At 35.5% G+C, this 72,089-nt stretch overlaps 4 protein-coding genes and 3 pseudogenes across 8 annotated transcripts; 6 read left to right on the top strand and 1 right to left on the bottom strand.

The window, feature by feature from the left end:
* The window catches only part of LOC141701308 (uncharacterized), a 1,846-nt pseudogene extending 1,729 nt beyond the window's left edge, over nucleotides 1–117 (top strand).
* A 16,902-nt stretch (nucleotides 118–17,019) lies between these two features.
* On the top strand, nucleotides 17,020–20,785 carry LOC141701302 (B3 domain-containing transcription factor ABI3-like). 5 transcript variants are annotated; one of them, XM_074504988.1, is made up of 6 exons: nucleotides 17,020–19,370; nucleotides 19,456–19,548; nucleotides 19,641–19,741; nucleotides 19,841–19,893; nucleotides 19,969–20,045; nucleotides 20,155–20,785. In XM_074504988.1, exons 1-6 carry the CDS (start codon nucleotides 17,721–17,723, stop codon nucleotides 20,287–20,289), a joined length of 2,109 nt encoding a protein of 702 aa, XP_074361089.1. In that variant the 5' UTR covers nucleotides 17,020–17,720; the 3' UTR covers nucleotides 20,290–20,785. The 5 variants fall into 5 exon arrangements, with proteins under 5 accessions (XP_074361089.1, XP_074361087.1, XP_074361091.1 ...); XM_074504990.1 differs by having other exon boundaries at nucleotides 17,022–17,289; nucleotides 17,992–19,370; nucleotides 19,969–20,785; XM_074504989.1 differs by having other exon boundaries at nucleotides 17,022–19,370; nucleotides 19,847–19,893.
* Nucleotides 20,786–23,082: 2,297 nt separating this feature from the next.
* Nucleotides 23,083–26,729, top strand: LOC141701307 (B3 domain-containing transcription factor ABI3-like; annotated as a pseudogene).
* A 3,436-nt stretch (nucleotides 26,730–30,165) lies between these two features.
* On the top strand, nucleotides 30,166–31,797 carry LOC141701300 (uncharacterized). Its single transcript, XM_074504984.1, has 2 exons — nucleotides 30,166–30,918; nucleotides 30,964–31,797. Exons 1-2 carry the CDS (start codon nucleotides 30,166–30,168, stop codon nucleotides 31,795–31,797), a joined length of 1,587 nt encoding a protein of 528 aa, XP_074361085.1.
* Nucleotides 31,798–38,933: 7,136 nt separating this feature from the next.
* On the top strand, nucleotides 38,934–42,669 carry LOC141701305 (B3 domain-containing transcription factor ABI3-like; annotated as a pseudogene).
* Nucleotides 42,670–46,364: 3,695 nt separating this feature from the next.
* LOC141701299 (uncharacterized) lies at nucleotides 46,365–47,476 on the top strand. The gene is made up of 2 exons (XM_074504983.1): nucleotides 46,365–46,486; nucleotides 46,576–47,476. The coding sequence occupies exons 1-2, from the start codon at nucleotides 46,365–46,367 to the stop codon at nucleotides 47,474–47,476; spliced, it is 1,023 nt and encodes a 340-aa protein (XP_074361084.1).
* A 6,391-nt stretch (nucleotides 47,477–53,867) lies between these two features.
* Nucleotides 53,868–57,464, bottom strand: LOC141701309 (uncharacterized). The gene is made up of 5 exons (XM_074504994.1): nucleotides 57,338–57,464; nucleotides 56,902–57,241; nucleotides 56,699–56,800; nucleotides 54,504–54,968; nucleotides 53,868–54,142 (listed from the first exon to the last, which is right to left on the bottom strand). The coding sequence occupies exons 2-5, from the start codon at nucleotides 57,133–57,135 to the stop codon at nucleotides 54,059–54,061; spliced, it is 885 nt and encodes a 294-aa protein (XP_074361095.1). The 5' UTR covers nucleotides 57,136–57,241; nucleotides 57,338–57,464; the 3' UTR covers nucleotides 53,868–54,058.
* Between the last annotated feature and the right edge of the window lie 14,625 nt (nucleotides 57,465–72,089).

Here is a 72,089-nt window from a genome sequence, read left to right as displayed (position 1 = left end):
TAAGTCGAATTTATAACTTATAAGCTGATAAGTTTTTTTTTTGTCGGTTATAAGCTGATAAGTTGAATGTTAGCAACGACGTACTTTTTTCAACTTATTATGATTTTTTGTTTTTTATTTATTTGAATTTTAAAATATATATTTCGAAATATTAATCTAATATTAATCTAATATTTATCTAATATTAAATTCATGAATTAAGATAATTATATTTAAAAGTTATTTATTTTAGTTCATTTAAGTAAAATAAATCAACTTATAAATAAAATTATCCGAACACTTCCGTAACTAATAAATAATTATTTATTTATCACTTATAAGTCACTTATTTATTTTAAATTATAAATTAATTATTTTAATATTTCTCAAACGCTCACTTATGTGATATGCATATATTTGTTTAATGAATGGTCTTTTACACGCTGGGCCAGAAGTTCATTCAGTAAAAGGATATCGTGAGTAGCAGGCCCGGCCCAGAAGATGAGCCTAATGCATTATAGTCTAGTGAACAAGCTATTGTATTGGGCCACATTATAAGATGGGCATTTTAGTTCTAGCAACTTTTGATGATAAAGATTTTCTTGAAAAATATCACCTTCCTGCTGCTGTTTGCTTTATCTAAGAAATTTTTTAGAAAGTTAATTTAAATTATAAATAATTTATTAAATTTTGAAAAATGCTAAAATCTCCAAAACGGTTTTAAAATCGTCCTTGTGTAAAATGCATACTTAGTAAATTACCTTGATAATTAAATAGGACTGCTCTTAAATTTATGGCCCGGTTGTGAAACTGGATTTCATTTAAAATTCTGGATTTGATCAATTAAGCTGTTTGGGAATTTGGATTTGGATTTCATTTGAAATCCAGGACATTCAAATATTAGTATAAACATGAGAATTTAAAATGACAACTCAAATACTGTCATTTGAAATCCTTCATTTGAAATGAAATGTAAGTTTCCAAACGCCCTTTTAATGTATTCAGATTTTGTTGGATTTCAAATAAAGATGATCGTGGTTCAATTTGAAAACGGATTCGGGTCCTTGCACTGTTGTTAAATTTAATATATTCAGATTTTGTTGGATTTCAAATAAATAAAGATGATCGCGGTTCAATTTGATTCGAATTAGAGGTGAAACTTAAATTATACCATATTCTTCAGTTTTTGGGTGAAGGACAAATTTAGCCTATTTTTACACATAATTGACAAAAATAACCAATTTTTGAAAAGTTAGCCAACTTTAGCCGATGTGATACCCAACTGTCAGTGGAGTATCCACTTTATACAAGATATCCAACTGACAGTGAAGTATCCCATATATGAAATATCTAATTACCAGTGGAGTATCTTATACAAATTGGGATACCCAACTGACAGTGGAGTATTCAATCGGCCAAAATTGGCCACTTTTTTCAAAATAGCTATTTTTGTTAATTTTTTTCAAAAATCGGCTTTTTTTCTCAGTTTTTTAACTTTAGGATTAATCAATTTGTGTCCAGTGATATAATGGATATAAAAAAAACTAATATTATAACTAAAAAAATAAAAAGAGTCCCCACTTGAATGCATTAGCTTTATGCTTCTCTGATGTTAACCTCTCACACTTTTAAGGTCCGGTTCTCATTGCAGGATTGTGGGATTTGTACTTAATAGTCTTTTCCGGATTCGAAATTGAAGGTATGTTGAGAATAATTTATCTTATCTTCTTGGATGACATGTACATGAGTTCGTTCAGAATTCATGATATAACTGAATATTAAAGTACGCGCCAAGTCAAAATCATGTATTGGTTACTTTTCGGTACGTTTTTCGGTATTCGTTTAAAGTATATTTTTATAATATTTTTTATAAAAAAATTCTGAAAAAATGTTTCATGTTTAAATTTTTATTCAAAGAAAATTAAGAAAAAATATTATGGAACCATACTTTATTGAAATCTCGAAATACGTGTAAACAGTGTACGTAAACAATACAGCGGGACGGAGGGAGTGTAATTACAGATGGGTTTGCTTATCTGCTTTTATTGAATTACATTGTGATTTTACCTAAATTGTTAGAAAATAGGTACTTATTATTTAGAGAATGTATGTATTTAGAAAAGAAAAAGAAGAAAGTCAGGGGTTAATGATGCATATATTGTTACTTCTTCTTCCGTCCACTGAATTGTTTACGTTATTTTTCGGCACGCTTTTCAATGCTTGTTTAAAGCATAGTTTCATAATATTATTTTTGAATAAAAGTTTTATGTTTAAATTTTTATTAAAAAAATTGAAAAAATATTATGAAACTATACTTTATAGCAGCCTCAAAATGCGTGCCGAATAGTAACGTAAATATCCGAGTGAGACGGAGTCGGTATTAAAAATTGTAAATCTGAGGGATTTTTGGTAGTGATATTTAACCTCTGTCACATTACATTGAATTCTATATGTTACTTTTCGGTACGCTTTTCAATGCTTATTTAAAACATAATTCCACAATATATTTTTAAATTATTTTTTTTCTGAATAAAAGTTTCATGTTTAAATTTTTATTCAAAATTTTTTTTTGAAAAAAATATTACCGAACTATATTTTATAGAGGTCTCGAAATGCGTGCAAATAGTAAACGTATAGAAATCAACGGGACCGGACGGAGGGAGTCCCATACACATCTATCTATGCCTGTGATTGCAGAAAAGAAATGATGCATGTCAATGTTTTTCCGAATAGTCAATTCAAGGAGCACTGACAAGGAAATGGAATGGTAAACATCCTTTATCAGAATGGTGTGTACGTCTCTGTCATCTAGTCTAATTAGAATGCCAATGTAGGAATTCTTACTAAGTTTTAGTATTATGAATTCTTAACAACTCATGTACATATCAATTGTTTCTACTAAAGTTATGCTTGTCTATGTTAACTTTATCTTAAAAGAGTTTTGAGGAGTATGAAATAGCCAGAAACATGCCCCAGTACTTTTCCATCAACAAAAGCTGGGATTCATTTGTAATTGCTTTATGACCCCAGGGCCACTAAAAGTAGTTTGTACTTCATTTGTAATTTTTGCTTTATATAGTTAAGTTATGTTGGATTTGTATTTTTAAATCCAACTAGTTTGAAACTTATTACTCCTTTAGTCCCGGCCAGTTCTTTACGGTTTTCTTTTTGGATGTATCGTCTAATTATTTATATTCCAAAATTTACCCAAAATAGTTAATGACTCCCACTACTTTCCCATTTTTTCTCCTTTTTCACACTATTTTTACTTAACTATCTCTTTTTATATATTAAAAATCAATAGGTCTCGCCAATTCACCCATTATACAAAACCTACACAGGGGAAGGAGTAGGTGGCTTCACTTTATCACAAAAAGTACTTAAAATTCTTAGCAAGTTATATCATGAATTCTTAAGAACTCATGTACATATAAATTGTCTCTACTAAAGTTATGTTTGTTTATGTTATTTTTATCTTAAAAGAGTTTTGAGGAGTATACAATAGCCAGAAGCATGCCCTACTACTTTTCCATATAATTGCTTTATGCCCACAGGGCCACTAAAAGTCGTTTGTACTTCATTTCTAATTTTTGCTTCATATAGTTAAGTTAGCTTGGATTTGTATTTTTAAATCCAACTTCTTTCAAACTCATTACTCCCTTAGTCCCGGCCATTTCTTTACGGTTTTTTTTAGATGTACCGTCCAATTATTTATATTTCAAAACTTACCAAAAATAATTAATGGATTCCACCACTTTCCCATATTTTCTCCTTTTTCACAGTATTTTTACTTCACTATCTGCTTTTATATATTAAAAATAAATAGGTCCCACCACTGTGCCCATTTCTCTTTCTCTTTTTCCCTATTTTATACATATTTCTTAACCTCCTTATCCAAACCAAACGTAAAGAATTAGCCGGGACGGAAGGAGTATTTACTATCAACCATTTATTTTAATGTTTCTTCTTTTACTGTTGTTGTTTACTGAATACAATATATGTTATTGTAGCTAATAAATATATATTAGACTTTAAACCAGCATTGAAAAACGTGTCGAAACGTAAACAATCTGAGACAGAGGGAGTATTAAATATTAATTTTTATGAATTTGAAATGTTTTAATTGGTGAAATTGCGGAAATACATGGTTTCATCAATATTTATGATGAAAAAATAAATTATAATTTAATAAATCACTTTTTATTATGTGCCCGCGAACCCGTGAAAATCCGAAATTACAATTGTACGTCCGTACAATTATTCAAATCCTGAATAGGGGAGTAGGTAGGTTCACTTTATCTGAAAAAGTAATAATTTTATAAACCAGTTAGACAGTTACGAAACCTAAACTGCTTGCATGTGCGACACGTGTCGCTCGACAACACCATCACAAACTTTCGCTGCGAAAGGCACCTCGGGGGTATAAATTAAAATTAATATCGCATTTTCATCTCCACAACAAAGTCAAATTACAAAGTTTATCTTATCCTTGACACCATCCAACGGCTGAACTTGCTTTGCTTTGTCTGTAACAAACAACATTCTCACCGTTAGATCAGAGTCATCATCAGATACCCTATCGGCAACTCCAAGAGTTGGGTCCAAATTTGGACAGAATCTCGGTCCAAATTTGGACCGAACCCCTCTTCAACTCCAACTGTTTGGTCTAAATTTCGGTTCAAATCTCAAAATATTTATTTAATTATTTTAAGGTCTTATAATAATAAATTTATTATTTTTGTATAATATAAGATATTATCTTTATATTTTATTATTATTATTATTAATTACTTGTTTTATTTTAAAATTAATAATAAATGAATAATAAAATTTTCATTAAACTTCAAATATATATGAAAAATAGTAAACACATTTAGTAATAATTTTTATAATAAAACTGTTAATAAAACATTACATTCAACGTTTTTCATCTCAAAGTCGAGGATCTGAAGATGAACGTCAAGGATATTAAAACAACCTAAATAATTACGAGCAATATTTTGACTATTTTGGAGAAAGTCGATTTAATTTGTCGGACTAAATTAATAATTTAGTTCTCATCGCATTTTCATTTATGTCATGTTTCAAATTAAGTTTTATGTGTTGTAATTTTTATTTTAATGTTTAAATGTATTCGTAATTTGAATTCAAGAAATGCAATGATGTTTATTTAATTACGTTTAAATATTTTTTAATTTAAATTATTATTTAAATAAATAATAATAATATCCTAATATAGGTTAATTGCATTTATAAATATCCGAAATCAAAATTTTATGTAATAAATTAAAAGAAATATATTAAAAATTATTATTTATGAGTATTAAAATATGCATTAACAAACGTGTCCACCACAAATAGGAAACGTTTTTAGGGACGTAGGGAGTATCATTTAGGGTATTGAAATTGGAGGGAGATGTGATGGGAGGAGATGAGAATGGGAGGGAAGTGACCTGGCACCTCTTACAGATATGTAAGGCTTTGACAAATATAGAGAAGCAACTGTAATTATGTATAATTTTTTTACCTAACAGACTTGGGTTGGAGTATGCTTTTTTGATCCCAATAACTAAAAGGAACTGCCACATTGGATTTAGCTAACAAGTATCTCTGGGTTGGAGATGCTCTAATCTTCTTTCTCTAGTATTCTCCGGGCCCATACAGCTGGCTGGTTACTAGATGAAGAGATTTTATTGGTTGGAAGTTTTGATGTGAGGCCCGGGTTGCCTGTGTTTGCTGGTTAAATCGTTAATTCCTCTATCCCATCAAATTCTATACATTACTTTTTAACACGCTTTATAATGTTTGTTTAAAGCATTGCTCCCTGATATTTTTAATGAGAGCTGATGCATGTCTAGTGAACAAGCTACTGTATTGGGCCTCATTATAAGATTTAGTTCTAGCAACTTTTGATGATAAGATTTTCCTGACAAAAATCACCTTCCTGCTGCTGTTTGTTTTATCTAAGGATTTATATTTAAAATTAGTTTGTAGCTTAGTTTAGCAAGCTGACGTTTGCTGACGTCACCCATTTTTGAGCATGCTGATATCGCTCCTGAGTCAACGCCATTTAATACTCTCCATCCCATCAGAATCAGCCACGTGTATTATTAATGTTATTAATGAGAAAACTATTTTCTGTTCAAATTAAGCTTTAAAAAATTCAAAACAAATACTTCCTGGGATCTACAAATTTCAAAAAAAATTGTAAATTTTCAGAGAAAAATATGAAGTACCCAGATCTAAAATAAACAGTACCATGTTTCAAATTTTTCGATTTAATTCATAATTAAATCGATATAGCCCTCGAATCAATAAATCGAATTAAAAATTCATACATGCATCAAAAATTCTAAATTTTTTACCATGAATCTAGATGCATACAACCTTTGCTCTGATATCATTGTTGGGATATATGTATACACGGGAGCGTGGATTACAAATAAAACTCATAAAATCCATATAATCGCATACAAATCGTGAATCGTGAATAAATTGAGGGATCGATTACTAACCTTTAAAAATGATCCAAGAATGATGAACAGAGATCCCTAGCAGCTACTCCTCAAGTGTGAAGTACTCCACCGGTATCCACCAAGAGACTGAAGTAATGAAGGGAGAAAGAGGTTGAGAGAATTAGGGTTGCCTCCTTTTATTTTTTCTTGAAAATTAGGGTTTGGCAAATAGGGTTTATAATGGTATATTTATAGACAAAATTTCAACTGAAAATTTTTCATAAAATTATTTACCCCATATCATGATTAATCTCATTAATCCATTGATTAATAATTAAAATTCCTTTTAATCATTAATTATTTTTCTAAACTCTTTACAAAGTAATTCTCTCCATTATTTAATTTCACAAATTAAATTTTTAATTAATAATATTAAGAAAGCATCTTAATTATTTTATAATAAATTAAATCACATTTAATTAATTATAAAAACTGCCAATCAATCATTTATTTCATAAATAAATACTGACAGACTATTATTAATTTAACTCCTCCACCAATAAATCATTCTCTTTATGGTGTGACCATGTAGGTTCAATATTAAAGCCGGTAGTAGAAATTAATAATAATAAAACCATTTTATTATTATTTATATGAGTTCTTTAATTCATTAAATATAATTAATAAATTAATCATATTTATTTTATATCGTGAGGGATACTTCTCAATATATAGGGACTATCTGAATAATATGAATTCACTGCTTAGAATACCAAGAACCTATTTAGCGAATATTTACCGTACAATAAATTCCTTCTGCCCTACAATGTTCCGATTAAAAACAAGGCATGAATCGCGTGTCAAGTCTACCTAATTTAATCATATGTTTTCCTCTTGAATATGCCTAGTTCAGTTTTATACAAAATAGAAACTTCTTTCTAATTTCATTCACTTTATCTAGAGATTCATGAACTAACATAGGTGGAATGACATAGGACATTCTATTCTTTCACTAGAAGGAGCAGATCCTTTATTGATCATTCACTATCTTCGTGTACAAATTCCTACACAAAGAAGAACCCTTATTATTGTCCCGGGAAACTAAGAACTAAACCAAAGTATAGTTCGGTGTACACAAGATGACTATGATGACCTCAAGTCTAATGACACTTGTACAATTATCACTATGTGAACAACTGCTGGCACGTGAGTGAACTCCATCAGTTGTGCAGCTGTCTGAGTCATGTTCAGTGAACTTATTCTATAATAAACATCTACATACTAACTATAGTGTGAGCACACAAATGTCTATGAGAACAGACATCCTTCATAATGAAGCAAACATAGTATGTACCGATCTTTGCAGATTACTAATTACTAGTTAGCAATCCTATGACCAGTAATCATTTAAGTTTATTATCTTTTAGGTCTCATTATTATGATCTCATCATAATTCATAAAAAGTTTTATTCTAAACTATGGTATATCTTATTTAAACACTTATATAGATAAAACTCGTAATAAAAAAATAAAACAAGCCTTTTATTAATATAATTGAAAACAAACAAATTACATAAAAGTTATTCCTAAATCATCATATATGATTGGACTTAAAACACATCTCTTTCACCTCGATTTACTAAATTAGGTGAAAGGGAATTCTGAATCTCGTTTCGATTTCGATTTACATGCATCAAATTAAAATTGAACTATTTTTTACGATTTTACGGTCCAATTCAAATCATTATCAACCTTAAATTCAAATATATATTCAAATTTTAAAACAACGCCTAAATTAGGAAGATTATATTAATTTACACCCAATATTGTTGAAACTCTACAAATCCTGCAGGTATTTTATAAATTTAATTCTGCATATAATCTAAATTAGCTTCAATTTAAAATGGATGAATAATTAATAATTAATTATTAACTAAATTTCATTTAGTTTAATACATTTTAGAAAATGTTATCAACTATTAAGTCATGTTATTCAATTTTTATTCTTTCTGGCTTATTCTAGGATAAAAAACATCAAATAATGATTACATCATTTAAGTAATCGACTAGTTTACATACATATTCCACATCATCAACTATTTTTTTTCAAAATATGTGACACGTATTTTAAGTTGAATAAAAACATACTTTCATAATTTATTTTTAAAATTTTCTTTTTCTTACTAAACTTCAATTATCAAATTTTTATGTAAAAGAAAAAAATTAAAATATTTAATATAAATATGCTATAAATGAGGGTTAAAATGGGTGTCTACTCCCTATCACCCCAATATATACTTCCTAGGGACAGGGGAGTATAAAATTACAATTGTACATATATACAATTATACAAAACCTAAATAGGGGAAGGAGTAGGTGGCTTCACTTTATCACAAAAAATACTTGGGAATTCTTACTAAGGGCCTGTTTCACAATATATTTATAAGCCACTTACGGTTTGTAAGCCCGTAACAGCTTATCGATGAGTGTTTGTCGATGAGTGTTTGTCGACCCAATTTATAAGCTGAATTTATAACTTATAAGTTGATAAGTTGAAAGTTGGCAGTGACGTATTTTTTTCCAACTTATTTTCATTTTTTCACTTTTTTCTAAAGTTTTGATTTTAAAATATAAATTTTTAAATATTTACTAATTTAAGATTCATGAACTAGGATAATTGTATTTAATAATTATTTGTTTTAATTTATTTAAGTAAAAAAACTTCTAAGCTTATAAGTAAATTTATCCAACACTTATAGAAATTATAAATATTTATCAATTTATCACTTATTTCGCACTTAATCATTTTAAGTTATAAATTACTTATTTTAAGATTTTCGGAACGGTAACTAAGTTATATCATGAATTCTTAACAACTCATGTACATATAAATTGTTTCTACTAAAGTTATGCTTGTTTATGTTATTTTTATCTTAAAAGAGTATTGAGGAGTATACAATAGCCAGAAGCATGCCCTGCTACTTTTCCATATAATTGCTTTATGCCCACAGGGCCACTAAAAGTCGTTTGTACTTCATTTCTAATTTTTGCTTCATATAGTTAAGTTAGCTTGGATTTGTATTTTTAAATTCAACTAGTTCCAAATTTATTATTTACTAGCAACCATTTATTTTAATATTTCTTCTTTTACTGTTGTTGTTTACTGAATACAATATATGTTATTGTAGCTAATAAATATATATTAGATTTTAATTATATAAATTCTAAAATTGTACATACTGTGCTTTAGATACTGTGATTTCAACATTTAAGTAATCGACTAGTCTACAGCCATATACCACACCTTCAACTGTCTGATATAAAATTTTCAGGGTACTATGTACCCATAACATATACTCCCTCCTTCCCATTGAGATATTTACGTTAGTATTCGGCACGCATTTCGCGAGACTTCTATAAAATATAATTTTATAATGTTTTTTCATTTTTTTTGAATAAAAGTTTAAATATAAAAATTTTATTCAATTTTTTTTTGAAAAATATTATGAAATTATAATTTAAACGAGCATTGAAAAAGCATGTCGAAAAGTAACGTAAATAATCTGGGACGGAGAGAGTATTAAATATTAATTTTTATGAATTTGAAATGTTTTTTATTGGTAAAATTGCGTAAATACAAAATTTTATCAATATTTATAATAAAAAAATCAATTAAAATTTAACATATCACTTCTTATTAGGGGTGTACGCAGTTCGGATCGGATCGGTTTTGGGGTAAAAGTCGAACCAAACCGTGAAGACCGGTTTTAGAAAATTGTCATCCGCAACCGTGCATTTGCGGTTGCTGTTAACCGCGTCAATTGCGGTTGCGAATTTGCGGTTATTGCATATCGGTTTGCGGTTCAACCCCTTATTTTAAAATAATTAATAATTTACAAAAAATTAAATTCGGAATATTAAAAAATTGAAGTTTAAGTTACCTGATAAATTACATTAAAAAAATTAAATAAACTAATGCTCCGTGTAGAGCAAGGATATTAAAAACATACAAAAATGTGGAGGCGAGAGAAAAGAAAAACGAAAAGTATAAAAAAAAAATTACATGTTGATTATATTTTTCATTTGTTTGGTTATATATCTTATAATGATTGTGAATCTTATGAATGATGTCTTAACATTAATCTAAGATTAGTTAATAAATGTGTATATTTACTAATTTATATGATATCAACTACATTTTTCAAAATATAATTTATTATAAATATATGTTGCGAGTTGCGGTTGCGATTTTGCGATTTTCAAGAATTTAAAACCGCATCAAAACCGCGAATGAGCGATTTTTAAAATTTGAATCCACAACCAATTCATATTTCGCGATTATCCACAAATACGGTTCGGTTGCGAGCGGTTGAGCGGTTAGACGCGGTTGAACGGCTTAATCGGTACAACCCTACTCCTTATTAGGGAAAATCCGAAATTACAATTGTACGTCCGTACAATTATTTAAAACCTGAATAGGGGGAGTAGGGTAGGTTCACTTTATCTGAAAAAGTAATAATTTTATAAACCAGTTAGACAGTTACGAAACCTAAAATGCATGCATGTGCGACGCGTGTCGCTCTACAACACCAGCACAAACTTTCGATACCAAAGGCACCTCGGGGGTATAAATTAATACTAGATACTTTAGTTGTTTTTTTCAAAATTGTCAATCAAATTTAATTAAAATTTAATTTTAATAATAAATACAATGAATAATATATTTATTATATATATGTTATTAGAATTTTATAATATTTTTATTATAATATATTGGTGATTTCTTTTCAAATTCATTTATTTTTTATGGTCATTAACTTTTTTCATTATTTTTAAAATCAAAAAATGAAAACTTCAAATATAGATATTTGTAACATTAATAATTTCAAGGAGGAAATTTAAAATATGTTATTTTTAAAAGATTTAATTATAACATGTTTACAAAAGTTTTAGCTCTTATTTTTAATTAAATCATTTTTCTTTTTCTTAAAAGTTAATATTTGTCAATAAATTAATCTTTAATTATTTCAAACCACATTATTTTGTGAAATTTTAGATTTTTTAGATTGTATATTGTTATTTATTATTATACTCATACTATTTACTTGACATCGTTAATTACTATCCTTTTACTATTTTTACTCCTTTTTTATATTTTTAAAAATATTAATTTCAATTAACTTTAACTTGACTTGTGAGATAGGTTACATATACAAATATATAGACACATAATTAGTTTATTTCACAATTTTTTTTTGTTTTCAAATAAACAATGCTTTTGTCTCCTAAATGTACTTTTAAAAAATTTTCGTTCAGTTTTTATATTTTTAGGCATTATGATTTATTTTGGTCTTGTGTTAAATTAATATCTTTAGAACAATGATATAGTAGAAATTAATTTGATTATATTTATTTTGCAAAAAAGTGAGTAGCTAGAAATATCTATGCTTATTTTTTGTAATTTATTAAATAACATGTTATATCTTTATTTGTAAATTATGACAATGTAAAAGTACTTTTAATTTTTTTTGTTCAACTTTTATATTTCTAAGGAAATATATATATATATATATTGTGTGTTTAGTTATTATTTATTTATTATTTATTATTTGTTTTGTGGGGTTATATAAATTTATTTTGATTTTATGTTAAATTAATTTCTTTAGAACAATTATATAGTAGAGATTAATTTCATTAAAAAGACTATTTAAAAGTGAGTATCTAGAAATATCTATTTTTATTGTTAGTAATCTATTTAATAATATTTTATATCTTTATTTGTAAATTATGACATTATAAATGATTATGATAACAATTTGAAACTTTCTTTTATAGTAATATATAGGCACATAATTAGTTTGAAATCACTTTTTTTTGTTTTTAAAGAAACTATACTTTTGTCTCCTAAATGCGCTTTTTAAATTTTTTGGTTCAATTTTTATGTTTTTAGGTAATATGATTTATTTTGGTCTTGTGTTAAAATAATATCTTTACAACAATGATATAATAGAAATTAATTTGATTATAAAAACTCCTTTTCTGTTAAGTCCTCTTTATTTATTTTGTATAAAAGTGAGTACTTAGAAATATCTATTTTTATTTTTTGTAATTAATTAAATAACATGTTATATCTTTATTTGTAAATTATGACATTGTAAAAGTACTTTTAAATTTATTTGTAAATTATTACATTGTAAAGGTACTTTTAAATTTTTTGGTTCAACTTTTATATTTCTAGGGATATATATATATATATATTGTGTTTAGTTATTATTCATTTATTATTTATTATTTATTTTGTGGGGTTATATAAATTTATTTTGATCTTATGTTAAATTAACTTTTTAGAACAATTATATAGTAGAAATTAATTTCATTAAAAAGACTAGTGAGTATCTAGAAATATCTATTTTTATTGTTAGTAATTTATTAAATAATATTTTATATCTTTATTTTTAATTTATGACATTGTAAATGATTATGATAACAATTTGAAACTTTCTTTTATAGTAATATATAGACACATAATTAGTTTTATTTCACATTTTTTTTAAAGAAACTATACTTTTGTCTCCTAAATGTACTTTTAAAATTTCTTGGTTCAATTTTTATATTTTTAGGTAATATGATTTATTTTGGTCTTATGTTAAATTAATTTCTTTAGAAGAATTATATAGTAGAAATTAATTTTATTAAAAAGACTACTTAAAAGTGAGTATCTAGAAATATCTATTTTTATTGTTAGTAATTTATTAAATAATATTTTATATCTTTATTTTTAAATTACGACATTGTAAATGATTATGATAACAATTTGAAACTTTCTTTTATAGTAATATATAGACACATAATTTGTTTTATTTTACATTTTTTTTTGTTTTCAAAAAAACTATACTTTTGTCTTCTAAATGTACTTTTAAAAATTTTTGGTTCAATTTTTATGTTTTTAGGTAATATGATTTATTTTGGTCTTATGTTAAATTAAAATCTTTAAAATAATGATATAGTAGAAATTAATTTGAATATAAAAACTCTTTTTTTGTTAAGTCCTGTTTATTTATTTGTATAAAAGTGAGTAGTTAGAAATATCCATTATAACATTATAAATAATTATGATAATAATTTAAAACTTGTGGTCATATTTTTTTTATATTGACAATATCATAGTATTGTACCACATTAACAACCTTACACAAATAATATATATGATATAATTCGTTTTGTCTCGTTCATTTCTATAAATTTTCCTCATTTTTTTGATTCTATACATTTTAAACTTAATTACTAAAAATAGTAAAAAATTAATAATATAAAAATTAACTTTATCCATTAAATATTGATTGCTCACAACACTTTACCCAAATTTATACTTTTTTTTATTAAATTATACTTATTCCTTTATCTCATCCTAGTATCTTATCAAAATTATCAAAAATAACATTATTTACTAATATATCATGTCCTCCGTACCCAACCCATTTGTATAAAATGACCCAGACTCAAGGAGTATCGCATTTTCATCTCCGCAACAAAGTCAAATTACAAAGTTTATCTTATCCTTGACCACCATCCAACGGCTGAACTTGCTTTGCTTTGTCTGTAACAAACAACATTCTCACCCTTATATCAGAGTCATCATCAGAGTCTCAACAGATACCCTACTATTCTTTCTTTCTCTAGTATTCTCTGGGCTCATACAGCTGGCTAATTACTAAATGAAGAGATTTTATTGGTTGGAAGCTTTGATATGGCCCTGGTTGCCTTTGATAGCTAAATCGGTAGTTTCTCAATCCCATCAAATTCTATTACATTATTTTTTAACATATTTTTCAATCTTTGTTTAGAATTTTCAATCTTTGTTTCAAATTCTATAATATTTTAAATTCTTTTTTTTAATAAAAGTTTTATGTCTAAACTTTTATTCAAAAAAAAACATGATACGCATTACTGATCATGCGTATCATGTATTGGAAAGTCATGATATGCATCTCATTAATGTGCATCCAAAATTATTTTTTTTTAAAATTATTTTGAATTTTTTTACACAAATTACCAATTTCTAAAATCCGTATTAGTAATATCCGATTTTAAAATACGTATTTGATAGATATTTTTGGCCAGATATTTCAAAAAATGGTATTTTTATCACAAACTTTTAAAAAGTATGGAATCCCATTCGAAATGAACAGCAATTCATTTGATTCAGCCACCGACAACCGAACCAAATTCTGTGAAAATAATAATGACACACAGATGACATTAGAAACACGAGGCGGTTCGAAACACGAGGCGGTTATGTTTATCCAAACTGAGGATGCATGTAATATAATAATGTAATAATATAAGTAAGTGGATACCTTGTTTTGCTTCGCCTGTTTTCCCTCAAACCACCCCTCTCCCTCTCTCTCTGCTTAACTCATCATCTTATGTCTGTCCATCTCTATCCTTAACTAGTCATCCTCCCTCCGTCCGTCCCGAACAATTGTTTATACTCCCTCCCAGATGTTAACATTTAGATTGGACTCGGAATTTAAGAAAAATGATAAAGTAGTGGAGAAAAGTTAAAAAAAAGAATAAAGTAGTGGGACCAATTAATATTATATGTATAAAGTGGATATAGTAGATTGAAGTAGTAGATGTGGTTATTTTAAAAATTATAAAAACTTTACTATTTTTGGAAAATTTTGAAATGTAAATAATTGGAAGGGACTTCCAAAAAAGAAAAATGTAAACAAATGGGAGGGACAGAGGCAGTATGCGGTTTGGACACGGAGGTTAAGAAATATGTATAAAGTAGTGAAAAAGAGAAAGAAAAGTGAGTAAGGTAGTGAGACTTATTGATTTTTAATGTATAAAAAGGAGATATTAGAGTAAAAATAGTGGGAAAAAAAAGCTAAAAAATGGTGGGACACATTTACTATTTTTTGTTAGTTTCGCTGCGCCTGTTTTCCCTCAAACCACCTCTCTCTCTCTGCTTAACTCATCATCTTATGTCTGTCCATCTCTATCCTCAAATAGTCATGGACTCTCTCCGTCCCGATCAATTGTTTATATTTGGTTTGGACTCGGAGATTAAAAAATATGTATAAATAAATGAAGAAGAGAAAAAAAAAGTGAGTAAAGTAATGATATTTATTGATTTTTAATGTATAAAAAGGATATAGTGGAGTAAAAATAATATCAAAAAAGAAAAAAAGAGTGGAAAAATGGTGGGACCCATTTACAATTTTTGGTAAGTTTTGCAATGTAAAGAATTGGATGAGACATCATAAAAAGAAAAGTGTAATGAAATGGTTGAGAGGGAGGGAGTATATTTTTATAGTATCATTTATTAATTATTCATTTTAAACCCATGTTCCCGCTCAAATTAATTAATTTTATTTTAGAATAAATGAAATTCAAGTAGTATTTATGATCGGTAATATTTAACTTATCTCAAAATTAATGATAAATCTGTTATTCCTAACAAAATAGTGCTAGAATTAAAAACATTACAGAAAATTGTTCCAAAATAATGCAACATATGCTATAGTACGAAATAATTTGACGTATTATTAATGTGAATGCAACCTAAGTTTTTGTTTAATATTATTGTAATAAATCAAATTTTGTCACGTATTATTTTGAAACGGATTTGAAAATTAATTCTATATCTCTGACATTTTTCTCCTTGGAATTTAATATTTAAAGAGTAATTTTAATTAGAATTCATAAAACCGACATTAAAATATAAAACAAATTTGTAAATGTTATACATTTCTTAAAAGTAAGAGGTTGTTCAACATCATTTTTAATATCTTAAAATTTTAAATATTATTAGTATTTATCTGATTCAAATTTGACCCTCGGTCACCCTTTAATATCATAAAATTTTACATAAGCCTAATACACAATTCCTAAGTTCGAGTTTTGGACGTTAAAAATATTTTAGATAGACTGGTTATTGAGTAAAATATTCGATATAAAATATATTTTTAAATTATTAAATTCGAATTTTGGATATTAAAAATATTTTAGATGGGGCCTTATACTCCCTCCGCCTCTAAAAACGTTTCCTATTTATGTTGGACACGTTTGTCGATGCACATTTTTAATTGTTAATATCTTTAATTTTGTAATAGTTTTAAATATAAAATTTTTATTGTATTAAAATACTCATAAAAAGGAATGCAACAAAATCATTTATGATTATGTTTGATACTCCCTCCCTTCCTAAATGTTTTGTCTCTTTTAACTTTTTGTACTGTTCATAATAAGCGATTGACTACTAATTTACGTTTAATATATAAGATCAAATATAATCACGAGTGATTTTGTTGGATTCGTATTTATGAGTATTTTAATACAATGAAATTTTTATATTTAATACTAATATCAAATTAAAGATATTAACAATTAAAAGTTTGTATTGACAAACGTGTCCAACACAAATATGAAATATTTTTAAGAACGGAGGAAGTATTATAAATTAGACGTAAATTATGAGTCAATTACTGCTTTACCTGAAGACTAAAAAAGTCAAAAGTGGAAACGTCTTTAAGGGGACGGAGAGAGTAGTAAAGAAACAATAAAATAATACGGAGTACTTCCGGGGAGTGCTTATAGTTTAGTTAGTAAAGAAGAATAAAATATTACGGAGTACTAAGTACTTCTAAAGAGTACTTCCAACTCCAAGGACACCGGAACTCTTCTTGGTCCATTGATATAGTATTTTACACACACACATCCATAAAAACACAAGGTTGTTGAGAGTTTGAGAGGTGTTCTTGAAAAAGCTCCTTTCTTTGGGTATCCTTCAACATGAAGATTTCCAGATTCTTGTCTCCTGCTTCTTCTCATCTGTTCATCTAGAGAGGTTGTGTTCATCTTCTACTTAATAGTTACAGCTTTATTTGTTTGTTTGTTGTTGTGCAAGTACATATATACTATAGATGTGTGTTAAATAATTGTAAAGTACGGATTAGGTTACACAGGTCGCTTTCTTGATGATTTGTTGTATATTGATTAGTAGTTTAATTAGTACTCTTTGCTTGCTAATGAATTAACCAAATCTTTGCCCTTATTCAGATGCTATATGTTGCTTGTTTGTACCTACTTGTTTGAAGAAGAAAGATTTTTGATATAGTTCCTACCAACACAACACACCTGTCTTTAATTATCTTGTTTCCTTAATATATATCATACATAACCCCCAAACCTTGTAACTCTATCTTGATTTTCCTTCGCTTCCGTGCTGCGTCAGTTAGCTAGATATATGTACATATTTCTATTTATTTGAAGATAAGGATGAAAGGAGAACATAGAGATGATGTTCATGAAAAGAATAGGAACCGGACTTATAATTATAAGATGATGGGGACTATCTGTGAAACGGAGATGTGGCGTGGGAGTGAGCAAGAGGAGGATCTGATAGCTGATTCTTCGATTTTTTACAATGTTTTTCCAACACTTGGTGATTTTCCATGCATGTCTTCGACCTCATCTTCATCTTCAACTCCTGCCTTGACTAAGCATCTTGTTTCGCCGAATTCGTCGACGTCTTCGGCTTCTTCTGCAGTGATGAAGTCAGATGTGAGCCAGGAGCAGCAAGGGTTGAAGAGGGTTGAGTATGAGGTGGATGGTGAGGATTCCGCTTTATCGTGCACGGGTGGTAGTGGTGGGATGGAGTATGTGAATTGCATGGATGTGATGCAGGATTTTGGATATATGGATTTGATTGAAAATGGGAATGATATGTGGGATCCGTCTTCGATTTTTCAGGATGATGAAAATCAAGTAGAGAATCAAGGAGGTTTAAAACCAGATCCGGAAAATGGAGAAGATGGAAGTTGTTATATGATTGGAAGGGGAAAGGAAGTTGTTGAGGACAAGATGGGTGTAGATGAACTTGGAGTTATGTTCTTTGAGTGGCTAAAGATAAATAAAGAGCACATTTCTGCTGAGGATATGAAGAAGATTAAGTTTAAAAAAGCGACAATTGAGTGCGCTTATAAGCGTATGGGATATACAAAAGAAGGAAAAAAACAGCTCATCAAACTGATTCTTGAGTGGGTTGAGCAGTTTCATCTTTCGAAAAAATGGAGCCAAGAGGAGGCTGCAGCTGTGGAAGCTGCTAGTTCACATCAAGATTCCTGTCAATATCAAGAACCGAGTCCGAATCCTAACCCTAACCCTAAACCTGAATTTATAAATTTCATTCCAACTCCAGATCCTAATGCTTGTATGTGGATTCCTATGACTCAAACTGGTATTGATCCAGAGATGGTAATGCCTGCTGTGTCGGCCACACCTGCGGTGGCTTATCATCAGTACCCTTTTGTTGGTGGTGCAAATGTTGCTCCAATGAATTGTCAGCCTTATGCTCCTCAGATGCCGCAAACTGAATATCAAATGCTTGAGTCTGCGCGGTCATGGCCACGGTCACAGTTTGTTTTGGCCCCTCAGCAGTATAATTGGTTTACTTATCAAAATGCTAATTTCGTTCCAATTGCACCGAGGCCTGTTGCACCTGTCTACAGAGAACAGTATCCATCTCAAGTTTATGATGGAACTGATAAAAGTGAGGGTGTAGCGAGGTTGCCTCCTTCTGCTACCAAGGAAGCTAGGAAGAAGAGAATGGCTCGGAAGAAAGGAGGTTCATTTCACCGCCAACATCCGCACCAAAATCAGATTCAGAAGGGTGATTCACCACAACAAAGTAATGAAGGGAAGCTTGGTGCAGAGAAGTGCACCAACAACATCGTCGGACAATCCAGCCCTGTCAATGGGCTCTACTGGCCTCCTATTGGTACTTCGAAATTCCCACAGCCTCCTATGAAAGCACAATCACCACAACTGGAGGGTCATCTTGGTTGCTCGACCTTGCCACTAGTACAAGCACAGAGTAATCGTCCACTGGCACAATCAGACAGGGGAGGAAAGCAACAAAAGAAACAGGTAGTTGCATTTGATAAATTATCTTCAGGCAGTACAAGGTAGGGTGTTGTAGTTTGTATATAAATATGTTCTTGTATTCGTCTAGGGATCTAAAGGTGAGAACAACTTGAAATTTTTGTTACAAAAGGTGTTGAAGCAGAGTGATGTCAGTAATCTCGGAAGAATTGTCTTGCCTAAAGTAAGTGCACATAATCTTCAAATTTGTTTCAGAGTTAGCATGGTTCCTTTCCAAATATAAAATTATTCTAACGTGTGATTAATGCAAATCAGAAAGAAGCTGAAACACAGCTTCCACAACTGGAAGAAAGAGATGGCATACCAATTGTCATTGAAGATATAGCCACTTCAAAGGTGTGGAACTTGCGCTACAGGTATAATACACATACGTAGACTGCAATTTGAATTGCATTTCCTGTTCGGTTTTTTACTAATTGTACTAATTACATTTCTGTTGTTTTTGAATCGCTGAGTCTCAGATTCTGGCCAAATAACAAAAGCAGGATGTATGTCCTTGAGAATACAGGTACTAACGTCTTCAGATTGCCATCAATTATATTAGTAGTGCTCCGGACTTACGATTTTTCTTTTGTCTGTACAGGAGAGTTTGTGAAAGAAAATGGACTCCAAGAGGGAGATTTCATAGTCCTCTATTCCGACATCAGATACAACAAATATGTACAAACACTAATTTACTGCCATAATCGTCTAAATATGGCCATTGTTCTGCACTTGCTTGTGTTATTAGAATTTTTCTTACAAGTACTTAAATCTCTAATATACACAGCTTATAAGAGGAGTGAAGGTAAGGGAACCTTCGAAAGGGAAATTTGAGGTCAAAACGACAAGGAAAAACCAATACACCTATGGAGCTGGTATCGACATTCATCTACCTGCACCATCCAAATTGAACGATCAGTGAAGTGATCGAATCATAACGAGACGACAAAATGTTCCTATATAAATGTTCAATTAGCAGTACTATGTACATTGTCTAAGCTGATTGTTTATTGTCTAAGCCGATTTTCTAATGGCTTTTCAGCCAAAAGTACTACTAGAGCTAGTGAAGATTCGCATCAACCGTAACTCAGCGAAACGTACTCGTGATTGAGCTACTAACGATTGAGCTGGAAATGCGCGACACCAACTTGGTTTCGGAACTTAGGTATCTAAATTCTTATGTATACAGGAAAGTCTGTAATATGCTTAGGGTTTGTTCTGTGAAGTGGTTTCTGGAGTTATCATCTCTGTACTGTGACCAGTGTTATATTAGTGTAATATTATGATAGTTGTGTATGTTTGCTCTTTGTAACTGTTTTGATGGACTCTACCGTCCGGTATTTGATATGTAGTCGCAGAATTCTCGGGACAAAAATTCGATGCAACTTATTATTTGAGGAGCGAAGTTATATTTGTTAGACAGATGCTCATTTGTAACTATTTCGGGCTTAAGGAAGTTAGTTGTAAGTCGCGTTATTCAAAAAAAGTTAAATAAGTCTAATTATTAAAAAAAAAGGTTAAATTTTTATTGATGATGAGAAATTCAACGAAGTTTTTCTGTTTTACAATAATTATACAGTTTTCCTTTTATATTTTTGTTTATTATAGTGGTAATATTACCGAATTTAAATCAAATAGGAAATTGGATATCTAGATGAAAAATCAATATTGTCCTATATATTGAACTCAACAAAAATATCAAAGTGATCACTCATTTCATCCAAATGTATTAAAAATGTCATTACTTTCTAATTTGATTCAATTTTCAAAAAAGTTTGATTCAATTTGATTACTAATTTGAAATTTTGTATCAATTTAGTCATTGACATATAAATTTTTTGATACTCTCTTAATCTCATATTTACGTGTCTTTGTTTTGACTAGTCCATGATCAACTTTTTTATATTTTGATTGTAAATTACACTTTATTTATAATTAAATATGATTTAAAACTTGTATCATTAAAAAATATATCTAATCCTATTCAAAAAGTATTCTTCAATATTTTAAAGTAACATATAAATTTATCTTAATTGTCGGTAAAAGTGTGGTCAGTTTTACTACATAATAGTCAAAACAAGACACGATGGAGAGAGTATAAATTTTTAAATTAGTGATCAAATTAAATCAAATTAGAAAGTAATAATATATTTGATATATTTGGATGAAACGAGTTATAAACTTGATATTTTTCCCAATTAAACTCTATCCAGGATTATACTTTGGCAATAATTTTTTTTCTTTCTTGAAGCATGGATATTAAAACTACATCAAATTGGTCTGATCTTCCCAGTGATATTCTAATTGCTATTGCTCGGAGATTAAGTTGGTGGGATATTATGAGGTTCGTGGAGTAATGCGATTAAAGTTCGTGATTGGAGTCTATTAGAATTTGTCCAACTCGAGCTTCAAATTACTCGACTCGTTAAATTTGGAAGTCTTATCAAATATTTACTGTTTTTAAGAATTCGTCTAACTCGAGCTTCAAATTACTCGACTCGTTAAATTTGGGATTCTTATCAAATATTTAATGTTTTTAATTTATTTTAGTAAAAATATTTTTTTGGTATGATTTAATATTTAATTTATATTAATTTATATATTTAATCAAATCAAACTCGAGTTTAACCAATCATATTTTAAGCTTTTGCCAAATAAAAATGGATTCTATCTTTCGACCCGAACTAGAGTCAATCGAACTTTTTACGAACCGAGTTTCGAGCTTAAAATTTAAGGTTCGGTTAAATACGAGTCAAGCCGAGCTTCTAACTTAAAATTTAAGGTTCAATTAAACTCGAGTGCAGACTGAACATTTTTAATCGAGCTCGAGCCGAGTCTGGCAGTATTCGGCTCGATTACACCCCTAGTTAGAACTAATCTGATGCACTGGGTTAGAACTCTCTACTGATGCCGGGACTATACATAAGGGATAAAATTTTTATTTGTTTACCGTACCAGTATAATACCTAACCCGTATGTATCATTGTTTAAGCACGAAAATTAACAATTGTTTAAGCATGTATATTAAGATCCTACTTCAAACTGGTCTGATCTTCCCATTGATGTTCTAATTGCCATTGCGCGGAGATTAAGTTGTGAGGATTGTATCAGGTTCACGTGATTGGAGTAAGCTTAGCGAGAATATTCTTATGGAAATTTCTTGGAAGTTATGTCGTAAGGATTCTATCAGGAGTACAGCTGTGTGTAAATGGTGGAAAATTGTGATTGAGGATGGTGAGTGGGAGCTAGCTTGGATGGTCATGAACTCATAGTACTTGTCCGCGTCAATTTCGGTTGCGGGTAATCGGAACGTACGGATCAACCAAGTACGGATTAAGTTTGTCGATTTCGGATACTCGGATTGAATCAACCTAATACTCCCTCCATCTCGTAATACGTTTCTTATTTTGACTTCTGACACTATTCATGGTAAGCGATTGACTATTAATTTACGTCTAATCTATAAGATCAAATATAGTCCTGAGTGATCTTGTTGAATTCGTATTTATGAGTATTTTAATAAAATGAAATTTTTATATTTAATACTAATACGAAATTAAAGATATTAAGAATCAAAAGTGTGCATTGACAAACGTGTCCAACAACAATAGAAAATGTTTTCAGGGACGGAGGGAGTAGTAAAGAAGAATAAACGTGTTTAACACAAATAGGAAACGTTTTCGGGAGCAGTAAAGAAGAATAAAATAATACGGAGTAGTAAGTACTTCCGGGGAGTACTTCCAACTCCAAGGACACCGGAGCTCTTCTTGGTCCATTGATACAGTACACATCTATAAAAACACAAGGTTGTTGAGAGTTTGAGAGGTGTTCTCGAAAAAGCTCCTTTCTTTGGGCATCCTTCAACATGAAGATTTCCAGATTCTTGTCTCCTGCTTCTTCTCATCTGTTCATCTAGAGAGGTTGTGTTCATCTTCTACTTAATAGTTACAGCTTTATTTGTTTGTTTGTTGTTGTGCAAGTACATATATACTATAGATGTGTGTTAAATAATTGTAAAGTACGGATTAGGTTACACAAGTCGCTTTCTTGATGATTTGTTGTATATTGATTAGTAGTTTAATTAGTACTCTTTGCTTGCTAATGAAATAACCAAATCTTTGCCCTTATTCAGATGCTATATGTTGCTTGTTTGTACCTACTTGTTTGAAGAAGAAAGATTTTTGATATAGTTCCTACCAACACAACACACCTGTCTTTAATTATCTTGTTTCCTTAATATATATCATACATAACCCCCAAACCTTGTAACTCTATCTTGATTTTCCTTCGCTTCCGTGCTGCGTCAGTTAGCTAGACATATGTACATATTTCTATTTATTTGAAGATAAGGATGAAAGGAGAACATAGAGATGATGTTCATGAAAAGAATAGGAACCGGACTTATAATTATGAGATGATGGGGACTATCTGTGAAACGGAGATGTGGCGTGGGAGTGAGCAAGAGGAGGATCTGATAGCTGATTCTTCGATTTTTTACAATGTTTTTCCAACACTTGGTGATTTTCCATGCATGTCTTCGACCTCATCTTCATCTTCAACTCCTGCCTTGACTAAGCATCTTGTTTCGCCGAATTCGTCGACGTCTTCGGCTTCTTCTGCAGTGATGAAGTCAGATGTGAGCCAGGAGCAGCAAGGGTTGAAGAGGGTTGAGTATGAGGTGGATGGTGAGGATTCCGCTTTATCGTGCACGGGTGGTAGTGGTGGGATGGAGTATGTGAATTACATGGATGTGATGCAGGATTTTGGATATATGGATTTGATTGAAAATGGGAATGATATGTGGGATCCGTCTTCGATTTTTCAGGATGATGAAAATCAAGTAAAGAATCAAGGAGGTTTGAAACCAGAGCCGGAAAATGGAGAAGATGGAAGTTGTTATATGATTGAAAGGGGAAAGGAAGTTTTTGAGGACAAGATGGGTGTAGATGAACTTGGAGTTATGTTCTTTGAGTGGCTAAAGATATACAAAAGAAGGAAAAAAACAGCTCATCAAACTGATTCTTGAGTGGGTTGAGCAGTTTCAGCTTTCGAAAAAATGGAGCCAAGAGGAGGCTGCAGCTGTGGAAGCTGCTAGTCCTGTCAATATCAAGAACCGAGTCCGAATCCTAACCCTAACCCTAAACCTGAGTTTATAAATTTCATTCCAACTCCAGATCCTAATGCTTGTATGTGGATTCCTATGACTCAAACTGGTATTGATCCAGAGATGGTAATGCCTGCTGTGTCGGCCACACCTGCGGTGGCTTATCATCAGTACCCTTTTGTTGGTGGTGCAAATGTTGCTCCAATGAATTGTCAGCCTTATGCTCCTCAGATGCCGCAAACTGAATATCAAATGCTTGAGTCTGCGCGGTCATGGCCACGGTCACAGTTTGTTTTGGCCCCTCAGCAGTATAATTGGTTTACTGATCGAAATGCTAATTTCGTTCCAATTGCACGGCAGCCTGTTGCACCTGTCTACAGAGAACAGTATCCATCTCAAGTTTATGATGGAACTAATAAAAGTGAGGGTGTAGCGAGGTTGCCTCCTTCTGCTACCAAGGAAGCTAGGAAGAAGAGAATGGCTCGGAAGAAACGAGGTTCATTTCACCGCCAACATCCGCACCAAAATCAGATTCAGAAGGGTGATTCACCACAACAAAGTAATGAAGGGAAGCTTGGTGCAGAGAAGTGCACCAACAACATCGTCGGACAATCCAGCCGTCAATTGGCTCTACTGGCCTCCTATTGGTACTTCGAAATTCCCACAGCCTCCTATGAAAGCACAATCACCACAACTGGAGGGTCATCTTGGTTGCTCGACCTTGCCACTAGTACAAGCACAGAGTAATCGTCCACTGGCACAATCAGACAGGAGAGGAAAGCAACAAAAGAAACAGGTAGTTGCATTTGATAAATTATCTTCAGGCAGTACAAGATAGGGTCTTGTAGTTTGTATATAAATATGTTCTTGTATTCGTCTAGGGATCTAAAGGTGAGAACAACTTGAAATTTTTGTTACAAAAGGTGTTGAAGCAGAGTGATGTCAGTAATCTCGGAAGAATTGTCTTGCCTAAAGTAAGTGCACATAATCTTCAAATTTGTTTCAGAGTTAGCATGGTTCCTTTCCAAATATAAAATTATTCTAACGTGTGATTAATGCAAATCAGAAAGAAGCTGAAACACAGCTTCCACAACTGGAAGAAAGAGATGGCATACCAATTGTCATTGAAGATATAGCCACTTCAAAGGTGTGGAACTTGCGCTACAGGTATAATACACATACGTGGACTGCAATTTTAATTGCATTTCCTATTCGGTTTTTTACTAATTGTACTAATTACATTTCTGTTGTTTTTGAATCGCTGAGTCTCAGATTCTGGCCAAATAACAAAAGCAGGATGTATGTCCTTGAGAATACAGGTACTAACGTCTTCAAATTGCCATCAATTATATTAGTAGTGCTCCGGACTTACGATTTTTCTTTTGTCTGTACAGGAGAGTTTGTGAAAGAAAATGGACTCCAAGAGGGAGATTTCATAGTCCTCTATTCCGACATCAGATACAACAAATATGTACAAACACTAATTTACTGCCATAATCGTCTAAATATGGCCATTGTTCTGCACTTGCTTGTGTTATTAGAATTTTTCTTACAAGTACTTAAATCTCTAATATACACAGCTTATAAGAGGAGTGAAGGTAAGGGAACCTGCGAAAGGGAAATTTGAGGTCAAAACGACAAGGAAAAACCAATACACCTATGGAGCTGGTATCGACATTCATCTACCTGCACCATCCAAATTGAACGATCAGTGAAGTGATCGAATCATAACGAGACGACAAAATGTTCCTATATCAATGTTCAGTTAGCAGTACTATGTACATTGTCTAAGCTGATTGTTTATTGTCTAAGCTGATTGTTTATTGTCTAAACCGATTTTCTAATGGCTTTTCAGCCAAAAGTACTACTAGAGCTAGTGAAGATTCACATCAGCCGTAACTTGGCGAAATGTACTCGTGAGTGAGCTACTAACGATTGAGCTGGAAATGCGCGACGCCAGCAACACCAACTTGGTTTCGGAACTTAGGTATCTAAATTCTTATGTATACAGGAAAGTCTGTAATATGCTTAGGGTTTGTTCTGTGAAGTGGTTTCTTATCATCCTGGTCTGTACTACCAGTGTTATATTAGTGTAATATTATGATAGTTGTGTATGTTTGTCACTTGGTTATATATTTGCTCTTTGTAACTGTTTTGATGGACTCTACCAATCGGTATTTGATATGTAGTCACAGAATTCTCGGGACAAAAATTCGATGCAACTAGTTATTTGAGTAGCGAAGTTATATTTGTTAGAACAGATGCTCATTTGTAACTATTTCGGGGTTAAGAAAGTTAGTTGTAAGTCGCGTAATCCCCCTGCCTCCCTTGCAGTTAAAACATCCTGTGAAAAACACGATCGCCCGTCAGTCGAAGGTTGTAACGTATACAAGTCTAATTATTCAAAAAAAGTTAAATAAGTCTAATTATTCAAAAAAAGTTAAATTTTTATTGATGATGAGAAATTCAACTAAGTTTTTCTGTTTTTCAAAAAATATACAGTTTTCCTTTTATATTTTTGTTTATTATAGTGGTAATATTAGCGAATTTTAAATCAAATAGGAAATAGGATATCGAGATGAAAAATCGGCCTATATATTGAACTCGGCAAAAATATCAAAGTGATCACTCATTTCATCCAGATGTATCAAAAATGTCATTACTTTCTAGTTTGATTCAATTTTCAAAAAGGTTTGGTTCAATTTGATTACTAATTTGAAAATTTGTCTCGATTTAGTCATTGGCAGATAATTTATTTGATACTCCCTCCATCTCATATTTATGTGTCTTGTTTTGACTAGTCCATGGTTAACTTTTTTATATTTTGACCGTAAATTACACTTTATTTATAATTAAATATGATTCAAAACTTGTATCATTAGAAAATATATTTAATCCTCTTCAAAATATATTTTTCAATATTTTAAGATAACATGTAAATTTGTCTTAATTGTCGGTCAAAGTGTGGTCGTTTGAATACATAATAGTCAAAATAAGACACATAATGGTCAAAGTGTGTTGAGTACAAATTTTTAAATTAGTGATCAAATTGAGTCAAATTGAAAAGTAATGACATATTTGATATATTTGGATGAAACGAGTGATCAACTTGATATTTTTCCTTTTTAAACTCTATCCAGGATTATACTTTGGCAATAATTTTTTTTTTCTTGAAGCATGGATATTAAAACTACTTCATCAAATTGTTCTGATCTTCCCTGTGATATTCTAATTGCTATTGCTCGGAGATTAAGTTGGTGGGATATTATGAGGTTAACAACTGTGTGTAAATCGTGGAGTAATGCGATTAAAGTTCGTGATTGGAGGCTATTAGAATTCGTCGAGCTCGATCTTCAAATTACTCGACTCGTTAAGTTTGGGAGTCTTATCAAATATTTACTGTTTATAATTTATTTTAGTAAAAATATTTTTTGGTATGATTTAATATTTAATTTATATTTTATATATTTAATCAAATCAAACTCGAGTTTAACCAATCATATTTCAAGCTTTTGTCAATATTTTGATGAAATGGATTCCATCTTTCGACCCGAACTAGAGTCAATCGAACTTTTTACGAACCGAGTTTCGAGCTTAAAATTTAAGGTTCGGTTAAATACGAGTCAAGCCGAGCTTCTAGCTTAAAATTTAAGGTTCAATTAAACTCGAGTCCAGGTTAAACATTTTTAATCGAGTTCGAGCCGAGCCTGACAGTATTCGGCTCGGCTCGATTACACCCCTAGCTAGAACTCATCTGATGCACTGGGTTAGAACTTAGAACTCTACTGATGCCAGGACTTTACATAAGGGATAACATTTTTATTGGTTTGTCGTACCAGTATAATACCTAACCCGTGTGTATCATTGTTTAAGCAAGAAGATTAACAATTGTTTAAGCATGGATTATAAGACTATTTCAAACTGGTCTGATTTTCCCATTGATGTTTTAATTGCCATTGCGCGGAGATTGAGTTGTGGGGATAGTATCAGGTTCACAATTGTATGTAAATCATGAAAAACAGCCATTCAAGCTGATAAATTTCTGTCAAATCATAAACATGATTGGTGTAAGAATTTTATCAGGTGTACAGCTGTGTGTAAATGGTGGAAAAGTGTGATTAAAGATGGTAAGTGGGAGCTAGCTTGGAGGGTCATGAATTCCGTCAATTTCGGTTGCGGGTAATCGAAACGTACGGAACAACCAAATACGGATTGTCGATTTCGGATCGATACTGAGATCAGATCAACCTAATATCGGTTAAATATGGTGACTTGAATATGATTTTGTCACCTACTCTTGTTAAGGAATAATTATTTTGATTTAAGTTTGAAATTTGAATCATTGTTTTCTTTTGTGTATTTACTTTCAAATTGCATAATTTATTCCGTAACTTAGATATAATGGAAGAAACATAAGTCACCAATTAGTCTTACTTAGAATTTTTCTTCAAACAGTCTATAATAATGACCCAAAAATTTACAAGTTTAAGTTTTTCGCGAACACGACAAAGTAAAATCATAATTACATTTGCATCGAAACAACAGTAATACAGAATTCGAAACCTAAAATATCTTTTATCAGAACACTTGTATAGTTCTTTGAATTCTTTTTCCTTTTTCAAGAACAATGTGTCTGAGTAGGAGGAAGCAAAGAAAGAAACGAGTCATTTGGACAATATGACTCAAAAAGAAAGATCAGCAATGTAAAAAGGAAGATTTTGAGGAGAAACAATGGGTTGAAGAAAAAGGAACCCTAGTTAAATATTTATGGAGACAGAGAGAAAGAAGAGGTGTAAAAGGACCTGAACTAGCAAGTTTTCGAGTAAGTTATCATGCTTCATGAGGTGTAAAAGCGAAGAAACTTCGCCTCGAAAAGACAACAAGCGATCGATCATGAAGTTGAAAAGTTATTGAAGGCAGATATCATCTGTGAAATTAAGTATCCAGATTGGCTAGCAAATGTTGCGTTAGTCAAGAAACCTAATGGAATGTGGCGAATGTCTGTTGATTACACAAGTCTCAATTCAGCATGCCCTAAAGACTCCCACCCCTACCCAATATTGACCGGTTGATAGATGCAACCTCGAGTCATGTTATGCTAAGCTTCATGGATACTTTTTATGGGTACAACCAAGTCAAAATGAATCCGGCAGATATCGCGAAGACTGCATTCATCACACACCGAGCTGTGTACGCCTTTCTCATGATGTCATTCAGATTAATCAACGCCGGGGCAACATATCAAAAAATGATTACAATATCTTCAAAAGTCAACTAGGAAGGAATATGGAGTCTTATGTCGAAGATATGATTTCCAAGTCAGTCACGATCCCGGATCACATCAAAGACCTCAAGGAATGTTTTGACAATCTAAGGAAGTATAACATGAAGCTAAACCCGAAAAAGTGTGCTTTCGAGGTCCCCTCTGGGAAATTTCTTGGTTTTTTGGTTAGTGAATGGGGAATAGAAGCCAACCCGGAGAAAATCAAAGCCATAATGGAAATGGCATTACCCCATACTCAGAAAGACATTCAGAAACTGGCAGGATGTTTGGCAGCCCTTCGCAGATTTATCCCAAAACTGGCAGAAAGGTGCCTGCCTTTCTTTGAGCTGTTAAAAGGTGCCTGAAACAAGAAGCTAGTCGATTGGACACCGGAATGTCAGGCTGCATCTGAGGAGGTCAAACAACACCTGATGAACCCGCCAATTCTTTCGAAAGCCAAGCCCGGAGAGCCTCTTTATCTCTACATTGCAGCCGGGGAAAGAGCGGTCTCTTCTGCTCTCATACGGGAAGAAAATGGGTCACAGAGCCCGGTATACTATGTAAGTCAAGTCCTCAAAGATGCTGAAACCCGGTACCCAAACTTAGAAAAATTCGCCTTAGCTCTTGTACACTCAAGCAGGAAGCTAAGGCAATATTTTCAAGGCCGGAAAATCAAGGTGATTACTAATCAACCACTTCGTAAAATCATTCACAAGCCAGATGCCTTCGGGAGGTTGGTCAATTGGGCAATTGAATTGAGCCAAATCAACATCAAATTTGTTCCAAGGACGCCTATAAAAGCCCAGGCATTGGCCGAATTTGTCATGAAATGTACCTTCCCCGAAGTCCTAAAGGTACCAACAATTCAATCCGGAGAAGAAAAGGAGACTAGTAGTGATAATTCATGGACGTTATATGTTGATGGCTCGGCGACAGCCGAGAGGTCTGGAGCCGACTTGATCCTCTCCAGCCCAGATGGATTCACAATTCAGCAAGCCATAACCTTCGCTTTCAAAGCAACCAACAACCAAGCTGAGTATGAAGCACTCCTCTCCGGACTTAGGTTAGCCAAATCCCTTGGGGTAAAACTCTTAATCATCTATAGTTATTCCCAAATTGTGGTAAGGCAAACCAACGGAGAGTATATTGCGAAGGATCCCCAGCTGGCTCGATACCAGGCAATGGTGAGAGTTATCCTGGAAACCATCCCGGACTCAACCATTCTGTAGATAAACAGAGAAGAAAACTCCAAATCAGATGAGTTATCCAAGCTCGTCCAGAATACTTCAGATCTAAGCAGTTCAGTCTACTTCGAGGAGCTCGGGGCAACTAGCACCGATCGGCCCGAAGTCTTGTACATCAACAGCCCAGATAACTGGATGACTCCTTACATAGCTTATCTGAAAGATGCAACCCTACCAGAGGATCTGAACAAGGCATGCTACCTCAAGTATAAGGCTGCCCGGTTCTTTCTGGAAGATAATCAGCTATATAGGCGAACCTTCTATGCGCCAACTCTAAAATGTGTTGATCCGGATGAGGCGGATTACTGTCTCCTAGAGGTGCATGAAGGAATCTGCGGGGATCACTTATCTGCAAAAGCACTAGCCTACAAAGTCATCAGACAAGGCTACTATTGGCACACTATCCACGCAGATGCAATTGCATATGTGAAGAAATGCAGCAAGTGCCAAAAATTCAGCAATGTGCAGAAGCAAAGTCCAAGCCTCCCGGGGTCAGTTTTATCCCCGGTCTCCTTCGCTGTTTGGGGAATCGACATCATGGGTCCGTTTCCCCGGGAAAAAGGAGATTTGCGTTACGTGTTGGTAGAAATCGATTATATGACTAAGTGGGCAGAAGCCAAGGCCATGAGAACCATCAATAAGCAAGACTGCATAAAATTTATGAATTCAATTGTGATGAGATTCGGGATTCCAATGGTTTTCATCTCGGATAACGGGCCGCAGTTTATTGGCTCGGATTTTGAAGCATATCTGAAAGAGCTCGGGATAAAACATAAGAAAGCATTCGTAGCCCATCCACGGGTAAACGGACAGGTATAGGTCACCAACAGGACCATACTCCGAGGTTTGGAAAAGAGATTGGAAGAGTCTAAGAAGAACTGGTCAGATGAACTCCCGAAAGTCTTATGGTCCTATAGAACCACCTCCCGGACCGGAATCGGTGAGACTCCATTTAAGCTCGCCTACGGCACTGAGGCCTGACTACTAGTAGAAACCGGATCCCCCTCCCACAGAGTGGTCAACTTTGACGAAGTCTCCAATATTGATGGCCTCAGAACCAACTTAGAATTCTTGGATGAAGTAAAAGACCGGGCTGTAGAAAAAATGGAAAGCTACAAGGAAAAGACGAAGCTTTATTTTATAAAAAAGGCCAAGATAAGAGAATATGGGGTGGGAGATCTAGTACTCCGGGACATCGAGGTTTCGGACCCAACAAACCAAGGAAAACTGCAGCCGAACTGGGAAGGCCCCTACATAATCAAGGAAGTGCTCCGGCCAGGAACTTACAAGTTGAACTACCTCAGCGGAACCGAGGTCCTAAACACCTGGCACGGAGCCCGGTTAAAGAAGTTCTACCAGTAAGAGAAAGGTGCACATTCTGGGATCATTTCTACATTTATGCTATGATATCTTGATATAAACACTACTCTCATTCACCCCAGAATGTAATTTTTGCTTTCAATTTAGATGAAAAACTCTACTTTAAGCGCCTCATAGCTCGAATCAATTTCACTATGTTGTTTGTTTATTTTCATCATATTACTTAGAAAAATTTCTACAAGTTAAATATTTTCCCCATCCCGAGGCTTGCAAAAACACAGCCCATGTGAACTTAGAAAAATTTCTATAAGTTAGAAATTAACCCCATCCCGGGGCCTGCAAAACACAGCCCATGTGTACTTAGAAAAATTTCTATACGTTAGAAATTAACCCCATCCCGGGGCCTGCGAAAACACAGCCCATGTGTACTTAGAAAAATTCCTAAGTATTTCTAAATTTCTAAGTTAGAAATTCTCATATGCAAATCAAAATGACAAGTAAAAAGAAAGAAGAAAAGAAAAGTACATTAAACAACCCCGGGGAAACACGCCTCGGGGGGCAGATCGCAATCAATTCAGCTACAGACAAGATTAAAATAGCCAAAAGGCTAAGTTCAGACAACGCTTAAAAACATGAAATGGAAATTACATGCTAAAAAATGGCAAAGTCTTCATTCTTCTGCTGCCGGCTTGGCGGGAGGGGAAGGAGGCTGCTCCGGATCGTCATGAGGAAGAGGAGGCTGCTCAGCGAGAGGTGATTCGGGGAGAGGAGGGGCATTGCTGGAAGTTCCGGCTCCGGACTCCCTTGCCAGAATAGCTTCAGCCTCTTTTTCCATCCGGGTCTCCTCCTCGATATACTTCTCCAGGAAGACATCAATTGTACCCTGAGGATCTTCTCCAAGGTACTTGGAAGCAACCCTCCAGCAAATCTGGATCTTCTCCAGCGCCTTGTCGTTCAACTCCTCAAAGTACGCCGGGGTACCACGAAACCCGGCCAGGACTTCTTCGAGAGTGGGCCGGGCAGCCAGATCATCTTACAGTTTCTTATTCTCCACCCTCATTTCTCGAACTGAGGCCTCAGCACGGTCCTGCCTCTCCCAGATTTCATCCAGAATCTTTTTGTGAGCTGCAACCTCCTTTGCACTAGCTTCCTTCAATTCCTTGAGCTCCCAGGACAGGTTCTCGTCCTCAGTCTTGTGAACTTCGGCAGCATCAGCCTTCGCCTTCAAGCTCCGGGTTATGTAAACCAATCCAGCAACCCGGGAGTTAGCCTGAAATATTTACATATCAGAGTTAGACGATATAATACAGAAAAAAGACAAGTACAAAACATAACAAGGAAGAAACTTACAGCAGTCATCTCCTCCTGAAGTCCAACCAGGAAGTCCTCAAGGGGCTCCTTCCGGTACTTCTTCTTTTCAGCAGTGTTGGCATAGTTTTCAAAAAGCTCTTTCCGGCGAGTCTCCGAAATAAAGATGGCCAACAGGGCCTTCAGAGTTTCTGGGGTATCCGGGGCCAATTCAGTGGCGGCCTTCTTGAAAACTTGCCCCTCAGACCCATCTCCATCTTTTTCCTCGGATCCCGCAGGGGCGCGCTTCCTCTTCTGGGGTACCGAAACCCTCGTCGTCTCCCTCTGCTGCACGTCCTCAGCCCGCGGTTCATTGATAACAATAGTTGACCTCCCCGGCCGAGTCGGTGCAGCCTTCCGGGCCGCCTCTTCGCCTCACCAACTTTCTTTTTATCGGCATCCAAGATGGTCACTCCTCCAATCCTTCGCAACTTGGCTGACAAATCCTTGAGTTGAGCAGACATGTTCGGGGGATAGGGAATTAGCTTTGGAATACCTGAAAATGAAACAACAAAATGTCAACCCCGGGTACAAACAAATAGTAAGAGTTTAGAGCAACAAAATAAAGCTAAGGCAAAAGACTTACAGCCGGTAGCATGTATATTTTCATTGTTATTAAAGGTATCCCGGGTCCACTGCGTCCCGAGTGCCTCACAGAAGGCATAAACCATCGCAAGAGCTGCTTGCCCGAGCCGCTGTACCGGAAATTTATCTGTTTTAATTTCAAGTTTATGGAGCGGCATGAACTCCAGATCCCCACCCCGGACAAAAATAAACTACTAGTGCCAGCCCTTAAGTGAGGTCAACATTCTAACTGGAAGCACCATCTTATCGGACGGATACCAACAATCCTAGATCCGGAATAAAAACTCGTATATTGGCCGGGATGTGGATCTCTTGATTTTAAATATATGGTGGAAAATCTTGAAGGTGGGAAGGTAGTTTTTGGCATGGCAACAGGCTAAAAAACCAAGTTATCCACTTCACCGAATTCGGGGCTAATTGGGTGAAGGGAATCCCGTATACATCCCGGCATAAAGAATTCGTGAGTTGGTGTAATCCGAGGCGCATGCCCCGGAGATGTTCTAGGGGTATCCCTACATAACCCCCCGCCAGTCTGTGGTACACCCTTTCGTGCTTCTCGGGCCATCTCCACTCATATTTGTCCTCTAGATTAAAAGCAAGCCTAAGGGTGCTATCCAACTCGGCGTCTGTATACCTATCTTGAATTTCCTTGTGAACCGCCCCACACTCATACCGGGTCCCCGGGGCGGTAAAAAACTTTCTATCCATATCAGCCTGATCATATGGCTCCCTACCATCTAACCCTTCCGGGCCCCCATACACCTCGGATAGATCTCTGTAGTAAAAGCCCAAAGGCTTAGGGTTTACCCGACACTGAACAAAATACTGGTCTACGTCTTCCCAAGACCCATCCGGATTCGAAAAAGTGCCCCCGAGTCCTAAAACTAAAGTTTGCGCCAACACTTGGGCAGGTGGTTCAGCTCGGGGAGGCATCTCTGAAGAGCTACTACTGGAAGAAGAAGATGAGGGGTAGGCTAACAACAGTTCACCTAAACCGCTGGGTCACTCGGGATACCGGATTCTAAGGTTAACAGTATTCTTAAAGTGACTACCTGGCATATACTATATATATACATACAAATGCACCCCGGAGTCAATGCTAAACCCCGAACCCAAACAAAAGAGCAAAACAGAAAATAAGAGAAGTTTAGAAATATTTTATGAAAAAATATAAGCCTAGAAACAAGATCTATGCAATAAAGGTACATCTACAAACCAAAAATATATGCCAAGAACAAACCCCGGGCTCAACACATTTTTACATTACAAAAACCCATTTTTACCATATACAAACCATACAAAAACAAGTTTCTATACACGATTATAACACAAAAATACTTCAGAAAACTCTATACAAACCAACAACACTACAAAATCATCTTCAAACACACAAAACTAGACAATTCAACTTCGAAACTTTGAAACAGTTGCAAACCTCAAACAAAAACTCAAAAGTATTGAACAAAAATACCACGAAAAGGAGGCATTCATGGCAAAATAACGAAGAAGAAAGCGAGAAAAACAAGATGAAAGGGCACGAGAATCAAAAACTTACAAATAGCAGGAGAAAAAATGAAGACTTCAACAAGAAATGCTCTGAAAATCTCTGTGAAATCTCTCTTTGCCCTCTCTTTGCAAGTGTTCGCATAAAAGAAAAAACAAGAGAGATAGGGAGGTATTTATAGGAGATATGAGGGAACTGAGCAGTTGTTCTTTTGATAGTAGTGGGGGACAGCAGCGCCACGTGGCGACCCATGAGTGGCTATCAGAAATTAACTGCACAGCAATTATTGCACGGTAATTATGGCGTGGGCGCGCCTTTTTAGGAAAAGGGGGAAAATTAACCGTCTTTACACTCAAATATATATACATATATATACGCGTGTATCTTTGACCCCGGCTGGAATCCCAACAGTCTTCTAACACTCCGGATTTTCAACATTAGCTTTTCAGAGTCCGGTTAAATCAAACGTCAGTTTGTCCTTATCCACCAAACCTTTTCCAAAATTCAAATTTCAAATTAAAGAGACTATCTAAGTCAACCCCGGAGTCTTATCCCCATTAGACCCCGGGGTTCGGGGCAACAAATCAAAGAAAACCCCCAAAATTTTTCTAAGTAGTACAAAGAACCCCACCTTGGACTCAAATCAAAGAGACTATCTAAGTCAACCCCGGAGTCTTATCCCCATTAGACCCGGGGTTCGGGGGCAACAAATCAAAGAAAACCCAAAAAAAAAAAATTCCTAAGGCGTCGCGACACATCAATAACTAATCTACTCCCCCATCCGGGTAAACCCGCATAAGGGAGTGGGGGGGCAAATGATAGCATATATTAGTGCAGGCCCGATAACAGAAGCTCAGGGCCCAATAAGAAGAGTCCAGGAAGAATTCAGCATTAACCCTGGAAAGCCGAGGACGCGTGACAATATCACCACCGTCCAGGTACCCCGGATCCCAAACGTTCCGACGGCCCGAATTCGTTTGTACACCGGCTCATCAGGAGCGTCCACACGTCCTACAGTCCAAAAAACACACCTACGGTCCAGATCAAAAGTTACAAACCTCTAAACCCTAGTGAGTGAAAGGCCTATAAAAGGCCGAACAAAAAAGGTATAAGCGATTACTTCATCTCTCATATATACACATATATACACACACCACAATATACTTGCATAATTTCCGTTTTACCCCTTTCTCCTTCAGAACCCTTTCTCATTCTCACGAAGGAGGTGCCGCGGAGACGATACCCCCTCCGATTCTATTTTGTAGGTCCCCACCCTATAATTACACCGCTCGCCACCGTCATTTACGTCCAATCGGAGTTTGAGTCCCCCCAGTAAGGAGGGGATCCCGGGGTGATATGGGATTATCATCCACCCTTCAGCTTCTACCGTTTGTTGGCCCCTAACGTAATAAGGGTGTGGAAAGTAGTGGGCACCTTGTTTTGCTTCTCCTGTTTTCCCTCAAACCACCTCTCTCTCTCTCTCTCACTCCCTCTCACTCTCTCTCCTTAACTCATCATCTTATCTCTGTCTATCCCTATCTGTATCTCAACATGGAGTCATGTTTTTTATATCATTTATTTATTATTAATTTTAGACCCATATTCCAGCCCAAATTAATTAATTTTATTTGAGAATAAATGAAATTCATGGAGTATTCATGATCGGGTTGAAATGTTTTTAACTTATCTTAAAATTAATGATGAGTCTGTTATTCCTAGCTGAGTAGTGCTCGATTAAAATCAGTACATAAGATTGTTCCAAAATAACGGAATATATGTGATAATATGAAATAATTTAACGTATTATTGATGTGAATGCAAGATAAAATTTTGTTTGATATTATCGTAGTAAATCAAATTTAATTTAACACAATATTTTTTCACGTATTATTTTTTTTGAAAATTAATTTTGTATCTCTAACATTTTTCTTCTTGAAATTTAATATTTTAAGAGTAATTTTAATTAGAATTCATAAAACCGACATAATTAAAATATAGATCAAAGTTGTATATGTTAGTTGTATATGTTATACGTTTCTTTTTTTTTGACTAATTTTGGCTTATAGCCTTACAAATGAGTATCTGTTCTTAACAATTCTCGGGGTGAGCCAGGATCGAACCCAGGATCTAGGACGACAGAGGATAAGCCCTTTACCACTTGAGCTATCCAACCGTGCTCATATGTTATACGTTTCTAATTAAAAGGTAAGAGCCCTTGATGCTCATGTTTTACTCTTTATAATATAAATTATTAATTTTTAATAATTTAATATGGCCTCATCTTCAATAATATTTTTTAAATTGACACTTTAATATATTTTTTATTATCAAAAACATCTTGAATTCAAAAAAAATAAAAGTAGGTGGAGAAAGACTGTGTGTTATTAAAAATATATAATAAAATAATAATTAAGAGTACTACCGAAATTTGACTCTTAAATAAAATTTAAAATTCATGACTCTTAAAATTAAGAATGAGTTTAAAGAATTTATTGAAGCAATATTTAGATTCTTTCTCCTCGATTGTAGAGTAAATATAGTTAAAAATTTAAATAAAGAGGGTATCCGAGATGGTGTAAGATGCTGTTCACCATCATTTTTAATACCTCAAAGTTTTTAAATAAAATTATTAATTATCTGATTAAATTCGACCCTCCGCCGTCCGTTAACGTCATAAAAATTTTAGATAAACCGAGATTATATATATTTCCCAAGTGAGTTCAGCACATGAAAAAGAGGGTAATGGCAAAAATATTTTTTTAAAAAAATTGTAACAAAATTACCAATTTTTAAAATTTATGGCCAAAAATACCCGTTTGAAAAATGAGTAAACCTAATATGTATTTGAAAAATGGGTATTACGTAAAAAAAATAAAAAAGAATAAAAAACACAACACAAGTGCGTATCACCAAAAGTCAAAGGTGCTCCATTATAATTTTTTTAAAATATTTTTTACACAAATTACCCGTTTATTAAATGCGTATAATTGATACCCAATATAGAAATACGTATTAAACATGTTTTTTTGGCCAAAATTTTCAAAAGAGGTATTATTGTCATAAACCCAAAAAAAAAGAGATATTCTTGTCATGTTTTCTCAAAAAGATTTTAGATGATCTGGTTGCACCAGTAAAATATACGAGGTAAAATGTATTTTTCAAGAGCATCGTCATATAGTTTAGTTAGTGAAGAAGAATCATAAAATAATACTTCCCAAGGACACCAGAGCTCTTCTTGGTCCATTGATAGAGTATTTTACACACACACACACATCTATAAAAACACAAGATTGTTGAGAGTTTGAGAGGTGTTCATCAAACATGATGATATCCAGATTCTTGAAAATGCTCCTTTCTTTGGGTATCCTTCAACTTGATGAAATCCAGATTCTTGTCTCCTGCTTCTTCTCATATGTTCATCTAGAGAGGTTGTGTTCATCTTCTACTTGAATAGTTACAGCTTTATTTGTTTGTTTGTTGTTGTGCAAGTACATATATACTATAGATGTGTGTTAAATAATTGTAAAGTACGGATTAGGTTACACAGGTCGCTTTCTTGATGATTTGTTGTGTGTTGATTAGTAGTTTAATTAGTACTCTTTGCTTGCTAATGAATAAACCAAATCTTTGCCCTTATTCAGATGCTATATGTTGCTTGTTTGCCCCACTTGTTTGAAGAAGAAAGATTTTTGATATAGTTCCCACCAACACAACACAACACACCTCTCTTTAATTATCTTGTTTCCTTAATATATATCATACATAACCCCCAAACCTTGTAACTCTATCTTGATTTTCCTTCGCTTCCGTGCTGCGTCAGTTAGCTAGACATATGTACATATTTCTATTTATTTGAAGATAAGGATGAAAGGAGAACATAGAGATGATGTTCTTGAAAAGAATAGGAACCGGACTTATAATTATGAGATGATGGGGACTTTCTGTGAAACGGAGATGTGGCGTGGGAGTGAGCAAGAGGAGGATCTGATAGCTGATTCTTCGATTTTTTACAATGTTTTTCCAACACTTGGTGATTTTCCATGCATGTCTTCACCTCATCTTCATCTTCAACTCCTGCCTTGACTAAGCATCTTGTTTCGCCGAATTCGTCGACGTCTTCGGCTTCTTCTGCAGTGATGAAGTCAGATGTGAGCCAGGAGCAGCAAGGGTTGAAGAGGGTTGAGTATGAGGTGGATGGTGAGGATTCCGCTTTATCGTGCACGGGTGGTAGTGGTGGGATGGAGTATGTGAATTGCATGGATGTGATGCAGGATTTTGGATATATGGATTTGATTGAAAATGGGAATGATATGTGGGATCCGTCTTCGATTTTTCAGGATGATGAAAATCAAGTAAAGAATCAAGGAGGTTTGAAACCAGAGCCGGAAAATGGAGAAGATGGAAGTTGTTATATATGATTGGAAGGGGAAAGGAAGTTGTTGAGGACAAGATGGGTGTAGATGAACTTGGAGTTATGTTCTTTGAGTGGCTAAAGATAAATAAAAATCACATTTCTGCTGAGGATATGAAGAAGATTAAGTTTAGAAAAGCGACAATTGAGTGCGCTTATAAGCGTATGGGATATACAAAAGAAGGAAAAAAACAGCTCATCAAACTGATTCTTGAGTGGGTTGAGCAGTTTCAGCTTTCGAAAAAATGGAGCCAAGAGGAGGCTGCAGCTGTGGAAGCTGCTAGTTCACATCAAGATTCCTTTCAATATCAAGAACCGAGTCCGAATCCTAACCCTAACCCTAAACCTGAGTTTATAAATTTCATTCCAACTCCAGATCCTAATGCTTGTATGTGGATTCCTATGACTCAAACTGGTATTGATCCAGAGATGGTAATGCCTGCTGTGTCGGCCACACCTGTGGTGGCTTATCATCAGTACCCTTTTGTTGGTGGTGCAAATGTTGCTCCAATGAATTGTCAGCCTTATGCTCCTCAGATGGTGCAAACTGAATATCAAATGCTTGAGTCTGCGCGGTCATGGCCACGGTCACAGTTTGTTTTGGCCCCTCAGCAGTATAATTGGTTTACTTATCAAAATGCTAATTTCGTTCCAATTGCACCGAAGCCTGTTGCACCTGTCTACAGAGAACAGTATCCATCTCAAGTTTATGATGGAACTGATAAAAGTGAGGGTGTAGCGAGGTTGCCTCCTTCTGCTACCAAGGAAGCTAGGAAGAAGAGAATGGCTCGGAAGAAAGGAGGTTCATTTCACCGCCAACATCCGCACCAAAATCAGATTCAGAAGGGTGATTCACCACAACAAAGTAATGAAGGGAAGCTTGGTGCAGAGAAGTGCACCAACAACATCGTCGGACAATCCAGCCCTGTCAATGGGCTCTACTGGCCTCCTATTGGTACTTCAAAATTCCCACAGCCTCCTATGAAAGCACAATCACCACAACTGGAGGGTCATCTTGGTTGCTCAACCTTGCCACTAGTACAAGCACAGAGTAATCGTGCACTGGCACAATCAGACGGGGGAGGAAAGCAACAAAAGAAACAGGTAGTTGCATTTGATAAATTATCTTCAGGCAGTACAAGATAGGGTGTTGTAGTTTGTATATAAATATGTTCTTGTATTCGTCTAGGGATCTAAAGGTGAGAACAACTTGAAATTTTTGTTACAAAAGGTGTTGAAGCAGAGTGATGTCAGTAATCTCGGAAGAATTGTCTTGCCTAAAGTAAGTGCACATAATCTTCAAATTTGTTTCAGAGTTAGCATGGTTCCTTTCCAAATATAAAATTATTCTAACGTGTGATTAATGCAAATCAGAAAGAAGCTGAAACACAGCTTCCACAACTGGAAGAAAGAGATGGCATACCAATTGTCATTGAAGATATAGCCACTTCAAAGGTGTGGAACTTGCGCTACAGGTATAATACACATACGTAGACTGCAATTTGAATTGCATTTCCTGTTCGGTTTTTTACTAATTGTACTAATTACATTTCTGTTGTTTTTGAATCGCTGAGTCTCAGATTCTGGCCAAATAACAAAAGCAGGATGTATGTCCTTGAGAATACAGGTACTAACGTCTTCAGATTGCCATCAATTATATTAGTAGTGCTCCGGACTTACGATTTTTCTTTTGTCTGTACAGGAGAGTTTGTGAAAGAAAATGGACTCCAAGAGGGAGATTTCATAGTCCTCTATTCCGACATCAGATACAACAAATATGTACAAACACTAATTTACTGCCATAATCGTCTAAATATGGCCATTGTTCTGCACTTGCTTGTGTTATTAGAATTTTTCTTACAAGTACTTAAATCTCTAATATACACAGCTTATAAGAGGAGTGAAGGTAAGGGAACCTTCGAAAGGGAAATTTGAGGTCAAAACGACAAGGAAAAACCAATACACCTATGGAGCTGGTATCGACATTCATCTACCTGCACCATCCAAATTGAACGATCAGTGAAGTGATCGAATCATAACGAGACGACAAAATGTTCCTATATAAATGTTCAATTAGCAGTACTATGTACATTGTCTAAGCTGATTGTTTATTGTCTAAGCCGATTTTCTAATGGCTTTTCAGCCAAAAGTACTACTAGAGCTAGTGAAGATTCGCATCAACCGTAACTCAGCGAAACGTACTCGTGATTGAGCTACTAACGATTGAGTTGGAAATGCGCGACACCAACTTGGTTTCGGAACTTAGGTATCTAAATTCTTATGTATACAGGAAAGTCTGTAATATGCTTAGGGTTTGTTCTGTGAAGTGGTTTCTGGAGTTATCATCTCTGTACTGTGACCAGTGTTATATTAGTGTAATATTATGATAGTTGTGTATGTTTGCTCTTTGTAACTGTTTTGATGGACTCTACCATCCGGTATTTGATATGTAGTCGCAGAATTCTCGGGACAAAAATTCGATGCAACTTATTATTTGAGGAGCGAAGTTATATTTGTTAGAACAGATGCTCATTTGTAACTATTTCGGGGTTAAGGAAGTTAGTTGTAAGTCGCGTTATTCAAAAAAAGTTAAATAAGTCTAATTATTCAAAAAAAAGGTTAAATTTTTATTGATGATGAGAAATTCAACGAAGTTTTTCTGTTTTACAATAAATATACAGTTTTCCTTTTATATTTTTGTTTATTATAGTGGTAATATTAACGAATTTAAATCAAATAGGAAATAGGATATCGAGATGAAAAATCAATATAGTCCTATGTAATGAACTCGGCAAAAATATCAAAGTGATCACTCATTTCATCCAAATGTATAAAAATGTCATTACTTTCTAATTTGATTCAATTTTCAAAAAGGTTTGATCAATTTGATTACTAATTTGAAAATTTGTATTGATTTAGTCATATCTCATATTTATGTGTCTTGTTTTGACTAGTCCATGATCAACTTTTTTATATTTTGACCGTAAATTACACTTTATTTATAATTAAATATGATTCAAAACTTGTATCATTAGAAAATATATCTAATTCTCTTCAAAATGTATTTTTCAATATTTTAAGATAACATATAAATTTGTCTTAATTGTCGGTCAAAGTGTGGTCAGTTTGATTACATAATATTCAAAACAAGACACATAATATGAGATGGAGAGAGTACAAATTTTTAAATAAGTGATCAAATTGAGTCAAATTGAAAAGTAATGACATACTTGATATATTTTGATGAAACGAGTGATCAACTTGATATTTTTCCCAATTAAACTCTATCCAGGATTATACTTTGGCAATAATTTTCTTTCTTTCTTGAAGCATGGATATTAAAACTACTTCTTCAAATTGGTCTGATCTTCCCTGTGATATTCTAATTGCTATTGCTCGGAGATTAAGTTGGTGGGATATTATGAGGTTAACAACTGTGTGTAAATCGTGGAGTAATGCGATTAAAGTTCGTGATTGGAGGCTATTAGAATTCGTCGAGCTCGAAATTCAAATTACTCGACTCGTTAAGTTTGGGAGTCTTTTCAAATATTTTCCGTTTTTTAATTTATTTTAGTAAAAATATTTTTTTGGTATGTTTTAAAATTTAAAATTTAATTTATAATTTATATATTTAATCAAATCAAACTCGAGTTTAACCAATCATATTTCAAACTTTTGTCAATATTTGGTGAAATGGATTCCATCTTTCGACCCGAACTAGAGTCAATCGAACTTTTTACAAACCGAGTTTCGAGCTTAAAATTTAAGGTTCGGTTAAATACGAGTCAAGCCGAGCTTCTAGCCGAAAATTTAAGGTTCAATTAAACTCGAGTCCAGCCTGAACATTTTTAATCGAGTTCGAGGTGAGCCTGACAGTATTCGGCTCGATTACACCCCTAGCCAGAACTCATCTGATGCACTGGGTTAGAACTCTACAGATGCCAGGACTTTACATAAGGGATAACATTTTTATTTGTTTGCCGTACCAGTATAATACCTAACCCGTGTGTATCATTGTTTAAGCACGAAGATTAACAATTGTTTAAGCATGGATATTAAGACTACTTCAAACTGGTCTGATCTTCCCATTGATGTTCTAATTGCCATTGTGCGGAGATTAAGTTGTTGGGGTTGTATCAGGTTCACATGATTGGAGTAAGCTTAGCGAGAATATTTTTATGAAAATTTCTTGGAAGTTATGTCGTAAGTGTTGAAATAATCTCAAATTTAGTTATTAATTATTTGGGTTATTTATTTAAGTTATGTTTTAAATAAGATATGTTTTGTTTTATCTGTACCAAGACTAAGTTAGCCGGGAGTTACGCAGTATTAGGAGTATTTGAATAAGTATGGAGTGATAGAGATAATATGGGAGTGGATCTTATTTACTAGCCCCATCAGCTCTGTTAGTTAGTTTTATCAGTTCTATATATTTTGTAAGGCGTAGCATGAAAAAACTCTGCATGTATTAATTATGTTTTCTCTCAGTTTCAATATATTAACAAAATGAACATTTGCTCACAGAAGCTGTCTCATACCTATATATTTATATAGTTTGAGAACTAATTTTCTATAGTAAGGAAACTATCAGGTGTACAGCTGTGTGTAAATGGTGGAAAAGTGTGATTGAAGATGGTAAGTGGGAGCTAGCTTGGATGGTCATGAACTCATAGTACTTATCTGTGTCAATTTCGGTTGCGGGTAATCGAAACGTACGGATCAACCAAATACGGATTAAGTTTGTCGATTTCGGATAATGAGATCGGATCACCCTAATATTGGTTAAATATGGTGACTTGAATATGATTTTGTCCGACTCTTGTTAGGGAATAATTATTTTGATATAATTTTGAAATTTGAATCATTGTTTTCGTTTGTGTATTTACTTTCAAATTGGATAATTTATTCCGTAACTCAGATATAATGGAAGAAACATAAGTCACCAATTAGTCTTGCTTAGAATTTGTCTTCAAACGGTTTATAATAATGACCCAAAAATTTACAAGTTTAAGTTTTCCGCGAACACGAAAAAGTAAAATCATATTTACATTTGCATCGAAACAACGGTAATACAGAATCTGAAACCTAAAACATCTTTTATCAGAACACTTGTATAGTTCTTTGAATTCTTTTTCCTTTTTTAAAAAACAATGTGTCTGAGTAGGAGGAAGCAAAGAAAGAAACGAGTCATTTGGACAATATGACTGAAAAAGAAAGATCAACAATGTAAAAAGGAAGATTTTGAGGAGAAACAATGGATTGAAGAAAAAGGAACCCTAGTTAAATATTTATGGAGATAGAGAGAAAGAAGAGGTGTAAAAGGACCTGAACTAGCAAGTTTTCGAGTAAGTTATCATGCTTCATGAGGTGTAAAAGCGAAGAAACTTCTCCCCGGAAAGACAACAAGCGATCGATCAAGAAGTTGAAAAGTTATTGAAGGCAGATATCATCTCTGAAATTAAGTATCCGGATTGGCTAGCAAATTTTATGTTAGTCAAGAAACCTAATGGAAAGTGGCGAATGTGTGTTGATTACACAAGTCTCAATTCGGCATGCTCTAAAGACTCCTACCCCCTACCCAACATTGACCAGTTAATAGATGCAACCTCGGGTCATGTTATGTTAAGCTTCATGGATGCTTTTTCTGGGTACAACCAAGTCAAAATGAATCCGGCAGATATCGCGAAGACTGCATTCATCACACACCGGGCTGTGTACGCCTTTCTCATGATGCCATTTGGATTAATCAACATCGGGGCAACATATCAAAAAATAATTAACACTGTCTTCAAAAGTCAACTAGGAAGGAATATGGAGTCTTATGTCGATGATATGATTTCCAAGTCAGTCACGATCCCGGATCACATCAAAGACCTCAAGGAATGTTTTGACAATCTAAGGAAGTATAACATGAAGCTAAACTCGAAAAAGTGTGCTTTCGGGGTCCCATCTGGGAAATTTCTTGGTTTTTTGGTTAGTGAACGGGGAATAGAAGCCAACCCGGAGAAAATTAAAGCCATAATGGAAATGGCAGTACCCCAGACTCAAAAAGACATTCAGAAACTGGCAGGATATTTGGCGGCCCTTCGCAGATTTATCCCAAAACTGGCAGAAAGGTGCATGCCTTTCTTTGAGTTGTTAAAAGGTGCCCGAAACAAGAAGCTAGTCGATTAGACACCGGAATGCCATGCTGCATTTGAGGAGGTCAAACAACACCTGATGAACCCGCCAATTTTTTCGAAAGCCAAGCCCGGAGAGCCTCTTTATCACTACATTGCAGCTGAGGAAAGAGAGGTCTCTTCTGCTCTCATACGGGAAGAAAATGGGTCACAGAGAGGCCGGTATACTATGTAAGTCAAGTCCTCAAGGACGCTGAAACCCGGTACCCAAACTTAGAAAAATTCGCCTTAACTCTTGTACACTCAAGCAGGAAGCTAAGGCAATATTTCCAAGGCCGGGAAATCAAAGTGATTACTAATCAACCACTTCAGAAAATCATTCACAACCAAGATGCCTCCGGAAGGTTGGTCAATTGGGAAATTGAATTGAGCCAGTTCAACATCAAATTTGTTCCAAGGACGACCATAAAAGCCCATGCATTGGCCGAATTTGTCATGGAATCCACCTTCCCCGAAGTCCCAGAGGTACCAGCAATTCATTCCGGAGAAGAAAATGAGACTAGCAGTGATAATTCATGGATGTTATATGTTGACGGCTCGGCGACAGCCGAGAGGTCTGGAGCCGGCTTGATCCTCTCCAGCCCCAATGGATTCATAATTCAGCAAGCCATAACATTCGCTTTCAAAGCAACCAACAACCAAGCTAAGTATGAAGCACTCCTCTCCGGACTTAGGTTAGCCAAATCCCTTGGGGTAAAATGCTTAATCATCTATAGTGATTCCCAAATTGTGGTAAGGCAAACCAACAGAGAGTATATTGCGAAGGATCCCAAGCTGGCTCGATACCAGGCAATGGTGAGAGTTATCCTGAAAACCATCCCGAACTCAACGATTCTGCAGATAAATAGAGAAGAAAACTCCAAAGCAGATGAGTTATCCAAGCTCATCCATAATACTTCAGATCTAAGCAGTTCAGTTTACTTCGAGGAGCTCGGGGCACCCAGCACCGATCGGCCCGAAGTCTTGTGCATCAACAGCCCAGATAACTGGATGACTCCTTACATAACTTATCTGAAAGATGGAACCCTACCAGAGGATCTAAACAAGGCACACTACCTCAAGTATAAGGCTGCCCGGTTCTTTCTAGAAGATAATCAGCTATACAGGCGAACCTTCTCTGCACCAACTCTAAAATGTGTTGATCCGGATTAGGCGGATTACTGTCTCCGAGAGGTGCATGAAGGAATCTGCGGGGATCACTTAGCTGCAAAAGCACTAGCCTACAAAGTCATCATACAAGGCTACTATTGGTCCATTATCCATGCAGATGCAGTTGCATATGTGAAGAAATGCAGCAAGTGCCAAAAGTTCAACAATGTGCCGAAGTAAAGTCCAAGCCTCCCGGGGTCAGTTTTATCCCCGGTCCCCTTCGCTGTTTGGGGAATCGATATCATGGGTCCGTTTCCCCGGGCAAAAGGAGATTTGCGTTACGTGTTGGTGGCAATCGATTATATGACTAAGTGGGCAGAAGCCAAGGCCATGAGAACCATCAATAAGTAAGACTGCATAAAATTCATGGATTCAATTGTGATGAGATTCGGGATTCCAATGGTTTTGATCTCGGATAACGGGCCACAGTTTGTTGGCTCGGATTTCGAAGCATATCTGAAAAAGCTCGGGATAAGGCATAAGAAAGCATCCGTAGCCCATCCACAGGGAAACGGACAGGTAGAGGTCACCAACAGGACCATACTCCGAGGTTTGGAAAAGAGATTGGAAGAGTCTAAGAAGAACTGACCAGACGAACTCCCGAAAGTCTTATGGTCCTACATAACCATCTCCCGGACTGGAACCGGTGAGACTCCATTTAAGCTCGCCTACGGCACTGAGGCCTGACTACCAGTAGAACCGGATCCCCCTCCCACAGAGTGGTCAACTTTGACGAAGTCTCCAATATTGAAGTCCTCAGAACCAACTTAGAACTCTTGGATGAAGTAAGAGACCGAGCTATAGAAAAAATGAAAAGCTACAAGGAAAAGACGAAGCTTTATTTTACATAAAAGGCCAAGATAAAAGAATATGGGGTGGGAGATCTAGTACTCCGGGAAACCGAGGCTTCGGACCCAACAAACCAAGGAAAACTGCAGCCGAACCGGGAAGGCCCCAATATAATCAAGGAAGTGCTCCGGCCAGAAACTTACAAGTTGAACTACCTCAGCGGAACCGAGGTCCCAAACACCTGACATAGAGCCCGGTTAAGGAAGTTCTACCAGTAAGAGAAAGGTGCACATTCTGGGATCATCTCTACATTTATGCTATGATATCTTGATGTAAACACTACTCTCATTCGCCCCAGAATGTAATTTTTACTTTCAATTTAGATGAACAACTCTATTTTAAGCGTCCCATAGCTTGAATCAATTTCATTATGTTGTTTGTTTATTGTCATCATATTACTTAGAAAAATTTCTACAAGTTAGAAATTAACCCCATCTCGGGGTCTGCAAAAAGACAGCTCATGTGTACTTAGAAAAATTTCTATAAGTTAGAAATTAACCACATCCCAGGGACTGCAAAACACAGCCCATGTGTACTTAAAAAATTTTCAATAAGTTAGAAATTAACCCCATCCCGGGGCCTGCGAAAACACAGTCCATGTGTACTTATAAAAATTCCTAAATATTTCTAAATTTCTAAGTTAGAAATTCTCATATGCAAATCAAAATGACAAGTAAAAAGAAAGAAGAAAAGCAAAGTACATTAAACAACCCCGGGGAAACACGCCTCGGGGGGCAGATCGCAATCAATTCAGCTACAGACAAGATTAAAATAGCCAAAAGGCTAAGTTCAGACAACGCTTAAAAATATTAAATGGAAATTACATGCCAAAAAATGACAAAGTCTTCATTCTTCTGCTGCCGGCTCGGCGGGAGGGGAAGGAGGCTGCTCCGGATCGTCTTGAGGTAGAGGAGGCTGCTCAGCGAGGGGTGATTCGGGGAGATGAGGGGCATTGCTAGAAGTTCCGGCTCCGGACTCCCTTGCCAGAATAGCTTCAGACTCCTTTTCCATCCGGGTCTCCTCCTCGATATACTTTTCCAGGAAGACATCAATTGGACCCTGAGGATCTTCGCCAAGGTACTTGGAAGCAACCCTCCAGCAAATCTGGATCTTCTCCAGCGCCTTGTCGTTCAACTCCTCAAAGTATGCCGGGGTACCACGGAACCTGGCCAGGACTTATTCGAGAGTGGGCCGGGCAGCCAGATCATCTTTCAGTTTCTTATTGTCCGCCCTCATTTCCCGAACTGAGGCCTCAGCACGGTCCTGCCTCTCCTGGATTTCATCCAGAATCTTTTTATGAGCTGCAGCCTCCTTTGCACTAGCTTCCTTCAATGCCTTGAGCTCCCGGGACAGGTTTTTGGCCTCAGTCTTGTGAACTTCGGCAGCATCAGCCTTCGCCTTCAAGCTCCGGGTTATGCAAACTAATCCAGCAACCCGGGAGTTAGCCTGAAATATTTACATATCAGAGTTAGACGATATAATACAAAAAAAAGACAAGTACAAAACATAACAAGGAAGAAACTTACAGCAGTCATCTCCTCCTGAAGTCCAACCAGGAAGTCCTCCAGGGGCTCCTTCCGGTACTTCTTCCTTTCAGCAGTGCTGACATAGTTTTCAAAGAGCTCTTTCCGGCGAGTCTCCGGAATAAAGCTGGCCAGCAGGGCCTTCAGAGTTTCCGGGGTATCCGCGTCCAATTCAGTGGCGGCCTTCTTGGAAACTTGCCCCTCAGACCCATCTCCATCTTTTTCCCCGGATCCCGCAGGGGCGTGCTTCCTCTTCTGGGGCACCGAAACCCTCGGCGTCTCCCTCTGCTGCACGTCCTCAGCCCAGGGTTCATTGATAACAATAGTTGACCTCCCCAGCCGATTCGGTGCAGCCTTCCGGGCCGCCTTTTCGCCCTCACCAACTTTCTTTTTCCCGGCATCCAAGCTGGTCACTCCTCTAATCCTTCGCAACTTGGATGACAAATCCTTGAGTTAAGAAGACATGTTCGGGGGATAGGGAATTAGCTTTGGAATACCTGAAAATGAAACAACAAAATGTCAACCCCGGGTACAAACAAACAGTAAGAGGTTAAAGCAATAAAATAAAGCTAAGGAAATATACTTACAGCCGGCAGCATGCATATTTTCATTGTTATTAAAGGTATCCCGGGTCCACTGCCTCCTGAGTGCCTCACAGAAGGCATAAACCATCGCGAGAGCTGCTTGCTCGAGCCGCTGGACCGGAAATTTATCTGTTTTAATTATAAGTTTATGGAGCGGCATGAACTCCAGATCCCCACCCCGGACAAAAATAAACTCCCGGTGCTAGCCCTTAAGTAAGGTCAACATGCTAACTGGAAGCACCATCTTATCAGACGGATACCCACAATCCTCGATCCGGAATAAAAACTCGTATATAGGCCGGCATGCGGATCTCTTGATCTTAAAGATATGGTGGAAAAGCTTGAAGGTGGGAAGGTAGTTTTTGGCATGGCAACAGGCTAAAAACCAACTTATCCACTTCACCGAATTCGGGGCTAATTGGGTGAAGGGAATCCCGTACACATCCCGGCATAACGACTTCGTGAATTGGTGTAATCCGAGGCGCATGCCCCGGAGATGTTCTAGGGGTATCCCTACATAACCCCCCGCCGGTCTGTAGTACACCCTCTCGTGCTCCTCGGGCCATCTCCACTCATATTTGTCCTCTAGATTAAAATAAAGCCTAAGGGCGCTATCCACCTCGGCGTCTGTATACCTATCTTGAATTTCCTTGTGAACCGCCCCACACCCATACCGGGTCCCCGGGGCGGTAAAAAACTTCCTATCCATATCAGCCTGATCATATAGCTCCCTACCATCTAACCCTTCCGGGCCCCCATACACCTCAGATAGATCTCTGTAGTAAAAGCCCAAAGGATTAGGGTTTACCCGACACTGAACAAAATACTAGTCTACGTCTTCCCAAGACCCATCCGGATTCGACAAAGTGCCCCCGGGTCCTAAAACTAAAGTTTGCGCCAACACTTGGGCAGGTGGTTCAGCTCAGAGAGGCATCTCTGAAGAGCTACTACTGGAAGAAGAAGATGAGGGGTAGGCTGACAACAGTTCACCTAAACCGCTGGGTCGCTCAGGATACCGAATTCTAAGGTTAGCAGTATTCTTAAAGTGACTACCTGGCATATACTATATATACACATACAAATGCACCCCGGAGTCAATGCCAAACCCCGAACCCAAACACAAGAGCAAAACAGAAAACAAGAGAAGTTTAGAAACATTTTATGAAAAGACATAAGCCTAGAAACAAGATCTATGCAATAAACGTACATCTACAAACCAAAAACATATGCCAAGAACATACCCCGGGCTCAACACATTTTTACATTACAAAAACGCATTTTTACCATATACAAACCATACAAAAACAAGTTTCTATACACGATTAGAACACAAAAATACTTCAGAAAACTCCATACAAACCAATAACCCTACAAAATCATCTTCAAACACACAAAACTACACAGTTCAACTTCGAAACTTTGAAACAGTTGCAAACCTTAAACAAAAACTCAAAAGTATCGAACAAAAATACCACGAAAAGGAGGCATGCATGGCAAATAATGAAGAAGAGAGCGATAAAAACAAGATGAAAGGGCACGAGAATCAAAAACTTAAAAGTAGTAGGAGAAAAAATGAAGGCTTCAACAAGAAATGCTCCGAAAATCTCTGTGAAATCTCTCTTTGCTCTCTCTTTGCAAGTGTTCGCGTAAAAGAAAAAATAAGGGAGATAGGGAGGTATTTATAGGAGATAGGAGGGAACTGAGCAGTTGTTCTTTTGACAGTAGTGGAGGGACAGCAGCGCCACGTGGCGACCCATGAGTGGCTATTAGAAATTAACTGCACAGCAGTTATTGCACGGTAATTATGGCGTGGGCGCGCCTTTTCAGTAAAAGGGGGAAAATTAACCGTCTTTACACTCAAATATATATACATATATATATATATATGCGTGTATCTTTGACCCCTGCTGGAATCCCAACAGTCTTCTAACACTCTGAATTTTCAACATCAGATTTTCAGAGTTCGGTCAAATCAAACGTCAGTTTGTCCCTATCCACCAAACCTTATCCAAAATTCAAATTTCAAATTAAAGAGACTATCTAAGTCAACCCCGGAGTCTTATCCCCATTAGACTCCGGGGTTCGGGGCAACAAATCAAAGAAAACCCCCAAAATTTTTCTAAGTAGAAATCAAAGAGACTATTTAAGACAACCCCGGAGTTTTATCCCCATTAGACCCCGGGGTTCGGGGGAAACAAATCAAAGAAAACCCCCAAAAATTTTCTAAGTAGTATAAGGAACCCCACCTTGGACTCAAATCAAAGAGACTATCTAAGTCAACCCCGGAGTCATATCCCCATTAGACCCCGGGGTTCGGGGGCAACAAATAAAATAAAACCCCCAAATTTTTTTCCTAAGGCGTCGCGACACATCAATAACTAATCTACTCCCCCATCCGGGTAAACCCGCATAAGAGAGTGGGGGGGCAAATGATAGCCTATATTAGTGCAGGCCCGATAACAGAAGCTCAAGGCCCAATAAGAAGAGCTCAGGTAGCATTCAACATTAACCCTGGAAAGCCCAGGACGCGTGGCAATATCACCACCGTCCAGGTACCCCGAATCCAGAACGTTCCTACGGTCCGAATTCATTTGTACACCGGCTCATCAGGAGCGTCCACACATCCTACAATCCAAAAAATATACCTACGGTCCAGATCAAAAGGTACAAACCCCTAAACCCTAGTGAGTGAGAAGCCTATAAAAGGCCGAACAAAAAGGGTATAAGGGGTTACTTCATCTCTCATATATACACATATATACACACACCATAATAGACTTGCATAATTTCTGTTTTACCCCTTTCTCCTTCAGAACCCTTTATCCACTATAACAAAAGCGGCTAAATTCAACTGATAGTATTCAGTTGAATTTAGCATATGACCAACCAGATCCGATTGAATTTATACTAAATTCAACCGCAGCCAGTCGGTTGTAAATAAGGCCGTTAAAATTAGCATTTCGGTTGAATTTATGATTATATTCAACCATTTTCGGTTGAGTTTGTTGACACTATTTTCAACCACTTTCCGTTGAAATTAACTTTACACATTTCAAAAAAAATTTAAATTTTGAATTTGAATTTCACCAAAAAAAAATCCCGCAAAAATTACTAAAAACAACCGAAATAGTTGAATTTATTTTTTTAAAACCCAACCGTTTTGGTTGATTCGTAAGCTAGTCCATTGTTTGTATATTAATTTCAACCAAATTTTGTTGAATATAGATTTCATAAATAACCGGAAGTGGTTGATTAATTCTGATTATGTCTGTTAAATACAACCATCTCTTATTGAACTTAATCGGTAATTGGTATTTAGTTTCAACCATTAACAGTTGAATTTTAAAATAAAATATTGTAAAATAATTTCCCAATAAGTTGCCTCATAAGCTTCCTCTCGTACAATTCTTTAGATATATAACTATTAATAAAAAATAAAACAGTAAATCAGAGAATCCAAACTGAAATGCATACATAAACAAGCATTAGTTCAATGTCTTCATGTCTAATACAAAATATGTAACTTGAGATCGTAAAACATAAGCCAAATTTTAAAGTTTGAGACCAAACTAACACATGGAAAATTTTAAAAGTTCTTAGACAAAATAATCATAAGCTAGGATCTTCCGCTATAGTGGGAAGCGATATTCCAAGTCGTCTATATGAACATCATTGTCATCTTCGTCCACCTCCATATGATTTGAGCGCGTATCCTGTGGTTAAGAATAAAAATCTGATTAAACTACACTGCCAAAACAATATACATATAACTTTTTGATCATTTAACAAAATTACTTAAGAGTTACTTGTACTAAGTTTTTAAGTAAATTCAGAGAATGATCAAAAAAATTGAAGAATATGCTAAAACCAGTCACTTGTACTAAGGAGACTACAATAATAGTTTGGATTTTTATAATAGCATAATATAAAGACTGAAATGCAAACTTTGGCACAACACTAATGGAAAAACAGTCAGGTCTAGATAGTATGAGATAAATGAGATTAATTGAAAAAACAGTCAGGTCTGGATAACATAATAATAATAATAATAATAATAATAATTTATATTATTACCTCTATAATAATCTTTTTATATCGCACACAAAGAGGAGAAGTCATGTGTGATGCTATTTGAATGTACTCTTCCCATAAAATTTTAGAAGCGAGATTATCTCTGTTTGGATAAGCACGAGCAGCCAATTTCTGCACCTCTTCGTCAAGTTTAGCACGTGTAACCTCGATCTCCTCTATTGCTTCAACCATATTAGTCAAATCTGTCAGGACCTTCCCTATAATAGAATATGCAGACTTTGGAATGCGCTCTGGGATGCAGACCAAAGAAGACTGAGAAGTGGTATATTTGGAAACTTCATCAATTCCAACAAGCTCCATGAGGGTATGGCGCGGGAACATTTTAACTTTTCCCTTCTTTGGTGGACAAACCTCCAGCAATAGTTCAATATCACGTTTCCTTTGGTTGGCTAGAGATAGTGGTGCATCCCGAGAATTCCCCTCTTCCGTTGCACGCTCCACGACCTCCTAATTTACATAAAAACGAAGGATATACGACTGAATTATTTAACACAATATTTCCCTTAATGCAAATCAGAAAAATTGAAATTCTAGGCTACATTATGCTTAAACATGTAAATAGACCGGAATGATGATATATCGATAAAAATCAAGAAAGCAAAAAAACACAAAAAAGTAAAATTTCAAAATATATTAATCTGTAGTCTCAGTTCTTGAACCTGATAATTTTAACAATGGAAGTGAATGTACAAGTGAATGGATTTAATAATTTCACATGCCACAAGTTATAAATTATCAAGAGAGAGGCAAAAATATAGCTGATGTATTTAAAAAAATAGAGGTAGTATTTATGCCCACAATTCCCTGATAGTACAATGTCAACAAAAACAGGGCTTATAGCAGCGGCACAGAGGTAGTATTTAGAAAAAGAATTTGAGGTAGATGGTAAATAAGAAGTACTAGAGAACTTTGGGCAGCTATTGTAAAAATTCATTGCTGCTGCCATTACTTCTAAATTTAAAATTTGAAACTTAATAACATACAATAATATGTAATTTTACAAACAGAAAAAAGGTAACAAAAAAAGTTATAGAAAATATATATAATATATTAAAACTTTAAAATCTAGAAGAATAATAAACTATAGAACAAGAACATGTTTCTTTGTAAAAATTAAGGAACATATTATGTTCAAGATAAATAAGGATCAAGAGGGGTTTTTTTAATATGGAAACCTTTTGACATCTTTGTAAAAAAGAAGAAGAAAATTATGAGCAACTTGAGGGATACAAAAAATAAACCCTGTTAGCTACTTTCATAAAATAACCTCAGTTTGTGCTGTGTGTGTGTTGTTGCTACAAAATAAAGAACATATACCCATAAATATTAAAGACTGAAAGACAGACAATTATAGAACTATTCGCCCTATTTCGTCCATCGCCATCTTTGCCTTTTTCAACTATTGTAAGAGCTCAGCATTAGAGCCAAGAGCCACCAAAGGTTTTTATAAATCAGTTAAAAAAGTTAATCCCAATGCACTAAGCATATATTGAAAAATTAGTGACTAGGAGAATTCAACAGCTGTTGATTCCGTGAAAAGGCCAAACAACATAGATGAATATATTAGTGTTCTTTTTCAGATATGCAAGATTCAGTAAGACACAATCACTGCTCATCACTACTACTGGATGATGTTATGTTACATTATTAAAGCCTATTTTGCCTTATAATTTATTAACTTTAGTTTCCAACCGCCTACATCTGATGCATTTGTTCGTTTCTGTTCTTGTAAGTTTGCACAGGGGAGTGCTTACCGATGAAAAAACATTTCAGTTCCTATCATTTTTTGTTTGATTCTTTTCATTTTATCGAGTTCTAGTATATGTTGAACGTCAATCTATGTCTGTGTCATTTAAAAATCTAAAATAACACCTAGAGTTAATTTTAGCATCCCTTCTTGCAACACTGCTCATTCTTAGTAGTACACATGCTGAAGGTTGCAGTCCAAGTGGAAAACTTAAAGGAAAAAACAACACCTCCTGGAAAATACGATCAGGAGAATGGTTCTGAGTGCTGTAAACAGGGGAAGCTCTACACCACTTACAAATGTTCACCTCCTGTCACTAAAAATACCAAGGCAACTCTAACTCTAAATAGTTTTGAAAAAGGCAAAGATTGTAGTGGCCTATCTGAATGTGATAGACAGTACCATGATGATGATAGACTGAATAACTTACTTTAAACGTTCGCCCTATTTCTTCCACTTTTCCTTTCTTTTTGTACGAAACATCAAACTTTTCCAAAAGGGTGGGAGGCTTTTCCAATTTTTTCTCCAGTTCCTACAAAAGAGATATAAAAAATATGAACATGTATAGATAAAAGAAATTTTTGCAAAATCAAATAGCAAGTTCAACACCATCATATAAAGAGAAAATTTTGCCTCATAACGTTGGTCAAAAGGCTTCGCTCCACTGGAGTGCTTAATATCTGACTTCTTGACATTTTCCCTTCCATTTTCCGACAACTTGGAAAATGTCCCAGTCTCCCAGTAGTCACATAAACCCTCCCATGCAGGTTCTGATAAGTAGTAGGGGGTAAGTACGCCGGGTTGCGCTTGTGTCTCCCCTGGCATGGGCCTCTTTAACCCTATTATCTGCATCAGTCTTCCAAGCATTCATATAACATTTCAAATTGGCCTTCAAATGATTTCTCACGACAGCATCCCCTTCAAGTTCTTTGATTTTATCAACTTTATATTCTGGCTGATATTCGTAGTATTCCTTCGGAAAAAAAGTTTTAGAATTCTTTACAAGTGAGTATTAATATAAAAATGTCATATTAATTGAAAAGTTCTGAAAATTTATAAGATAGCATACCTTGAACTCCTGGATACACTTATTTAAAAAAGGCTCTCGTGCGCGTCCTTTTTCTTTTGCTATTTCAAACTCCCGGTTATTTCTTACTATCGCTCTAATTGTTTTCTTGTAACGAGCCTCTTTTATACTGTTAAATAAAAAAAGTTGTGTAAGTAACAAATTATAATTTGTTGGAAAATAACAAAGCTATAAAAAAATATTTACTTTTTTCCATTTATAAAGGTTACAACTCCAAGTTTCGGTTGTCCAAGTTGTGGCTTCTTTTTGTAATCACCATCACAAATGCTACGTTGAGCTCTCCCAAATGTGAGAACACCGTCACTCTGTCCAGCATCATCATCTTCATGTTGTTCATCACTGCCTTGTGCATCATTTTCTTCCTCGGGATCAACTTCTCCATTACCCCTACCCTGGCCCAGACCCCTAGTATCATTTCTACCTTTTCCACCTCTCCCCCTGTTGCCGGTGACCCTACCCAGTAAGCTCCCATTACCACTACCCCCCACTGCCATGAGAATAATAAATAGAACAAGTAGCCAACAACTCTTAAATGTCTCCTGAAAAATTTGTACAATTATATAAATGTAAAATCTAAGCAAGTATGATTTTATAAAGCCAAATAAATAAACATCTACAATTAAATAATTGGAGTTATTAATATATGGAAGACTATTTCTTTTGAAGTTCAATTTATAATTTCAAGTCGCATTACTCATACCAATTTTAACACCAAGTAGCAAAATTTTGTAGCCCTGTTATTGCAAAATTTAACACCAATTTTAAAATATGTGTCGAACTCTCTATTTTAAATATCAAGAATTTACCAGGACAGGGAGTAGGTGCACCGTGCATAACAATTAACAACATTGTGATAAATTTGTACTATAGATATAAAATACATGTGATAGCTAGTGTGTGTAATTAGGTGCACTATGTATATATGAATGCATAATTCATATATAGGAGCATGTCCAAAGCTCCCAACCAGCTAAAGGAAAAGAGGGAGGCGGAGAGACAAAATGAGGTGCCTGGTCTTAACTTGGTTTATATATTTGTCAAACACCACTCTTTCTCAATTTCTATTTACTCAACTCCTTGCCACTTCCAAATTTGTTACCCCCCCTATCTCATCTTACCAGACTAACCATAAACAGTGTATCCGATGGGGGGCGTGGAATGACGTAATTATTAGGTGTCATTAGTGACAAATATTTACAAAATAATCGTATTCATAGTTTATTCAGATTCTTTGTGTGAAGTAGTTGAGAAACTTGCCTCCTATTGAATCACTTATCCTCTTTTTTTCATCATGAGCCTGAGTGTCCACAATCACACATTTTTGGAGGTGCGTTTAAAGGAAATCGTTGCTACCTAATAGGTGGTGCAGAAAATAAATAACAATAATCTTTCTAACTAATTTCCTAAGGTTACTATGAAGTACCTTATTTCCATTTTTTTTGTCATTGTCAATATAAAAAAGATACGATCTCAACTCACAAGTAATTGGACACAGCTGCATTCTAAACAGAATATCATGGAAAAAACGAGAACACATTATGATATTAATTGATTGTCTAGTTTAATAGGGGTCTAGTTCTTCCGCAACATGGATTCCAAAATAGTGCATTCATTCTTATAGGTTCCACGGGATATGCATAGTTGACATGCACTTACAATCACCAATAATAAATCTAAAACCTTCTCTGATAAATATGACTGACTGCTAGCTTACTGAAACTAATATGTTTAGCTGCATTAGTATTTGATCGCTTGAATAAAGGATGTCCTGATCGTGAGTTCATGGCCTAGGATTACAGGGGTTTAACAGAAAACAGTCTTGTATGATGGTGAAAACTACTCTTTAGAGCTCCTAATGCTCAATATTTTGTCTAAAAACACATAACGTGGATAATCTTCAATGTTAAGCAGGTTTTTACTCCGCTGTTGGCTTGCAGAAAATGCAAATCTAAACCTTAACATGTAAATGCTTTTGGTTTACTACAACCATTACCCTTTTTATTTCTTGGGTTTACTAGGAAAGTATTCACAGACCATTTCCAGTTTTCCTCTGGATATGATCTAGTTCTTGCAAATAGAGTCCTGCCGATCCTATATATACCTAGAAAATGAATTTCAAAATGTACCTTTATTGTAGAGACTGTTTTAAAAGATCATGATTTTGCTGCGCAAGGATCTAAATATTTGAACGCTAAGATAGTAAGAACCTCTTCCTAACCTTGTTACTTATATGCTTTTAGCCCCAAAGGAAATTCAAAATTTACCGGGACAGGGAGTAGGTGCACCGTGCATAACAATTAACAACATTGTGATAAATTTGTGCTATAGATATAAAATAGATGTGATAGCTAGTGTGTGTAATTACGTGCATTATGTATACATGAATGCATAATTCATATATAGGAGCATGTCCAAAGCTCCCAACCAGCTCATAATTCAGCAGAAAGCTATTAATTACTAACAGATTTTCAGGGACACAAAATATAAGAATTACTGTATCCAGTTACTCCATCATAATTAATTACTAATAATATGTTATCAACATCAACAAATGATTACAGATCCAACTCCCTCCCTCGTAAAAGGCTCCGCATTGTATCATACTACAAATCTTAAAATATTAAAAATAGTAAATGGATGCCAGTGTAGAAGAAGCAGAAGTACAATTAATCTGGAGTAGAGTGAGTGCGGCTCATTAGATAATTTTCATCAAAACCAAAACCCTTAAACATCGATCATACTACAAGAAAAACGGCTAAATTAAAAACTAGGTAAATAATTAAGGACATTAAACAGAAACAAAGCCAAACAGCAGAACATAACATAAGTGATATTAATGAGAGTGAAGGGATCACTACAGGGGAAAGAATTCAATCATCTTAAAAGGAGATGAACTTACTTTGTTTGAAGCAATTTCACGTGCCTCAACAAATGTGACGAAACAGGAAACCAATATTATCCCAGCCAAAAGTTGATTTCCCTTCCCAGGCTGGTGACATAAAATTAAATGAAAAATAAGTTCAAGCCTCTAAATTAAATGAAGCCCTTGTGAGAAAAAGCCTAAATTGAAATCACTAAATTTATATCATTAACCCTAAAATCTGAAAAGTAAATGAAACCATAAAATCTGAACTCAAATAACATCCTTGTTGCTTACAGTATATAAAGAACATAAAACCTTAAGAAAAAACTCTAAATTGATATCTTAAACCCTAAATTGATTTTATAATAAACCTTAAATTTATACCTGTGGAGAAAGCCATCCAGATTTTCTGTACGCCAGAGGAGTGTCCCTTCCAGTTGTAGTAGTTGTGTACTGAGCATGACCAGCCTTGGTCTGAATAGTATCCTGATATACACATTCATCTTCTGAGCCCTTTTCTTAGCAAACTTTATCTGATCTGGAATCACTTGGCTAGCTTGTTTAAAGTAACTTAAAACCCATGAAAGCGATGAAAGCCCTGCCAGCCCAAAAGCCCCGGATCCGAGAAATCCAGTGACAGCAAGCCCAATAGTGAGAGCAGCTGGGACAAGAACTAGGCTGAAGATGATGAAAAGTGGTGTGGCTAAAGCAAGGCCTGTTAGGGTTCCGATTAGGGTTATTCCGGCGAGGAAAAATAGGGTTCCGCTGACAAGAATGAGAGTAACGACGGCGAGGACTTGGGAGATGGAGGGGGTGTTTTTGGGGAGGAGAGATTTTACTCCGGCGGAGTGGTTGGGGTGTGTGGGTGGTAGGTTTGACGGTGTGCCATTCTTGATTTGAGATTAGTGACTTTTTTGGAGGCGGCTTCCAGAGAGAGTTAGATGAGAAAGGGTTTGTGAGAAAGAAAATAATTTGTTTCAACTGTGAAGATATGACCCTAGTAAATGACACGGGTAAATGCAATCAAAAATGGTTAATTTTAGGAGTTAAATTCAATTAAAAACGGTTGTTTTAATACGCCACTTCTTACCTCCTCCAGTAGCTACTTGAACTCGAGCCCGGCTTTTGCAACAATAATAAGCTGAAGGCTAATATTTATCTTAAATTAAAAATTTAATGTCTAATAAAAATCTATATTACAATTGAAAAATTAAACACGGCCATTACAATAATTTTTAACTTAAACATATTTTTTATAAAATCACTAAAATGTTCAATTAAACCATGTCATCTTCCTCGCTTTCACTTTCTTCATCGATAATCATGTCTTCATCTTGATTTTGTTCTTCGTTGTACTCATCCGTAGAATTGTCATTTTCAACAAATCTCAAATCAATAAAAAAAATTGAAGGATCATGAATCATCACGGGCTCGACACGAGATGATGAAGCATTTGAAACCTCATTTTGCAAGGCATCTTCACTTGACGTAAAGTTCCTTTTAGATTTCATTTCTTCATTAACAAAACGACTCTGTTATTCCTAGTGGACTAACAATGAGATTTACAGAAGGGGGGGTTGAATGTAAATCTCAAAACTTTTTCAAGTTTTGAGCAGTTTTAAAGGTTTTGTGTTCAAGATAAACAAGTGTGTGAATTGCTTTAAGCTAATACAGGCAGATATATATTCAAGCACTAATGTAAAGAACACAACAGACCTTAAAAACTTTTCTGGTGGATTTGTTGTTACACCAGAGATGGTATTTCAGAAAATATGTGATTCAAGATGTTGATCACAGCTGCGTCCTAGTACAAACTAGATAATTTATCTCTCAAGATTTTTCTAAACAGCACTGGAAAAATTCTTATCTAATTACTAGCTACTACTTGGTTTATATATCACCAAGTGTACAAGTGAAGACAAAGATAAAAATACAATAATAAAATAAGTTCTCCACTTGTTTCTTCTCCATATCACTCAAGTACTTTGTTGACTATTGCCTCTTTGTACTAGAGTAGAACGGCTGCTTTTTCTGATGTTCCTGAAATTAGGCTTCCACATTTCAGTTATCTCTGTCAACCCATGTGCCTCTGTCTGCTGTTACAACTACCACTTATCAACTGCTATTTAACAGAACATCCGTTGAAGCCTTCATCCGTTGATGGCTTTATCCGTTGATGTGTTAACAGTTGAAGCTCTATCCGTTGAAGCTTTAGAGACATCCGTTGAAGCTTTGTTTCTCATCTGTTGAAGGTCTTCAAGACATCCGTTGATACCACTTCATTTATACAAAATTATAAGGCATGAAATATTTACAATTGGTCTTCCTATTTGCATATCTTCTAGTAGTCAACATGACTTATATTTTCTCTCAACTTCTAAGAATTATATCTTAAATACAGAGACTGAAATGTGCTACAACACTAGACTTATTTCTAAGTAAAGCTGCATCATCAACAGATAGCCAAAGTGGTCTTATCCGTTGAGGCTGCAAACACTAAACTTCTACTTAAGTGTTTTGTTAAACATATCATCAAACTAATGCACATATATTCCTAACAATCTCCCCCTATTTATGTCTATAAGAATTGTAGACATAAATTCAGGGTTAACTTGATGATAACAAAACACTTAACAAATATATGAATTGAAACTAAGTAGAAATTTAAAAGTGCTGCAAAAGTGTGTGTACTAGGAGGTAATTGAAGATTTACAGAATTTCCAAGGGTGCTCCTTTAGTCTGAGCAAATCATCTTTTTCTTCTTTGTTCCCTTATTTTCTTTCCTAGCCCTTTGTCATTTTCCTCAATTTGGAGTTGGAGTTGTCTGTAGAATTCATCTTCATTACTGATATCCAACTTAGATTGCATTTCCTTGAGAGTTTCATTGCTGGCAATCTTGAGTTGGTCTTCAAGTCTGAAAAATCTTCTGACTCCTTTATCATCTCTAAATTCCATCAACCAATGAGGTAGTTTGTGGATTGTAATTCCCCTTTCTTGAATAAGTAAAGTTCTGGGCAAAGCATTGAGCTCCCTCCAAGTTTTCCTTATGTTGGAAATCTTGTTAAGAATTTCAGTCTTGGCTGTCCTGGTAAAGCCAGAATCCTTTTGTATGGCTGAAAAGACTCTGATCAAGGTAGAGTAGCCTTCATTCAGAATCCTGTAGAGAGGCCATGTTCTTTCCCCAGCTCCTTTGTATCTGAACACCAATCTCTCAGGTAGCTGTCTGTAGGCAGCTATTCCCCTTACATCCTCCAGCTCATCCAGATAGAGTTCAATGTCTGAAATTTCTTTTATGTCACAGATGTGAACATAATCATCTTTAGAAATGGGTGGCTTAGGCTTAGGTTTTTGTTTTTGAGTGAATTTCTTAGAGGTTAGGGGAGGTGTAGATTTGGATTTTCTTTTCTGTTTCTTTGGTAGTGGAAGAGTGGTTAAAAATGTAGGCAATTTGATGGTGTCCCAATCAATAGGTTCCTCTTTTGGGATGATTAGTTCACCATGGATGTTTATAGTGGGATCAACAACACAAGGTTCAGGTATGGAAGGTAGTGGTTTAGATATTGATTTAGTTTCTTCAGTGTTATCTTCACTCCTTCTATGTGCCTTGGCCTTTCTTCTGTTTCCCTTCTGCCATTCCTCTCTTTCCTCCATACTCTCACCAAATATACTCCCAAAAACCTCATCTAGGTTTGCAATCTTGTCTTCACCCCTGACTTCAATTCCTTTCTCTCCTTCAACTTGACTTGACTTTAGCTGTTGTTCAAGCTTTGCTTGTGCTCTTTTGTCAGCCTTGAGTTTTTCAGCTTCTTTCTTCAACCTTTTGGTTTCTTCCCTCTTGGCCTTTGAAAATTTGGGATGTCCTTGCATCACACAGATACTCTTTCCCTCTCTAAAGATAATGGCCATTTTCATTCTTTCAACTATGTCCTTGGTCTCCTTATACTTTATGATGTTAGCACCCAAAACTTTGTCTTCATCAGGCTTTGGAAGAGGAAAGTCCACTTCTTTCATCTGAGCAAAGTCTAGGGGGTTCTTTGTGGAGTCCTTGATGGATCTAGTGTTGGGCTTGAGAACCATAGGTTTTAGATTCTTGAAAGAAGTCTCTCCAACCTTATTCCTCCTTTCTGGCTTGTGCTCCATAATGATTGGTTCAACCTTTGTGCTATGTTTCACATATATTGATTTATCTTGTGTTGAGCCAAACACTTGTTGCATCCTTTCATCAATTCTCCTCCTTTGCTCTTTCACTTGAATTTCAGCTGCTGCTAGCTGGATTAGGTCAATTCCATCAGGCTTTCCTTTGATTTGCATAATTGGAGAAGTAGTGATGGCAGGAACTAGCACTTTAGATATCTGGATTTTTGTAGATGGCTCTCCTTCCCCTTCCCTTTTTCTCTCCCCCTTTTTGTTATCATCAAGGAGAGGGGTCAAGCCTTGTGCCTTTGCCAGCTGCATAAGTAGACTTGTTTGAGATTGTTGGTTGTGAAGAATGCTGGCCACAGAATTTTCAATAACTTAGACTCTGTCTTCTAACTTAGCCAGCCTCTTTTCAGTATTTGAATCCTTTTTCAATCTCAACAATAAGTCCTTCATTGTACCATAGGGCATGACTAAATCCAATTTTTCAGAATTGTAGGATTTCAAGTCAGCAATATCCTTCTTGAGTTCATCCACACTCAGATTCTGTCTTACTTGCTGCAACTTCATGAGATGCAGTGAGTCCAGGTGAGCTGTAAGGATTGCCTTGGTACCAACTTGTGAAGTTTTCTGAATGGCCTGTTGGATAGTACTGATTTGTTTGACTAAGGAGACATTGAATTGCCCTGATGTAGACTCTTTTGTCAAGGCCCATTCAGGTAAATTTGGAATAGAACTAGGGCATTCATCTCCCCCTAAGTTCATGCTTCCATCAAAAGAAACAGAGTCATCATCATCAGAATTTACTCCAAATTCCTCAGATGACTCACCAGCTGTAGAAGGCATCTTGTTAATAGCAGCTTTATCCCTTTGAAGAGATTCTGTTGTATGTACTAGATGTAGTGTCTTTTCTGCCTCCTCATTGCCCTGAGCAGCCAACAACTGATAGGCTGACACAGGATGAGTAAAAGTGTTAGCATTCAAGGAAATGTTATCAATTACATCTTTGTAATGTTGCTGAAATTGTCTTTCCTTTTCAGCATCATCCACAATCATTGACTCACTAGCAATGGCCGGATCCATCCTTATATCTGTTGTACCTGCCTTTCTCTCTTTTTCTCTATATTCTTGTATCAGGGGCTCCCCCTGGCTCACACTCCTCACACCCTCACCTTCACCTACTAAGGTGGTACTCCTCTCACTTACTTTTGCCATGCTGGAAGAAATAGCATGCTTATTTGAGCTCTCAATCTCTCCTTTTGCCTGGGAGCAACCCAGCCTCTCACTCAAATTGTCACTCCCTTCCCTCAGTCCTAAAAGTGATTGTACAGTGATCATGTCTTCTACACTTGGAATTGTTTCAGTTGAGTGTGTAGAGACTATCAACGGATATGGAATAGCCGTTGAAGGTGACACTGATGGTATCAACGGATAACTGCTGTTAAGCTTATCCGTTGAAGAACAACCACTTGTCAACGGATGAGTGATATCCGTTGAAGAAGGAAAAGAAGTAGAAATTGAAAGTGATATAACTGTTGAATCTGTGTGGATTGATTTAAGTTTTGGTGACACAGATCCTTCAATTACATCTGAAAGAATTTGCGGGTGATCCAACAAATCATCTAAAAGATGATGATCACCTGTATTTGAGTGGGGCTCCTCCCTGAGTTGTAAAGAGGGAGAATCAGGAATTGATGGGAATAACATCTCCACATCCAGAGATGGTGATGAAGTGTGTGGTGATTGATGTGTGTGAATTGTGAGAGAATGGGGCTGTGACTCCACATTTGTTGGAGCCACATCAAACTGAGTTTGAGAAGGCATAGATACATATGGATGTATCTATGCAGTGTGTGCACCCTGTGTAGAAGATTGGGTTCTAGCCCTCTTTCTTCTAATAAAAGATTTTGTTGGCGAGTGTTTGGCTTCAGTGTCCTTCCCTCGTTTGTTCTGTGTTCCTGGTTGGGAACTATTTTCAATAGTTACATCCTTTTGGAAGGATGCAGCTAGGGATATGCTAGAGACCTTTTCAACCACCACAGCTTTTTGAGAAACTGTGGCTTGGCTAGCTTGGGAAGCACTTATCTCTCCTTCCTTATCCTGGGGGTTTCTTTGATGTTCACCCCTCCCCTCACCACTCACACCCTGTTCACTCCCCTCAGGGTTAAGGGTAGGTGTTACAACTGTTGTCTTTTGAGAAACAACAGAGGTGGTTTTCTTTGTCTTTGATTTTGAAATTTTAGTTTTGGTGACCTTGGTAGGAATCTGTTGGGGCATTGTCACAGATTCCATGGGCACACTAGAAGATAAAGACATAGAGGGGTTGGAAGAAGTAGGAGTTGTAGAAACAATTACCTCATTTACCTGAGGTGCATCCATGATTGGTAAATATACCAATGGTACACTGCTGTTGAGATCCATTCTCAATAAATCTGCAAGAACTCTTTTCTCTTGTGCCCAACACTTGAGTTTATTATTCTCATTGGTTATGACCAAACCTTCAGCAACATGGTTAGCCAATAACATAAAGAATCTAGCATAATAGATGTTATTAGGTCTATTAGCTTTGTTACCTAATCTAGTACCCAATTCTAGCATAACATAATTGCTAAAGTTAAAATACCTATCAGAAATAAGCATATAGAGCATATTAACAAGAGATGAAGTTATGGCATCAAAATTACTAATTTTCCCAGAGAAAACCTTGATAAAGGCATCCCCAAGAAAACTCCATTCTTTCCTAAGGCCTTTTCTTTTAATACTCCCTAAACTAGCAGAGTTAAGAGAATAACCTATGGAATCTAACATGCTGGATACATCATTATCAGTGTGTGGTGTCATGGCATTGTTCTCAGGCAATTTAAAACATGCTAGTAAATCATCACAGTTAACACAGTGATTTTTACCTTTGAGAGTGAAAGAGATGGTCATATCTATGGAGTTGAACTCAGCAGATGTCCAAATCTCCTCAACTACTTCACAGTAAATCGTTAGGGCTTCCAGCATTGCATAGCTAAGTTTACAGTTTTTGATGAAGTCCATCATTTTGTGATAATCTGAGTGGGCTTCATTCTTTACTACCAAAGCTATGAAATTGTTCTTCTCATAGATGAACCCAGATTGAGACATAATTTTTACTACAGGTGCCATTGTTGTAAGTAAAAGTTGCAGAGAATAACTTGAAGGATTTGCAGAGAGAAAATGGTAAAAGCTTTGAAATTTCAAGAAAGCGTAAAGTAAAAATGAAAAATCAGAAGGGCTTATATACTTTCTCAAATTAAAAAGTATAAATAAAAGATTAAACAATAAATATATGTTAGTGAATTTCAGCCGTTTAAGAATAAACTGTAAGTATTCTAAAAACTACTATTAAAACAAATACATACAGCTGTATGTATGAGTATCAACGGTTAAGAAAATAGAATCAACGGTTGTGAAACACCTGAATCGACTGATGTGACATTTCAACGGATAAAGTAAACTGTCATCCGTTGAAAGGTACTTCAGTTTTATCCGTTGACGGATAAAAATTCCAGAAATGTATATGTCTTTCAACGGATAATGAACATCCGTTGATGGAACAATTTTGACTTTCAACGGATAGGAAATACCCGTTGATAAAATAATCTGTGTTAAAAAGTCAAATTTGTTCTAGCAACTAATACATTTCAGGCTTCAATTCAAATTGCAATAAGGACATAAATTTTATGAGTAATTAAGCATACCTAGATCACTTACCAATCTTGTGAATGTTGATTCATCAAGTGGCTTGGTAAATATGTCTGCAATTTGTTGTTCACTTGGAACAAAATGTAGTTCCACTGTACCATTCATGACATGCTCCCTGATGAAGTGGTACTTGATATCAATGTGCTTGGTCCTTGAGTGCTGCACAGGATTCTCTGTTATGGCTATGGCACTTGTGTTGTCACAAAAGATAGGAATTTTGTCAACATGAAGTCCATAATCAAGGAGTTGATTCCTCATCCATAACACTTGAGAGCAGCAACTTCCAGCAGCAATGTATTCAGCCTCAGCTGTAGAAGTAGAGACTGAATTTTGCTTTTTGCTAAACCATGATACAAGCTTGTTTCCCAGGAATTGGCAGGAGCCTGTTGTACTTTTCCTGTCTATTTTGCAACCTGCATAGTCTCTAGTGAAGTGATTCTCCAAAAGGAATTTTGATAGGGTTTCATACCAGGCTCTAGGTGTTTGCTTCAGTCCATAGAGTGCTTTCAACAGATAATACACATAGACTGGAAAATTTGGATCTTCAAACCCTGGAGGTTGACTTACATAGACTTCTTCCTCCAATTTCCCATTTAGAAATGCACTCTTGACATCCATTTGATAGACTTTGAAATTGGCATGGGCTGCATAGGCTAGAAAAATTCTGATGGCTTCAAGTCTTGCAACAGGAGCATATGTTTCATCAAAATCTATTCCCTCTTGTTGAGAATAGCCTTTAGCAACCAATCTGGCTTTATTCCTTATGACAATGCCATTTTCATCCATCTTGTTTCTGAATACCCATTTTGTGTCAATGGGACTCTTGTTCTTTGGTTTGGGTATCAGCTTCCAAACTTTGTTTCTCTCAAATTGGTTCAGCTCTTCCTGCATAGCTAATATCCAATCTGGATCCAACAAAGCTTCTTCCACTTCCTTAGGTTCCTCCTGAGATAGAAAACTACTATACAGACATTCATCTTAAGTAGCTTTTCTTGTTTGCACTTTAGATGATGCATCACCAATGATCAGTTCAAAGGGATGATTCTTGGTCCATTTCCTTTGAGGTGGAAGATGTGCTCTAGATGAGGTGGCCTCAGTATTGTCATGATGTGAGACAGAGTGTTGATTAGTTGAAACTCCCCCTGAGTTGTTGGTTCTTTGCAGGGAATTTGGAGTTCTATCAACTGATGATGTAAATCGATTATCCGTTGATGAACTATGATCAACGGATGCTTCATTTTGTACTTCAACGGATGATGCACTATGTCTTTCAACGGATACTGCATTGCCTCTATCAACGGGTGCAGAATTTTGTGCATTATCCAAGGGCATATTTTGAATCCCTTTTGAAGTGTCATCTCCATCAATCTCCTCTTCACTATCATCACAATATATCTCAATGTTGTCAAATTTGAGTCTCTCATTGTGTCCCTCATCTGTTAGTCCATCAATCTTTTTATCATCAAACACAACATGCACAGATTCCATAACAATGTTGGTTCTTAGATTGTAGACCCTATAAGATTTTCCAGCTGAGTAACCAACAAATATCCCTTCATCAGCCTTTGCATCAAACTTCCCTTTATGGTCAGATTGATTCCTCAGTATAAAGCATTTACATCCAAAGACATGAAGAAAGTTTAGAGTTGGTTTTCGTCTCTTGAACAACTGATAAGGAGTCATGCCTTTAGCTTGATTGATCAAAGAAATATTCTGAGTGTAGCAGGCACAATTAACAGCTTCAGCCCAGAAATATGTTGGTAACTTTGATTCTTCAAGCATTGTTCTGGCAGCCTCAATCAAAGATCTGTTCTTTCTTTCAACTACCCCATTTTGCTGAGGTGTTCTTGGAGCTGAGAACTCATGCATGATTCCATTTTCTTCACAAAACAGCCTTATTGACAAATTCTTGAACTCAGTTCCATTGTCACTCCTGATATTCCTAACATTCAAGTCAGGATGATTATTGACTTGCCTGATGTGATTGATAATGATTTCACTTGCTTCATCCTTTGATCCAAGAAAATAGACCCATGAAAACTTTGAGAAATCATCTACAATCACTAAGCAATATCTTCTTCTTGCAATTGACAATACATTGACTGGTCCAAACAAATCCATATGCAGCAGCTGTAATGGTTGATCAATTGTTATTTCAAGCTTCTTTTTGAATGATGCTTTCCTTTGTTTGCCTTTCTGACAAGCATCACACAAACCATCCCTTGAGAATTCAACTAAAGGAATTCCTCTAACTAAGTCCTTTTTGACTAGATCATTCATTGTCTTGAAATTCAAATGGGATAGCTTCTTGTGCCATAGCCAACTCTCAACTGAACTTGCTTTGCTGAAGAGACAAGTAATAGATTCTGCATCTGTAGAGTTGAAGTCAGCTAAGTACACATTCCCTTTTCTAACTCCAGTTAGAACTACTTTGTTGTCTTTCTTGCTGGTGACAACACAGGCTTCTGAATTGAAGGAAATTGTATTCCCTCTATCACATAGTTGACTGATACTCAGTAAGTTGTGCTTGAGACCATCAACTAATACAACTTCATCAATGATGACATTCCTTGTTGAAATCAAGCCATATCCCATAGTAAACCCTTTGCTGTCATCTCCAAAGGTTATGCTAGGGCCAGCTCTCTCCTTAAACTCAGTGAGCAGGGAGAAATCTCCTGTCATGTGTCTTGAACAACCACTGTCCAAGTACCATAGATTTCTTCTTTTTCCCTGCACACCATAAAAACAATCAAGTTGATTTTGGTACCCAAGTTTCCTTGGGTCCATTCCTGTTAGCCTTTCTCCTAGACTTCATTCCTCCTGCATCTTTAGACTTAGGTAACTTTGAGTCAACCTTGATCTTAGATGTAGTTGGTTGAGGTGTAGGGTTAGTCACAAAATCATTTAGCACATTTGGAATTTGATAAGGCATGGATTGTGCAAGCATGTTATTCCATATTGGCATATTGTATGGCATTTGAGGCATACTAAATGCAGCAAGATAAGGATTGTTAAAATATGGCATGTTTGCAAAATGTGCATAAGGATTCTGTTGAGACATAACAGGCATAACATGCAGAGGTGATGCAGACATATTAGGCATGGAAGAGGGTACAGGTATGGGAGTTTTCTTAATAGATTTGCAATTAGCAGATAGATGATTAACACTAGTACAATGCACACAGCTTTTTCTAGGAGCATACTTATCAGGTGTGTAATTGTTATGTTTGTTAACCCCTACCTTCCCATTTCTATTAGATTTCCTTTTAGTTTCCTTTTTATCCTCAACCACTTTGAGCCTATTCTTTAACTGTTCTAAGGTCATGTGCCCTATATTTACCTTACTGAAATCTTTGGATGTGCTTGCTTCTCCTTTGACAAAGTTCTTGGAAGTTGAACCAAATATTTTGTTGAGTTTCTTTAGATTTTCACTTTTAGAAACATCTGCCTGTTTTAATTGAGGAACCTTCAACGGATGCTCCTTTTCTTCCTTCAACGGATAACTTTCATCATCCGTCGATTCCACATCCGTTGACAGCCCATCAATTAATTCCAGTTTCTTTTTGTTTTTATCCCAGGCAGTCTCACAGAATGATTCAATTCCTTGGACCTTGGAAATTTGAGCACTAACATCCCTAGATGTCTTCCAGGCTTTAATCACCTCTTGCTCTCTCTCTAATTGATTGTAAAGTATTTCTACTTTCTTAACAGATTCAGCTAGTTCATTTTCAACAGATATACAATGTAGCTTAGTTTTCTCTAGGTCAATCAACTTATCTTCTAACACAGCATTTCTATTACTTAAAAACAGATTGTTCTCTTTAATCCTACTATTTTCTTTAGCAAGAGATTTAAGAGACACACGCAAATGATACAATTCAGTAGACATGTCATTAAAAGCATCATTGCACTCTTCTTTAGTAAGCTGTGTTAAATCAGTAGTGATTACCTGGTTGCTTGATGAACTAACTTCATTTTCCTCAGAATCAGCCATGAGAGCCAAGT

This window comes from Apium graveolens, unplaced genomic scaffold (assembly GCF_009905375.1).
Source record: "Apium graveolens cultivar Ventura unplaced genomic scaffold, ASM990537v1 ctg3688, whole genome shotgun sequence".
In the NCBI taxonomy this organism is placed as follows: Eukaryota; Viridiplantae; Streptophyta; class Magnoliopsida; order Apiales; family Apiaceae; genus Apium; species Apium graveolens.
The sequence above is the reverse complement of the archived record's forward strand: the minus strand, read 5'-3'. Positions and strand labels throughout refer to the sequence as shown.

Excerpts from the sequence above, each read along its gene's own strand:
- LOC141701302 (XM_074504986.1), top strand. The coding sequence starts at position 17,721 with ATGAAAGGAGAACATAGAGATGATGTTCATGAAAAGAATAGGAACCGG. Across the intron at positions 19,549-19,640 it reads GAAGAATTGTCTTGCCTAAA|AAAGAAGCTGAAACACAGCT; the intron begins GTAAGTGCACAT and ends AATGCAAATCAG. Across the intron at positions 19,894-19,968 it reads GTATGTCCTTGAGAATACAG|GAGAGTTTGTGAAAGAAAAT; the intron begins GTACTAACGTCT and ends TTGTCTGTACAG.
- LOC141701300 (XM_074504984.1), top strand. The coding sequence starts at position 30,166 with ATGAACCCGCCAATTCTTTCGAAAGCCAAGCCCGGAGAGCCTCTTTAT. Across the intron at positions 30,919-30,963 it reads TGGCTCGATACCAGGCAATG|ATAAACAGAGAAGAAAACTC; the intron begins GTGAGAGTTATC and ends ACCATTCTGTAG.
- LOC141701299 (XM_074504983.1), top strand. The coding sequence starts at position 46,365 with ATGAACCCGCCAATTTTTTCGAAAGCCAAGCCCGGAGAGCCTCTTTAT. Across the intron at positions 46,487-46,575 it reads AATGGGTCACAGAGAGGCCG|GAAGCTAAGGCAATATTTCC; the intron begins GTATACTATGTA and ends ACACTCAAGCAG.
- LOC141701309 (XM_074504994.1), bottom strand. The coding sequence starts at position 57,135 with ATGCTTGGAAGACTGATGCAGATAATAGGGTTAAAGAGGCCCATGCCA. Across the intron at positions 56,801-56,901 it reads CTTTTGACCAACGTTATGAG|GAACTGGAGAAAAAATTGGA; the intron begins GCAAAATTTTCT and ends TCTCTTTTGTAG. Across the intron at positions 54,143-54,503 it reads ATAAAAAGATTATTATAGAG|GATACGCGCTCAAATCATAT; the intron begins GTAATAATATAA and ends TCTTAACCACAG.